Source organism: Triticum urartu, chromosome 7A (assembly GCF_056163025.1).
Source record: "Triticum urartu cultivar PI428250 chromosome 7A, HENAU_Tu73, whole genome shotgun sequence".
Lineage (NCBI taxonomy): Eukaryota > Viridiplantae > Streptophyta > Magnoliopsida > Poales > Poaceae > Triticum > Triticum urartu.
Genome location: NC_141879.1, coordinates 690,470,915 through 690,541,264, shown reverse-complemented (window position 1 = coordinate 690,541,264; position 70,350 = coordinate 690,470,915). Strand labels below are relative to the sequence as shown.

At 47.3% G+C, this 70,350-nt stretch overlaps 6 protein-coding genes, 1 long non-coding RNA gene and 1 pseudogene across 7 annotated transcripts in view; 5 read left to right on the top strand and 3 right to left on the bottom strand.

The window, feature by feature from the left end:
• Positions 1-15,621: 15,621 nt before the first annotated feature.
• On the top strand, positions 15,622-19,006 carry LOC125525017 (CASP-like protein 2C3). The gene is made up of 3 exons (XM_048690045.2): positions 15,622-16,036; positions 16,130-16,268; positions 18,365-19,006. The coding sequence occupies exons 1-3, from the start codon at positions 15,855-15,857 to the stop codon at positions 18,626-18,628; spliced, it is 585 nt and encodes a 194-aa protein (XP_048546002.2). The 5' UTR covers positions 15,622-15,854; the 3' UTR covers positions 18,629-19,006.
• Positions 19,007-19,755: 749 nt separating this feature from the next.
• Positions 19,756-25,672, bottom strand: LOC125525016 (4-coumarate--CoA ligase 4). Its single transcript, XM_048690044.2, has 6 exons — positions 24,868-25,672; positions 24,048-24,401; positions 23,267-23,465; positions 20,501-20,714; positions 20,306-20,408; positions 19,756-20,028 (listed from the first exon to the last, which is right to left on the bottom strand). The coding sequence occupies exons 1-6, from the start codon at positions 25,534-25,536 to the stop codon at positions 19,885-19,887; spliced, it is 1,683 nt and encodes a 560-aa protein (XP_048546001.2). The 5' UTR covers positions 25,537-25,672; the 3' UTR covers positions 19,756-19,884.
• LOC125519352 (uncharacterized) lies at positions 25,535-32,886 on the top strand (annotated as a pseudogene).
• A 2,779-nt stretch (positions 32,887-35,665) lies between these two features.
• Positions 35,666-37,850, top strand: LOC125518582 (uncharacterized). Its single transcript, XR_007288031.2, has 4 exons — positions 35,666-36,409; positions 36,510-36,929; positions 37,208-37,326; positions 37,699-37,850. It is a non-coding gene; the product is annotated as an uncharacterized LOC125518582 (long non-coding RNA).
• A 10,872-nt stretch (positions 37,851-48,722) lies between these two features.
• LOC125519354 (UPF0481 protein At3g47200-like) lies at positions 48,723-50,383 on the top strand. Its single transcript, XM_048684191.2, has one exon. It carries the CDS (start codon positions 48,981-48,983, stop codon positions 50,343-50,345), a length of 1,365 nt encoding a protein of 454 aa, XP_048540148.2. The 5' UTR covers positions 48,723-48,980; the 3' UTR covers positions 50,346-50,383.
• Positions 50,384-60,041: 9,658 nt separating this feature from the next.
• LOC147961563 (uncharacterized) lies at positions 60,042-60,881 on the bottom strand. The gene has a single exon (XM_087533862.1). The coding sequence runs from the start codon at positions 60,879-60,881 to the stop codon at positions 60,042-60,044; it is 840 nt and encodes a 279-aa protein (XP_087389988.1).
• A 6,196-nt stretch (positions 60,882-67,077) lies between these two features.
• Positions 67,078-68,436, bottom strand: LOC147961562 (uncharacterized). Its single transcript, XM_087533861.1, has 3 exons — positions 67,824-68,436; positions 67,527-67,706; positions 67,078-67,202 (listed from the first exon to the last, which is right to left on the bottom strand). The coding sequence occupies exons 1-3, from the start codon at positions 68,434-68,436 to the stop codon at positions 67,078-67,080; spliced, it is 918 nt and encodes a 305-aa protein (XP_087389987.1).
• Positions 68,437-69,503: 1,067 nt separating this feature from the next.
• Positions 69,504-70,350, top strand: part of LOC125524205 (putative small nuclear ribonucleoprotein F) — a 2,564-nt gene continuing 1,717 nt past the window's right edge. The window contains exon 1 of the mRNA XM_048689278.2: positions 69,504-69,661. Within this exon, the coding sequence (XP_048545235.1) occupies positions 69,656-69,661 (6 nt within the window). The 5' untranslated portion in view covers positions 69,504-69,655. The remainder of the gene's footprint in view (positions 69,662-70,350) is intronic.

The window sequence follows — 70,350 nt, the reverse complement described above, 5'->3', positions numbered from 1 at the left end:
TAGGGCCACTGATGATAAACTAGCATCCTATACTAAGCATTAGGAGTGCAGGTAAAGGTAACAACAGTAGTAGCAAGGACAGGCTATGCATCAGGATAGGAATAACGAAAACAGTAACATGCTACACTACTCTAATGCAAGCAGTATAGAGGAGAGTAGGCGATATCTGGTGATCAAGGGGGGGGGCTTGCCTGGTTGCTCTGGCAAGAGAGAGGGGTCGTCAACTCCGTAGTCGTACTGGGTAGCAGCGGCGTCGGTCTCGGTGTCTAGCGGAAGAAGAGGGGGGAAGAAACAATGAATATAATGCAAACAGATGCATAACGATGCATGACAAGACAAGTAATCGGTGCTAGGGGTGCCCTATCGCGGTATGAGGTGGTACCGGTTAAGGGGGAAAACATCCGGGAAAGTATTCCCGGTGTTTCGTGATTTCGGGCAGAGGAGCCGGAGGGGGAAAGTTGCGGGTTCGATAGGTTAGGGGTGTGTGGCGGACGAACGGACTGCGTATCCGGATTCGTCTCGTCGTTCTGAGCAACTTTCATGTTGAAAATATTTTAATCCGAGTTACGGATTAAAAGATATGATTTTCTAAAGATTTTATTAATTTCTGGAATTTAATTAATTAATTATTTAATTCGAAAAATGAATTTATGACGTCAGCATGATGTCATGCTGACGTCAGCAGTCAACAGGGTTGACTTGGTCAACCTGACAGGTGGGTCCCGTTCGTCATACTCTGTTAGTTAATTAACAATAGTTAATTAGGTTAATTAGCCATTAGGTTAATTAATCAGGATTAATTAAATTAAGTATTTACTTAATTAATTAATTAATATTTTAATTATCATTTATTTTTATTTTTAACGTTCTGGGGGGGGCCTGCGGTCAGTGGCATGGCCGGTCCAGTCAGCAAGGCTGACCGGGTCAACAGGCCGGCCGGGCCCCTAGGGCCCACGATTCAGTGACCCAGGGGTGGCCCCAGGTCGGCCACGTCGGCGGCCGGCGTTGGGGAGCTCCGGGGAGCGTTCCCGCGGCGGAGGGGCGCCGGACCTCGCCGGGATTCGCCGTCCGGCGGCAAAAATGGCCGCGGGCGGGTGCGTTCGAACGTGGAGGGGATGCCGCGTCCAACGGTGGCAGAGGCACGGCCGGACTTGGCCGGAAACGACGCCGGCGAGCGGCGGAGGCGGCGGTGGGATTCGGGACCGCGTCGGGATCGCGCTACGGGGCTAACGGGAAGGCCAGGGGGGGCTGCGCGACGCGCTGAGCACAAGGGGCTCGGCCCCGTGACCATTTGGTCACTGGAAGGGCGCCGGCGACGAGATCCGCGACGGGGGCGCTCGGGTACGGAGGGGAACGAGGGGGAAGAGGAGGGGGGGCCTCGACCGAGCGGAGGAGGCGCGAGGGGAGGGGGTACGTGGGGCGCGGTGAGCCGGCGCGAGCCGGAGCGCGACGAGCGCGGCGCCGGAGCGAGCTCCGGCCATGGCGACCGAGCGCGGGGGTCGACCCCTACGGCTACAGAGCGAAGCAGGGGAGGGAAGAGCTCACGGGGGGGACGCGTGGGGTCTCGGAAGCGGGCTCGGGGCGGTCGGGGGCGTCCGGCGGGGAGGAGGTCGAGGCGGCGGCCGTCCGGCGATGCGGATCCGGCGAGGTGGGAGTCGGGGACGGTCCCGAGGCGACGAGGGGGGGGGGGGTTCGGGCGTCCTGCGCGGCCGGTCGGGGAGGAGGGGAGGAGGACGAGCGCCGGTGGGGTGGGGCGCCGGCGTTGGGGGCGACGGGATCGGGCGGATCCCGATCCAGATCGGCGGGGGAGGGAGGAGAAGGGGATGGGGGGGAATGGGGGTCGGCTAGGGTTTCCGCCGACCGAGGGGGGGGGGTTATGGGAGTGAGGGGGGGTGGGCCGGGCCAGGGGCTGGCCGGCTGGGCCAGGTGGGCTTGGCCCAGTTTGGCCAGAGGGGGTTTTTTTTTTCTCTCCTTTGTTTTATTTTTCTTTTCTTAATTTATTTTCTCTTCTGTTTTATTTCATTTTAAAATATTCAGACACTTTATAAAAATGTGTGCACCCCACCATAATTAACCTTGTAATATTTGACAACCCCCGAACATTTTAGTTTGATTATTTTTTTGAAAACTTTTATTACCATCATAATTTTGAATTGAATTTCGAAACCGTTTTGATTTAACCCGAGATTAAGTACAGTGACAGAGGTGACGTGGCATCATTAGTGAGGATTACTGTAGCTTAATTACCCGGGCGTCACAATTCTCCTCCACTACAAGAAATCTCGTCCCGAGATTTAGGAGGTAGAAGGAAAGAGTGCGGGGTATTCATCACGCAGACGATCCTCGCGTTCCCAGGTGGCTTCGTTTTCAGAGTGGTTCGACCACTGGACTTTGAGGAACTTGATCGCCTTCTGACGTGTGCGGCGTTCAGCTTGGTCGAGAATACGGACCGGATGCTCTTTATAGGAGAGGTCCTGCTGCAATTCGAGCACTTCATGATCCACTGCTCGGATTGGGTCCTTGAAGCAGCGTCGGAGTTGTGACACGTGGAACACATCGTGAACCTGAGAAAGGTTCGACGGAAGCTCCAGTTGATATGCCACCTTTCCACGCCTTTCGAGAATAGTGAAGGGGCCGATATAGCGAGGAGCTAGCTTGCCTTTGATCCCGAAGCGGTGAGCACCCTTCATTGGTGTAACTCGAAGATAAGCCTTTTCGCCAGGTTGATAGACCATGTCTTGGTGATGACGGTCATACTGACTTTTCTGACGTGACTGAGCAGCCTTGAGATTCTCACGAATAATGCGAACTTGTTCTTCGGCCTGTTGGATAATATCCGGACCAAAGAGTGGACGTTCCCCAGTTTCTGACCAGTTCAGAGGGGTTCGACACTTTCGTCCATAAAGCACTTCGAAGGGGGACATCTTCAGACTAGCTTGATAGCTATTATTATAAGAGAACTCGGCATATGGAAGAGATTCCTCCCATTTCTTGCCGAATGAGATTACACAAGCTCGAAGCATGTCTTCGAGAACTTGGTTGACACGTTCAACTTGTCCTTGCGACTGAGGATGAAACGCAGTACTGAACGACAGATGAGTTCCCATAGCTTCTTGGAAACTCGCCCAAAACCTTGAAGTGAATAAGCTGCCACGGTCTGAACTAATAACCAGTGGGATACCGTGAAGTGAAACAATTCTGGCCATGTAGAGAGTAGCAAGCTGACTAGCCGTGATTGTCTCTTTGACCGCCAGAAAATGGGCAACTTTGGAAAGCCGGTCAATGACGACAAGAATAGCATCATTACCTTTCTGCGATTTGGGAAAACCAGTGACGAAGTCCATTTCAACATGGTCCCATTTCCATTCAGGAATAGAGATAGGTTGCAGAGTTCCGACAGGCCTTTGATGCTCTGCTTTGATTCGGCGACAAACGTCACACTCAGCAACATAACGAGCAATGTCCTGCTTCATATTAGACCACCAGAATCTTTGACGAATATCCTGGTACATCTTTGTACTACCAGGATGGATGGACAGAGGCGTATCATGGGCTTCTTGCATAACCCTTTTAGTCTTATCCAGGTTTTTCTTCGAACATGGTACCACTAAGCGGCCTTTGAAATACAAGGCGCCATCGTCGGCGATCGTGAAGAATGAGGGCTTTCCCCTTTTGAGGTCGCGCTTAATCTTGAGGACTTCATCGTCACACTTCTGTATCCATTTGATGGTGTCCACAAGATCTGGTTTCGCAACCAGGGTATTGAGAGAACCCTTGGAAACAACATGGAGGTTCTGTTTGGGGAAACCTTCGGGAGGGGGAGCGAGTGATCCCGGGGGAACAATATGGAGGTTCAGCCTTCTAAATTCTTCGGTAAGCGAGGGCTGAACTTTATGAACCTGGAGGTGGTTGCAGTAAGACTTGCGGCTCAAGGCATCAGCCATCACATTAGCCTTGCCGGGGGTATATGATATATCCACGTCAAAGTCTGCAACAGTCTCCATCCATCTCTGCTGGCGTAGGTTCAAATCTGGCTGAGTAAACAGATACTTCAGACTTTGATGGTCGGTGAAGATCTCGCAACGATTACCGAGAAGGTAATGTCGCCACTGCTTCAGTGCATGAATGACAGCAGCAAGCTCGAGGTCGTGAACTGGGTAGTTTTCTTCGTGAGGGCGCAATTGACGAGAGGCATAAGCAATCACTCTGCGCTCTTGCATTAGGACACAGCCTAATCCTTGACGGGAAGCGTTGCAGTAAATGACGAAGTCCTTCTTAGTATCAGGTGGAGCAAGTACGGGGGCAGAAGTCAACTTGTCTTTGAGCGCCTGGAAACTTTCCTGACACTTGTCTGTCCAGTCGAACTTGACACCCTTATGCAACAAATTAGTCAGAGGCCTGGCAATCTTGGAGAAGTTCTCGACGAATCGACGGCAATAGCTGGCGAGACCGAGAAAACTTCGGACTTGCTTGACGTTCTTCGGAGGAGTCCAATCAAGAATAGCCTGAACTCGTTCAGGGTTGACGGCAATACCATCCTTGGAGATGACATGCCCAAGATAGGTTACTTCGGGGAGCCAGAATTCACACTTGGAATACTTAGCATACAGTTGATGTTCTCGAAGCTTCTCTAGCACAAGACGCAGATGTCCAGCATGTTCTTCCTCGTTCTTGGAAAATACAAGGATATCGTCCAGATAAACCACGACGAACTTGTCGAGGTAATCCATGAATATATAATTCATCAGACGAGAGAAGGTGGCGGGAGCATTCGTTAAGCCGAATGACATGACGGTGTACTCATATGACCCATACCGAGTCACGAAGGCGGTTTTTGGGATGTCCTCTTCACGAACACGGATCTGGTGGTAACCCAACCTCAAGTCGAGTTTGGAGAACACTGATGAACCAGCCAGTTGATCATAAAGATCATTGATCCGAGGAAGAGGGTATTTATTCTGAATGGTAGCTTGGTTTATAGGACGGTAGTCTTGGACCAATCGGTTTGTCCCATCCTTCTTCCTAACAAAGAGAGAAGGTGCTCCCCAAGGAGAGCAACTTGGGCGAATGAAACCTTTGACAAGAGATTTGTCGATTTCCTCCTTAAGCTCAAGGAGTTCATGCGGCGGCATCTTGTAGGGTCGTTTAGCTATAGGGGTAGTGCCGGGTTTCAAGTCGATGATGAATTCGACAGCTCTGGCAGGGGGAATCCCTGGAAGTTCTTCTGGGAATACATCTTGGAATTCACGAACGACGGGAACGTTTTCAATGCCCTCGAGTGGTGCAGCGTTCAACGCATTCAAGGCATAAAGTCGTGCCTCGGCGTTCTGAACTAGATGAGCTTGATAAGCTATTATTTCATCAGAAGGGTGTAGCAAATGGACGACCTTAGTGGCGCAAACTATAGAAGCAGTATGCGCTTTTAACCAATTCATTCCCAGAATGAGATCAATGCTACAGGACTTCAGTACGATGGGAGAGACAAGGAATTCCAGTCCTTCGATTTCTACAGGGACGTCGTTGCAAATCATGGAGGTTCGACATTGGCCCGCAGGGGTGTGTACTAATAGTGAAGCATCCATGTTCTCACATTTAATGTCGTGCAAGCATGCAAAACCTTCTGACATGAATGAATGCGATGCACCTGTATCAAATAAAACGGATGCTGGTACTGAATTTACGAGGAGGGTACCCATCACAGTAGCAGGCTGGTCTTGAGCTTCACTCAGATCAACGTGGTTGGCATGAACACGACCATAAGACTTGGCACTGTTGTTGCGAGGCTGGTTGCTTCCACGGCCAGTTGCTGGAAGGGCCAGTTGATTCGGGTTCTGGTTGCATTCCCTAGCACGATGCCCTGGTTGTCCACACCTGAAGCACAATCCATTATTGGGAGTGGGAACAGGAGCTTGTGGTGGTGGAGCTGGGAGTCTTGGCCGCCTAGTCGGAGGAGTAGGCAGACGAGGTGCAGCATAGGTCTGCCTTGGGGTAGGTGCATCCGGCTGGTACAAGCTATTGGGAATCCATATCTTGCGCTTCTGCGAGGACGGGCCCGAAGATGAGCCCGTGTCACGGTTGCGCCTGTGAGAGCTCTGGTATTCCTGCAGACCAGTTTCGACATTGATGGCTTTGTTCACCAGAGTGGCGAAATCAGCAAAATCATGCACTAGAAGTGCGAGTTTGATGTCAGCTTGAAGGCCATCCCGGAACTTCTCCTGTCTGCGTGCATCAGTTGCAATGTCCTCTTCAGCATAGCGGGACAAGTCCAGAAACTCCCGCTGATAAGCTTCCACAGTTTTGTTGCCTTGGGTGAGGTTGCGGAACTCACGCTTCTTCCGGTCCATAACTCCCTGAGGAATGAAGCGAGCACGGAAGGCAGCTTGGAAGTCTGGCCAGGTGATGATTGTTCCAGCTGGCAGTGTACGCCTGTGGCTGTCCCACCATTGAGCTGCGGGTCCCTTCAGGAAGAAGGAAGCAAAGGTGACATAGCTGGCAGGGGCTACATCAGCAGACTCCATCTCATAGGTGATGTCACGGAGCCAGTCATCAGCATCCAGAGGCTGAGTTGAGCTGCGGTACACTGTTGGGTTCATGCGCATGAAATCCTGCAGAGTTACTGGGGTTGGCTGCTGGTTCATATTGGGGCGAGGAAACTGAGCCATCATATTCTCCATGAACTGGCGATTCATCTCAAGCTGTTGGATCATACCAGCCATGTACTCAGGCGGTGGTGGGGCGTTGCCACCACGACCACGACCACCTGGTCTAACCATCCTGCTAATATTTAACAGGGGTAGTTCAGCATTGAGGAATTGTAAAAACAAGAATCATTCATGATGAAACATGCACAACGAAAGCAGCACGATAGATACCACATAGTAGTCGGCATATCTTACAAAAGAGATCATGCATAGAGTTCGTTACACAGTGTTCAGTACATAGACTAAGACATCATAGGCGGCACACAGGCTCGCGGCGAATGCATCTAACACTAATAAGCAAGTCTACGTCAGTCCCCTGCGGTACTGCGGAGGTAGGTGTAGCCCGACAGCTGGTAGTGACGCGAAGGGAAGACCTCCACGCGAGTAGCCTGGGGTCCACGGATACTCTGGTGCGGAACCCGTTGCGCAGGTGGCAGGAGAGGGCCCAATGCAGGAGAGTAGCCTCCCACATCTGGCCAGCCGACGCCCTGGGGCATCACGGTCCGGGCAGGGTAGATAGCAGAACGCGACAGCTCCCCAGATCCGACGAAGGGGTGCAACATCGTCAGAGCACGGTAGAGGTGCTGACGAGTGGTGTACAACTCGTGGCGAAGAGCTCGGTTAGCTCGATCCAGCCCATCAGCATGCAGAACCAGGTTCTGATGGTAGAAGGGCTCTCGGGTGATAGTGGAGTAGGCAGCAGTGTAGTAACCCTCCGCACCAACATCGGATGCGATAGCAATGTGCCTGAAGGGGGAGGTGTCCAACTCCTGATACTCTCCACGAAGACGTGTCAGAGCAGCATAAGCAGCATCGTGGACCGCCATATCGATAGTCACTCCAACACCATGAGCAGTGTGCAGCACGGTAGTGGAGTCATACTCCCGAGAGTAGAGGTGGACGATGGCACGGTACTGCTCCTGGTTGAAGTCCTGATACTCCTCATAGACGGTGTACTCAGGGTGCCAGCGATAACCCAGATAGGTCATCATCTCAACCAACACAGCAGGTGACCCTGAGGCACCAATGGCCGTCGTGTGGCGCACGACCTGCCTCGTGGGTTCCATCTGAAAACACAGATGTTTTCACAGGAGTCAAATGACAATGTGGATAATGTTCAAATACAATTCTAAAGAATAACTAGGGCTTATCCAACTTTGGGGTGAATGTCGTAATGGGATCCTAGTGTCAGAGTTAGTAAATTCGTTTAACCCGAGTAGAAGAGAGTTCAGAGTCCCAGAGTAAAGGTCGAGGAGTAAAAGATACTAGTACCACCCGATGGCGACGTGGGCCCGTAAGGCACACAGCCAAGTTAGTAAAAGTTTTTGCAATGTGTAGACTCGACTTCGGCCAAGGAGTGTGGAAGGGGGGTTCCTACAGGCAGTCGGCTCTGATACCAACTTGTGACGCCCCCGATTCAATCGTACACTAATCATACACGCAAACGTGTACGATCAAGATCAGGGACTCACGGGAAGATATCACAACACAACTCTACAAATAAAGTAAGTCATACAAGCATCATATTACAAGCCAGGGGCCTCGAGGGCTCGAATACAAGAGCTTGATCATAGACGAGTCAGCGGAAGCAACAATATCTGAGTACAGACATAAGTTAACAAGTTTGCCTTAAGAAGGCTAGCACAAACTGGGACACAAATCGAAAGAGGCGCAGGCCTCCTGCCTGGGATCCTCCTAAACTACTCCTGGTCGTCGTCAGCGGGCATCACGTAGTAGTAGGCACCTCCGGTGTAGTAGGGGTCGTCGTCGACGATGGCGTCTGGCTCCTGGGCTCCAACATCTGGTTGCGTCAACCAGGTAGAAGGGATAGAGGGAAGGAAGGAGAAAGCAACCATGAGTACTCATCCAAAGTACTCGCAAGCAAGAAGCTACACTACATATGCATGGGTATCAAATGGAGTAAGGGTATCATATGTGGACTGAACTGCAGAATGCCAGAATAAGAGGGGGATAACTAATCCTTTCGAAGACTACGCCTCTGGCAGCCTCCGTCTTGCAGCATGTAGAAGGGAGTAGACTGAAGTCCTCCAAGTATCATCGCATAGCAATAATCCTACCCGGCGATCCCCTCCTCGTAACCCTGAGAGAGAGCGACCACCGGTTGTATCTGGCACTTGGAAGGGTGTGTTTTATTAAGTATCCGGTTCTAGTTGTCATAAGGTCAAGGTACAACTCCAAGTCGTCCTGTTACCGAAGATCACGGCTATTCGAATAGATTAACTTCCCTGCAGGGGTGCACCACATACCCCAACACGCTCGATCCCATTTGGCCGGACACACTTTCCTGGGTCATGCCCGGCCTCGGAAGATCAACACGTCGCAGCCCCACCTAGACCAACAGAGAGGTCAGCACGCCGGTCTAAACCTAAGCGCCCAGGGGTCTGGGCCCATCGCCCTTAGCACACCTGCACGTTGCGTGGGCGGCCGGAAGCAGACCTAGCCTAGTGGCGTTCCAGTCCAATCCAGCGCGCGCCGCTCCGTCGCTGACGTCACGAAGGCTTCGGCTGATACCACGACGCCGGGATACCCATAACTACTCCCGCGTAGATGGTTAGTGCGTATAGACCAAATGGCCAGACTCAGATCAAATACCCAGATCTCGTTAAGCGTGTTAAGTATCCGCGAACGCCGACCAGGGCCAGGCCCACCTCTCTCCTAGGTGGTCGGAACCTGTCCTGCCGCTCCGCCTCAAAACTCCACTCGCGGGTGCTCCTCAAGCCGACCCGTCTTTAGTCACCACATGTATCATGTATAAAGTATATAGTATTTACCCGTGATCAACTCCCGAGTGATCACGGCCCGATAGTAAAGCATGGCAGACGGACAAGGATGTAGGGCCACTGATGATAAACTAGCATCCTATACTAAGCATTAGGAGTGCAGGTAAAGGTAACAACAGTAGTAGCAAGGACAGGCTATGCATCAGGATAGGAATAACGAAAACAGTAACATGCTACACTACTCTAATGCAAGCAGTATAGAGGAGAGTAGGCGATATCTGGTGATCAAGGGGGGGGCTTGCCTGGTTGCTCTGGCAAGAGAGAGGGGTCGTCAACTCCGTAGTCGTACTGGGTAGCAGCGGCGTCGGTCTCGGTGTCTAGCGGAAGAAGAGGGGGGAAGAAACAATGAATATAATGCAAACAGATGCATAACGATGCATGACAAGACAAGTAATCGGTGCTAGGGGTGCCCTATCGCGGTATGAGGTGGTACCGGTTAAGGGGGAAAACATCCGGGAAAGTATTCCCGGTGTTTCGTGATTTCGGGCAGAGGAGCCGGAGGGGGAAAGTTGCGGGTTCGATAGGTTAGGGGTGTGTGGCGGACGAACGGACTGCGTATCCGGATTCGTCTCGTCGTTCTGAGCAACTTTCATGTTGAAAATATTTTAATCCGAGTTACGGATTAAAAGATATGATTTTCTAAAGATTTTATTAATTTCTGGAATTTAATTAATTAATTATTTAATTCGAAAAATGAATTTATGACGTCAGCATGATGTCATGCTGACGTCAGCAGTCAACAGGGTTGACTTGGTCAACCTGACAGGTGGGTCCCGTTCGTCATACTCTGTTAGTTAATTAACAATAGTTAATTAGGTTAATTAGCCATTAGGTTAATTAATCAGGATTAATTAAATTAAGTATTTACTTAATTAATTAATTAATATTTTAATTATCATTTATTTTTATTTTTAACGTTCTGGGGGGGGCCTGCGGTCAGTGGCATGGCCGGTCCAGTCAGCAAGGCTGACCGGGTCAACAGGCCGGCCGGGCCCCTAGGGCCCACGATTCAGTGACCCAGGGGTGGCCCCAGGTCGGCCACGTCGGCGGCCGGCGTTGGGGAGCTCCGGGGAGCGTTCCCGCGGCGGAGGGGCGCCGGACCTCGCCGGGATTCGCCGTCCGGCGGCAAAAATGGCCGCGGGCGGGTGCGTTCGAACGTGGAGGGGATGCCGCGTCCAACGGTGGCAGAGGCACGGCCGGACTTGGCCGGAAACGACGCCGGCGAGCGGCGGAGGCGGCGGTGGGATTCGGGACCGCGTCGGGATCGCGCTACGGGGCTAACGGGAAGGCCAGGGGGGGCTGCGCGACGCGCTGAGCACAAGGGGCTCGGCCCCGTGACCATTTGGTCACTGGAAGGGCGCCGGCGACGAGATCCGCGACGGGGGCGCTCGGGTACGGAGGGGAACGAGGGGGAAGAGGAGGGGGGGCCTCGACCGAGCGGAGGAGGCGCGAGGGGAGGGGGGTACGTGGGGCGCGGTGAGCCGGCGCGAGCCGGAGCGCGACGAGCGCGGCGCCGGAGCGAGCTCCGGCCATGGCGACCGAGCGCGGGGGTCGACCCCTACGGCTACAGAGCGAAGCAGGGGAGGGAAGAGCTCACGGGGGGGACGCGTGGGGTCTCGGAAGCGGGCTCGGGGCGGTCGGGGGCGTCCGGCGGGGAGGAGGTCGAGGCGGCGGCCGTCCGGCGATGCGGATCCGGCGAGGTGGGAGTCGGGGACGGTCCCGAGGCGACGAGGGGGGGGGGGGTTCGGGCGTCCTGCGCGGCCGGTCGGGGAGGAGGGGAGGAGGACGAGCGCCGGTGGGGTGGGGCGCCGGCGTTGGGGGCGACGGGATCGGGCGGATCCCGATCCAGATCGGCGGGGGAGGGAGGAGAAGGGGATGGGGGGGAATGGGGGTCGGCTAGGGTTTCCGCCGACCGGGGGGGGGTTATGGGAGTGAGGGGGGGTGGGCCGGGCCAGGGGCTGGCCGGCTGGGCCAGGTGGGCTTGGCCCAGTTTGGCCAGAGGGGGTTTTTTTTCTCTCCTTTGTTTTATTTTTCTTTTCTTAATTTATTTTCTCTTCTATTTCATTTCATTTTAAAATATTCAGACACTTTATAAAAATGTGTGCACCCCACCATAATTAACCTTGTAATATTTGACAACCCCCGAACATTTTAGTTTGATTATTTTTTTGAAAACTTTTATTACCATCATAATTTTGAATTGAATTTCGAAACCGTTTTGATTTAACCCGAGATTAAGTACAGTGACAGAGGTGACGTGGCATCATTAGTGAGGATTACTGTAGCTTAATTACCCGGGCGTCACAGAGGAGGCAAGAAAAATCCACGGTCGACGTGGGTGGCAAGAAGAACACGCTCACCCTCCCGAGGTTGCGGCTCAGATTCCTTCCCCGGAAGCCGCGCCGAGTCATAGGGGATCAGCCCCCCTTCGGCCAGATCGTCGAGGTCTTCTTGGGCGATCCTTGAGTGGATCCAGTCGCCCTGGATCCAGCCCTTCGGCAGGCCGGTCCGCGAGGAAGATCCGCCCCGGCTAGTCGCCTTCCCCTTCGACCTCGCTGTCGCCTTCTTTGCCCGCTCCAGAGCCGCCGTCTTCTTCTTCCCCATTGTCGCCGGTGAGACGCGTACGGAGCGGTGACGCTGGGGCGAGAGCGAGCGCAGCGGAGGGGCGTAAAGAGGAGAAGAGGTAATGGGAACGCGCTGTTCGGGAGACTCCGGTCCAACGCCTTATATGAGGCCGCTTCCGAGTGGCTGACGGGTAGGCCCAGGTGGCTCTGTCAAATCCCGTAACGATCGCGCGCGCGATACGTGGCGAAAAAGGGGGCGCGGGGATCGAGGTGGCTCCGCTCTATCCCATCCGATTACTGCGGCCTCCCCCGTCCCGCGCGCTTCCCAAAATTCGGATCCCACAAAATCTGCGGGCAGCAAACAATTTGTCAGACCAAAGATCTCCTCCGCACCGTCACTCGGAGCCTTACAAGTAAAGAAACTCACTCGACAAAGAATTAAGAATGGATCAAGGCGACTGAAAAGGAAGTTGCTGTCGTCACTCAGGTCCGTTGATCCGAAACAAGATACGCTCACGGCATGAAAAACGAGTCGGAGAAGTTCTCAACTCATTCCCCACTCAAACCTCGATCCATTCGGAGGCTAATGATGAAGCTATGTACCTAGGGTAGGGTCATGGACCTGTCCTAACTGCCCTACCCAAGGACATCTCTAGAAGAAATCACCTTTCAATCGACTTGGAGGTGTTCCACTCGACAGACTCGAAGACATTCGACCGAGAAGCAATCACTCGACCAAGATCCAACCACTCGACGGCCAGGAGACCTAAAGTCACTCTGCACGCTAACGGTCGGTCATTAAGTAGCTTTTATGGTCATCATAGCACTTTATTACTAGTGTTACCAGTAACGCCCTGCCTTAATATACATTGAACCCTTTGTAACATGGGTTGACCGGGGTCCTGGCGCACTCTATATAAGCCACCCCCTCCTCCGAGACAAGGGTTCGCACCCCTGTAATTCATACTCTCATAATCCATTCGACCGTCTCCGGGCTCCGAGACGTAGGGCTATTATTTCCTCCGAGAAGGGCCTGAAGTCGTAAACATTGCGTTCTTACAACTTCTCCACAGTTAAGATCTTGTCTCTCCATACTTACCCCCTACACTATTGTCAGATTTGGAAGCACGACAGAGGGCAAAGCTAGGCAGGCAGTAATGGATGTAGCAGTTCTAGCAAATTCGAACAGTACTATAACTGTTCTGCTGTTGCCGTCTACGCACGCTCCACTGCTACGAGCATTGCAGTTCGTTCTAGCTCGTTGTACTGTGCGTGTGCTCCTTGACGTACACTGATTGCAAGGAATACATGCTGATCGATAGGTTTCAGGGCACAGTAATAAAGCCTGGAAGTGGAGGAGAAGACGCTAGAGAGGCAGCCCTCAAAAGATTTGAGTGGTCTCTGGTGTGGTGGATTTATTTCAACTAGTCACATTTTTTGGGTTAGTGTTTTCTGAACCATTAATCTGCGATGTGACTTGACCAGTGCTTTCATTTAGAAGACTTGAGAAGTGCTTAGTTTTACTTGTGGCTCTGTGCATCCTTCATGTAGATGTCAGGGAAAACCCTCCTTAAAAAGAAAGTTTCTCACTTGTCAGTTAATCGGCTCAACAATTTACAAACTTGTACTAATACCTAGTAGTTACTTACACGGTTAACCCACATGTAGTGGTGATAAACCATGGGCCTGTATTTGTTGGGTAGTACTACCAAAGATCGGAAAGGGATAGATAAATTCTCTGAAAGTGAAGGGTCATGTGCAATGGGCGTTAATGGATGTGCAGTAGTAAATTTGAGCAGTTGTAGCATGTGACATGTTGTTGCCGTCTACGCACGCTCTACTGCCACGAGCCATGTAGTTTGTTCTAGCTCGTGATACTGTGCGTGTGATCCGTAGAGCATCTCCTCTGCTTTCTCCCTTAATGTCCGTACGAGCAAGTGAGATACTGCACGGACAAAAATTTGCTACTCAACCGAGCCCCTTAAATCCAGGTCAAATGAGGGTTGTCCGGCATCGCTTATTATCCTCTCCATATGTTGGGCAGACATAGGAGCGTTTGGACACGGCAACCATGCAGGATCCAGACCACGCTGGCTCATCTTGATCCCACAACCCCCCCCCCCCCCCCCCCCCCACTCTTCTCGTTTGATGACCTTCCCTAGCCGGACCATGGCCGGATCCAACAGTGGCACCTCGCCCAAAGCCAAACCCGATGATTAGGATGCCCTTGTGGCAGAGCCAAACGAGAAGCTCGCCATCCGAGTTGCCCTTTGTCAGTCGCGAGTTGATAAGGGTGGCTCCTCCTCCTTTGTTCACTCCCCGTGGCTCCATCTGGGGCTCCTCCTCCTCCGTGCACTTCCCGATGACCTGGTGGGGCTCCTCCTCTACACACGACGGCATCGATTAATGGCAGTCTACGTTTGGCTCTTGAAGCCCTGGGCCGTCACCTCTGGCCCGCTCCTCTCGGCGGTGCTAGTGCTGGTGCTGGCATTGTCGAGCCCGTGGCCGTGCTCCTTGAGTCGGAGGCGGGGCAGCTTACCGTGCAAGGCAGGTGCCCCGGGCAGGATCTAGCCGGTCCGTCTGAGGATCATGTAGATCTACACCCGTTGCCCTGCCCTCAGACTCAAAGGACGACCTGGTCCGTGGCGTCATCCGCCGTTCCTTGACCACGGCGCAGACGAATGCTTGCAACTGCCGCTCCAGAAATGCCATGCCATGCGACTCAGCCTTGAGGAGTCCGAGCGGCTCACCAAGGAGGAGGCGGCCAACGCGGCAAAAGCGGAGCGCCTCACCAAGGAGCATGCTTGTGCCGCCTTGGAGCATCCGGGTTGTCATGCACGACTTCATCAACTCGCTCATAGTTGAGGGCCCCGATGACTTCAAGCAATGCCCTTTCTTCCTACATGTAGTTTGCTTAGAGTGGTAACGGGGTTGTGTAACTCTTTTTAGGCACCATTGTATCTTGTCCTGGATGTATGCTATGGTGTCGAGTCGTATGATGATTGTTGCTTTATATATAAAACAGGACACAGACCCTTTTATTAAAGCAATTGCACAATCTAATTCCTTGACAGGATGCACTCCCTCCACAATTCACTTAGGGCATGTACAATGGTTAATAAGATAATTTTATCTTAAACCTTGCATGTAATTTAAAGATGATAAAAGAAACATGTTTATAATGGGTCATTTTTTAAACTTATCTCAATAACTAGCAATTTCCCAAAAGTGTGTTGAGACATATTATGTTAATAGATCATCTCTTAAATAAGAGAAGACAAACATTCTCTTATGATTTCTTTTTCCTCCATCTCAGCATTTATTTTACTTGGCACTGATAAGATAGCACCATTGTGCATGCCCGTAACGACCAATCCCAGCCTTGTCCTAAAAGCAATTGCATGATCTAATTCGTTGACAGGATGTAGCACCATGAGTGTCCAATTTCAGTTAACCGCCCATCCGAGCATTGTCTGCCGTCTTGCCTGTTAACCGCAGTGCATTAAACCCCCGCACAGGGCACCGCTTGCGCACCGCCACGATCGACCACGTCGCCCCGCCGCCGTACGTACCCGTGCGCACATGCTCTCGGCCATCGCCGCACTCCCTAGAGCAGACGCTTCCCACTCGCCCTCTCGCCGCGCACGGCGCCTATAAAACTCCCGTGACCCCCCGACCTAGCTACGGCGTTCGTGCGCTAGACACGAGGCAAACACTAGCTAGCTACTCCCTCCGTTCCAAGATCACAACTCACAAGTAGAGATCGACCGGGCTTGACCTTGAGCGCGATGGACGCGGCGGCGCAGGCGGGGAGGAGGAGGCCGTCGGAGGTGAGGGCCGAGGGCCTGATGCGGGGCGCGTGCGCGGTGCTGGCGCTGGCGTCGGCGCTGCTGATGGGGCTGGACACGCAGACGGAGACCGTGCTTCTCATCAGGAAGAAGGCCACCGTCAAGGACGTCCACGCTCTCTGGTGAGCTAACTAGCTAGCAAACAAGTACCCTGTGCGGCCGTGATTTGTGCACGTGTGATCGTCTGACTGAGCGTGAAACGTGCGTGCGTGCAGGGTGCTGACGGCGGCGGCCGGCGCGGCGGCGGGGTACCACCTGCTGCACCTGCTCCGGTGCCTCTACCTCGGCCGCTTCGCCCACAACCCCTGCCGCAACAGCAAGGCCCTGGCGTGGGCTTTCCTCCTCCTCGACAAGGTACATACTGCACTATTCCGATCACTCTCCTGACGCCTCCGGCCCTGAATGTTTCTTCTGCAGTCTCCAGTTCGGTATCCCATGGTCGGCCAGTACCTCTGTCACTTTGGGTTTCAGCCACAACCGGAACCACCGAATTTCAGTGGTTTTCAGTTTGTGGCCAAAACATTCACTTGAAATTCAACAACAACAAAATAGTAAACACGAAAAATATTTGAATCCCTCAGTACTAATGAGACCGCTGAAATATTTTGACTGGAAGGTAAATATATAGTACAGTATATTTTAGCGCGTGCTGAAATCATTGAAATTGGGTGAATTTCATCGACATCTTACTGAAAGTGAAAGCCATATCACTGTTACCCTGTACTCATTTCCGCTCGACACACTAGACACCGTTCTGTGCCCGGCGCCTAATTAATCAACACGAGCACTATAGAGCATGCATGAATTCTGATCAGCACCGGCGAATTAAACAAGATAGGCACTAACTGGCAGCTCATTGATCGCCCGACGGCGACCTAGCGGCGACCGGAGCAACCGCGCTTCAATTCCGCGACAGGAATAGGAAACAGTTTTCAAAGGCTATGAACAGGGAACAGTTAGCACTGAGCTATCATCTTCGTCTGATCGGGTCCCCGTCGTGATAACAACGATTCTACTGCAAATGGTAGCCAGCATCCTCCTTTCTCACCGTCACCGTTGCCATCTACCAACGGCTCCTCACGGCAGGTCTCCCGGACTGGCAAATCAGACCAGGACAGTGCAGTGCGCTGCGGCGTTAGATGTTGCAGCTGCGCCGCTGTTTTTCATTCATGTTTCCATCAATGCGTCGAGGGCCAGCCCAAATCATTTTGGGTTCCCCATCGGAAAAGATCGGCGCATTCAAGTTTCCAAGTGCCTGGTGCTGCACATGCATGCATGTCCATCCAATTATGTGCAGCTGATTTAGATAAATCGAAGTTTCATGTGCCATGCATGTCGATAATCTTTTTTATTTATAAATTTGATCAGACTTTACAAGCTCTCTATTTTCTTTTATATAAAGTACTCCGCGCGTTTATTGTCTCTTTCTAGAACACTGTTGGCTAGTCTAGAACCATGCGCGTTTTGGATAAACTAACTATTTATTGTCTCTTTCTAGAACACTGCTTGTAGATAGCATATTTGTTGTCTGTGTCAAGACGGAGCAACCAGCCATACAACTTCAGTTATCAATAGTGTCCAACATTTTAGTTTAGGGTGTGTCTAGGTCTTAGTCGACTGAGACTTAACCAAATCTTAGTCAAGTGATAGTGTACGTGAGAAGAAAAAGGAAAAAACTGAAAAGAATTTTTTGTACGAATCTCAATGCAAGATCAATGAAATACAACATCGATTGAGACATGACGAAGTCTAAGTCGACTGAGACTTAGCAAAACTATTTAGTTTATCCGTGCTTGTCTTTTTGATACTGTGCATACCTAGAATTGCCTTTTTTTTTGTTTCTCTCAATTCAAAACTAATTTGGATTTCCAAATTTTATGGGGCTGTAGAAAAATTTCTTATTGACGCGCTCAATTGTTTCCCATGAAATTCACAGCTTTGTAGGATGTTACCGTGCGTTCGTAACACGGTAACACTCAAAGAACTTGTAGCACTAGAACTCTTCTGATTTTTCACGACAGGAGTAGACACAAACACACAATTATTACTAACTTTTGTGGGAAAAAATACCGAAAGCAACCTAGGCATGCACAGTACTAGAACGCAAATAATAAATGAGGCAAACTGTATCCATTCAATCCGCAGCACATAGTCATATGGGTGGGTCAGGGTGGGTTAGCTCACAAATTTAAGAGAGGTTTGTTCATTTGGTTTCTGAGATATGGCTTGCCACATTGACCATTTTTGGTACAAATTTCAGAGTTAGCTGTGATTATTCCAGGATATATTTCAGCCGGTTAATTTGCTACTGTCTTCTAGAAGGAAAAAAAAGACCTTACTACTGCTGATTTTACAGCGTCAAAAGGCATTCATCGAGTTAATCTAATGGCATTATAAGCTGAAAAACACGTAAAGTTAACTGTATGTGCCTGATGGCGTGCGCGGTGCAGGGGTGCGCGTACGTGACGTTCGCGGCGACGGTGGCGGCGGCGCAGGCGTGCCTGATCGCGCTGGACGGCGCGCAGGCGCTGCAGTGGAACAAGGTCTGCAACATCTTCACCCGCTTCTGCCAGCAGGTCGCCGGGAGCCTCGTCTGCGGCGGCCTCGCCGCCGCCGGCACCGCCGTCCTCTCCGCGCTCTCCGCCCGCAACCTCTTCCGCCTCTACCCCTCGCTCTCCCACCCGCACCCGCACCGCTCCTCCTCCACAAAGTAGGCGGCCCGGCCCATCGTCATACAGGGTGGGCTCCCCGAGCGCTAGCTAGTGTTGTTGGGCTGAAAACGCTCGGCCCGATTACACCCAAGTTAGCTCCTTCTTGGGCTTCTCTTCTGTTCGATATGTAGACTAAAAAAAATTTCTCTGTTCGATATGTTACTACTAGTGTGAGAAGGCTGCTCCAAAAAAAACTAGTGTGAGTGTACTGCAGTAGCGTATTTGCCCCCCAAAAAATATGTATTAGTGTGTTTGTATGTATGTATTCTCCGTGTATTGTTCATAGACCGTGTAACCTCCTCCAGCACCTTGAGCGTTCATGAAACCAGTATTACTCATATCACTGGATCCCAGAATAATGTCAAGCAATTGCTTAGCTAATTATGTCGTTGAGCTATATTTAGCTGATTGTAATCATGTTGGTGATTGAGTAATACAAGTGTTCTACTCGCAAAAAAAAAGACCATGTAACCTCTTCTATGTTGATACTACGAGCAGCAGCCACATGAATGAAATGTGTTTTCAGAGAGAAATTGTTGCCCTGCGAAAATGTGCAGGCCCTGTTTGGAACACAGAATAGACGAACTGATTGCAGTGGAAAAATATTCACTGCAAAATTGTCTTGTTCGCGCAATAAACATACTGATTCCAGTGATATTCATTCAGTTCGTCTGGCCTGATTTTGATCAGGTATCATCCAAGAGTCCAATACTGCTTATAGTTGAACACCACCGTGCTGTGTGCAAATTGAGCAAAAATATGTTCTTCCTGACAGAACATCAATTTATCCAAGAAAGGAGAAAACCTGATCCAGAAGTAAAGTCCATCTATAATTCTATTAGACAGGGAGAAATATTAATAAGAGCAGCAAGCACTCAAACCCCGAAACGGACGATCCACTAGAACAAATGATTTTTTTTTAGGTCACTAGAACAAATGAGTTTAATTCAACTTGTGGTATAAATCATAAGCGGTATACATTATAATCAGCCTTTGTTGTCAAAAAAAAGAGTTGGTATCTATACATGACAGGATACACATCATCGAACGAACAAACAAATCATATAACTTAGCCATCTAATTGAAAAAATCGACGACCATGTGCCAGCCAGCCCTTCTATATGTAATAATAATAATAATAATAATAATAATAATAATAATAATAATAATAATGCCATTTCATTGAGAACATTACATGATTTTGGACAGAGGTGTGTGTGTGTGTGTGTGTGTGTGTGTGTGTGTGTGTAAGATGGGACTCAGCTTTTGGACTGTGTGCTTTCACTGCCTGGGATGCCTGCAGCAAGCTTTGCTCTCAGGTCCTTCCTGAGGATCTTGCCAGCAGGACTCTTCGGAACCGAGTCAGCGAAGAAAACTTTGTGGATCCTCTTGTAGAAAACGACCTGCAATAATATTGCACAATTTGTTAGGTTTTTGAAGTCTCACATCTGCACTGAATTGGTGAAGATACATGAACCAATGCAAACATTTGATGCTCTCTTCAGTCTTGTAAAATAACATGCTGGATGGCCGGTATGCCTCACAGTTCACAAATCACATGTTGTAAATTATGCCCTCTTCAGAATTTTGTTAAAAATTGTACTGTTTGTGGCAACTTTGCCTGTTTCTCTATTTGTGCGTCATACTTGAATGTATGGAAAGTGGACGACTAGTTATTACCTCTTTTGCAACGAACTGCTTGATCTCGCTCTCGCTGATCTCAGAGCCTTCAATCCGCACAATGAATGCAACTGGAACTTCACCAGTAAGTTCATCTTGCATCCTGCAAAAAATGAAGACCAGCTAAATTTAATCACCTACTCTTGACATGGACCAAATGGATCCTAAATCCCTTAGAACAGTCTATCAACTTACGATACGACAGCAGCATCTTTGATTTCGGCGTGTGTGATGAGAAGGGCTTCGAGTTCCGCAGGAGGTACTTGGAATCCCTTGTATTTGATTATCTCCTTGAGCCTGTCGACAATGAAGATCTCGTCGTCATCATCGACATAGCCAATGTCTCCAGTATGCAGCCAACCGTCCTTGTCAATGGTGTTCTTTGTGGACTCTGGGTCATTTAGGTAACCTGCAATCATAGGCTTGGTCATTTATACATGAGTTGTTATCTTTGATCATCATGATGCATATTAAGATTTTTTGTTGTTTCCCTAAAAAGTTCATATCAATGGCTAAGCATGTGTGGCTGGTGTAGTTAGTTGGAGAAATTACAGAAATAGTCCAAGTGAACAGCTAGAATTTCCGGTAAAAACGCTACTGAGTGGAATGAATCTCATCTTAAGGTCTGAAACTTGTCTACCTGGTAATAGTTCGTATCCATTTAAGTTGCAGTCTAGAGTAAACAGTACATGTATCTTTTGGGAGTACATATATTGTTGTGAAAAATAAAATCTTGAATAATTCTTCAATTTCGTAGTCACTGAACACGCATCCAGCTGTCTGCGAAAGCGACATACTGATCATATCCGAATTCTATATGTATTTAGATAGTTTTCAAACAGAAAGAAGAATCCACACTCCATGTAATAAAGGCTTACATAAATATGGAAGGGAGCATGAAGCAAAAAAAAAGTTTTTCTCCTCCTTTCGAAAAAAAAGAAAGTTTTGCTGGGTTGAAGTTTGCAAATTCTCATGTATTAGTAAAGTGAGGGAGCGCTTCTTCTGGCATTAGTTTCAGAGCATGAAGGGGCATACATGGGAAATGGACAAAATTAGGAATCGTCAACATTCCCATCCAGTTGCCATCATGTGTGGTTGTATGTAATCATGGGTGGCTACAGCCCACAGGACAGCCTGTTGCCACAATGTATCCAATCATTCATAGTACAAGGTATCCATACGCAAAAAAAAAAAAAATCGTATCCATACGCAAGTCAGAAGGAGCTAAACATCTCCACCTCACCACATGTGCTAGGTCAAACAACTTAGTTCTACTTGTAACTGTTAAAAACAAGTAGAAAGGCAGGCTTTGTTTTCTTATGCTAATGATAGACCTAAGCTTGGCCATTTCCCACAAAAATATAAGCATAGACTTTTAAGCAAAGATAAGTAGTCATGTGTGGGAGTTTGTTGTGGATTCTTGGAGTACTTGGGAAAATGCTTTCACATGGCCAGCATGCTGCATCAACGAATGCAAGCTATGTAGTCATGTGTGGGAGTTTGTTGTGGATTCTTTGGAGTACTACTCAGAGGCTTGGTTGCACTGCTGGAACCCCATGTACATGTAGCACATAACTGGACCGTGACCTACAACTTAATTCGGAACCTTCGACGTTTCGGGGGATGATTGTGCGGCCTTAGCCAAAACCAAAATGCTCGACCGCGAAACGTACAGTTCAGTCAGATTGGCAGCACCTTAAAAATATCCCCTTTCTTTCTGAAAAATACAATCTTATTTGTAACCAAGGTCTTCTAGTCCAGTAAAATTGACCAGATAAACCTTGTCGCGGTGGGGTCCATGTCAAAAGGCCGATAACTAAAACTACTGTAGTACCGAACCAAAAAAAAAAAAGAAGGAAAAACAGTAGTTATCTGCTTCGCCTGAACGCAGATAGGAAAAAGAGTGACAATTTGTCCGAAAACTCGGTGAAGACGGTGGCTGACGCTGTGCACGACACATGCGCGCGGCAACATGCCAAGGCCAGGCCTTGGAGACGCTTGCGCAATCTGCCGGCCTTTTTCCTTGTCGCCATTGCCCAAGCGGTGCAAGTACATCTGAATCTGAGAGATGCGTATGGCCTCAGACCTTCAGTTCAGGGTGCTCCATTATTGACGTGTGAGGCGCCAGTGCGACGATTGCTAGCACGGCGAGAGCAGTCAGGACGCGCATGCTGCTGCTAAAGCCAAAAGGGTGCCGCCGGCTCATCGACTGACGCACGCCGTCGCCGTCGATGGGCTAGCCGACGATGATTTGCCAACAGTTGCCGAGGGCCAAGGAGGCGTGCTTCAGAAGGGAATCATCTCCTACTAGTACTACGTGGGTGTTAGGTTGGATCGAGCGGACTCACCGGTCACCAGCGACTAGTACCTAACTGGAGACCGACCGACGGGCCGACCGATCGGTGCACCGAGCATCTGGTCAGGTGAGCAGAAGGTGGAAGAAGCTCTGGTCCGTGCAGCTACCGATCACTCAGATTAGTCTAGCCGCCCGTCCGTTCGCTGGCTGGCTAGTGGCCAAACGTAGCAGACGGAGACAGAACACGAGCACACATGCGTGCAGGCGACTGAACTGCTGAAAATGCAGCATGTTCGATACGTGCCACGCCTGCTTATCTATCTGCCCGAAAGTGCCGTCAGAAACGGGTGAAGTTGCTGCAGCTGCGGCCAATAATTTGGGCTCCGGAGCTGGAGACGGAGCAGTCCGAACCGATCACCTAACCAGCAGTGCTACTCCTACTACAGCATCTACTCGTGAGCTACCCTGCGACTAGTCGCGAACCACTCGCTCACCTAATCAGCTAGCTAGTCATGGAACAGTGGATCACGTCGTCGTGCCGTCCACGTCGTTGCCACTCCTGAGCGGTGACCAGACACGGCGGCACTGTACCATTTTTGGTTGGACATTTTGTTCGAAAAATGAATAAGCTTGTGTCTGAATGTGCGCGCACGCACGTACAGTACCTTTCATGATCTGGTTGCCGCGGATGCAGATCTCCCCCGGCAGGTTGCGGCCGAGGGAGGCGCCGGTGTCGGGGTCCACGATCTTGAGCTCCGCGTTCCGCACCACCGTGCCGCACGACCCCGACTTGACCCCGAACGGCTCCTTGGCGAACGCCAGGCACATGGACAGCACCGGCCCGGCCTCCGTCATCCCGTACCCCTGCACACGCATTGCAAAACAGAGAGATCATCAGCCCCCCGGTCACCACGTTCTGCTGACGATCAACACGCTGTAATTTCAACCCGAGTGATATATGTTCAGTTTTAAGTAAAGAAGATTCAGACATGCAAGATCAATCCTGCTGAGAGCGACTTGTCGACCGGAAAGTCTGACGGTTGGCGGTTGGCACTATAGAAAGGAAACGCTGGCTTGCCGCGACGGCAACCCGCCCGCCGGGATCATGGGGGTGGCGTGCGTTCGCTTCAGTTGGGATGAAGGTGAAGCCGTCATGGAGCGTAAAGGTTGGGATGTCGCCATATCCCGCACCCAAAAGCACGACGCCACCATGCCACCCACCCACCAAACTGCGACCTTGGCTCGCGCGCCGGGCCACTAGCCAGCCCATCCCAATCGCCTCCCCGATGCCCCAACAACCATTGATGATCTTTCGAGGTTCACTCGCCTTCCAAACGCTCCATACACTCACCTACTGTAGCTGACGTGCTTGCCACTAAGATAATCGCGCAAGCAATCATTGGATATGGATTCGAAGTGCGAGAGCGGGGCCGGTGCGCGACGAACCTGCCCGAGCACGGCGTTGGGGATCTTGGCCATGAAGGCGTCCTGGAGGTCCTTGCCCATGGGGGCCGCGCCGGACATGACCATGCGGATGGACGCGAGGTCGGCGGCCGTCACCCGGTCGCTCTTGGCGATCTCGACGACGATGGGCGGCACGAAGGGCGCCACGGTGACCGCGTGCGCGCGCACCAGGCGCACCAGCGCGCCGTGGTCGAACTTGCGCATGATCACGATCGCGCACCCGGCGCGCAGCCCCGCCAGCAGCACCGAGTTGAGCGAGTAGATGTGGAACAGCGGCAGCACGCACAGCAGCACGTCGTCCTCCCCGAAGTACAAGTTCGGGTTCTCCCCGTCCACCTGCACACACACAAACACAAAATTTGAATTCAGAAACCAAATGTTCAGAAAATTTGAACCTTTTTCACATCAAAAAATTGAATTCAAAATGTTATCGTGCAATTTGAAAAAAAATTGCATCGAAAAAAAAATGAATTGAAAAATGTGATCGTGCGTGGGCGCGAATCTTGGCGCTGGTTGGCGGGCCCTGCGTGGGTCACGTCGGCCCGTCGAATCCGATCCGATCCGATCCGGGTAATAAATGGCGCGGCGTTATTTTAAGCAGGGGAGTAATTGGTCGGTCGCTGGGCTCCGGCGCCGACGGAGAGGCGCGTGATGGGGAAAAGGAACGTCCCGGGCTGGAAAGCGTAAAGCGAGGCCACGAGAAACGTAAATGGGAAGCTCGCCTGGCCCCCGAAGGATCCGCGGCTCGGTCCAGCCAGTGGCAATGGAGGTGGAAGCGTAGCGGGGAGTGAGCTGAGCTGACCTGCTGCGCGACGCTGGTGACGAGGCTGCGGTGGGTGAGCATGACGCCCTTGGGCAGCCCCGTGGTGCCGGACGAGTAGGGGAGGGCCACCACGTCGTCGGGGTCGACCTGCTCGTCGGCGGCGAGCGGCTCCGCGGGCAGCAGGGCCTCGTCGAACGCGAGGCAGCCGCCGTCGTCGGAGGCCGGCCCGTCGACGGTGACCACGGGGATCCCGCGCTCGGCGGCGAAGGCGCGCACCTTGTCGACGGCGCAGGCCTCGGTGACGATCAGCCGCGCCCCGGCCGCGCTCGCCTGGCGGTGGATCTCGTGCGGCGTGCAGAACGGGTTGGCGGTGGTGGTGGCGGCGCCCAGCCGGGCCGCGCCGAGGAACACGAAGGCGAACTCCGGGCAGTTGCGGAGCAGGTTCATGACCACGTCGCCCTTCCCCACGCCGAGCCGCCGCAGCCCCGCCGCGCAGCGGCGGGAGAGCTCTGACACCTCCGCGTAGGTGTGCACGGCGCCCGTCTGCCCGTCGATGAGGCAGGGCCGGGCGGCCACCTCCGGCAGCCGCTCGAAGCAGTAGTCCTGGAGCGTGAGGTGCGCCGGGATCTCGATGTCCGGCAGCCTGGACCGGAACACCGTCTCCGTCGCCGCCGGCGCCTCCGGCGCGTCCGCCGCCACGGAGCCCATGGATCTCGCCGCCGGCGCCGGCTCGGGTCGGCCTGTCTCCCGGCGGAAGAAATCGGCGTGGGGCGAGAAATGGGGGGGCCGGGATCCCGTGGGCGTGCGTGCTCTGCTCCGGCTCCTGGGGAGGGGAGGAATTTGGGAGCGGAGGTTAAATATACCGGCGCGGCGGGGGAGAAGGTGGGTGGGGAGGATGACGCGCGGGGCCCGCCTGGCGGTGGGAGCGGGTAGCGTCTCCGGTGAGCGAACGGGTTGGTAGCGTAAAGCAACGCTGATCTGACCTCGCTTTGACCTTTTAACCTGACCAGTAACGCCGCCGTTGGCGGCGACGTACGGTGGCGTAAAGTCATCGCCGGCGGTGGGCGGGCCGTCGGCCGTCGTGGCGGTTTGCGCCTGGGATGGCGTGGCGTCGCACGGAGCACGTTGACATCACTCGTCAGTGTTCCCACCACCAAAGAAAAATTTGTCAGCGAAGCACGACTATGTGGGATTTTGACATCGGAGTCTCGTAGAGAGAAAGTGGGGAGACAAAAGAACAGAGACATCAGTGACCAACAACTGTTGAGGTTGGAAGTAATTTGGATGTTTTTTAATATTACCTCCTTATAAAAAAACTAGTAATTTGGATGTTTTTTAATATTACCTCCTTATAAAAAAAACTTGTCAACAAGACTAAGAAACAACAATCATGATCCGAGTCTTAGCGAAGAATTTTTTGACACTCATAATATCCGTGTGCTCATACTAGTTCGTCGTCGCTTCCCACATTGCCCTATGTAGGGCCAACATTATGGTTGAGACTCTGGAGGTGCAGATCATGTTTGTAGTGCATGTTTCGTCTATCACAATCGAGCATACTTGCTTGAGGCCATATTCGCTTTCGAGGAGAGTGGTGCTTTGACGTCACATGCATTGTTGAAAAAATTGGTGTGCCTTGCACCAATGGTAAGGAGGGTAAAGATGATAAGGGTGTACGATAGTGCTACGGAGCCATGTCATAGGGTCCAGTGGAGTTTATCGATAAGTTTATTTGCACAACGAGGACGACTCTTTGCTCTAGATAGAGTCGGCCTCGCACGTGGAAGAGGCCACTACATATCACGCTAAGAGGTGTGTCAGTTGTTTCGATAAGAACAACAAAGAACGCAACATCCCAGCGACCAAGGGCGCTGAGCATGGGTTGTTGGGTGCTTCTAGGGAGTAGTCGACAAATAATAAATGGAAAGTCCTCGCGGATGCGAGGGAGAGGCTGGATTCATATCTACAAATATACAAGAAGCCCCTCGCGTTGAAGGTGGACGAGGAAAAATAAATTGAAAAACTGAAGTCGTCTAAAAGAGGTATACTTTGTTAGGCTAATATCCCATACAAAGTACATATGACAGCCTCAAGAGTCAACTCTGGCTTATAGTTTGAAGCATGTTTGTTGCAAAGGCAGTCGCAACCAGGAAACGACTGATTTTCAAAAAGCATTCATAGCAAGAGGACGAGATACAATGTTTTACTTTCTATGAATGTGGGCTAATTTGTAATTACGCGTAGTAGAAGATGCATTGAAGAAATTCGCCCGAAAGAGCCTCACGTTCCAATGTTGCAAGGAGATTCCTTGCTTTTGCAACATTGGCCAAAGGTTTACAGTATGTGGGATACGTTCTTTCATCTAGAGCATTCACAGCTAGAGTCGCAACATGTAATCCTGTAGCTTTAGCTTGCAAAATAGAAGGCACATATCAAATGTTAGAGAGTTGTAACTTGTAAGCTGCATCCACAAATGATAAAAGACCTACAATCTAGGAGATCTTTCATAACATAGTGAACCTGCAAGGGAGACCAAACCTTTTTTTAATGAAGAGAAGATAATTATGAGCCTTCCGTATATTTCAAAGTAATTGTGCCTTGCTAAGCATTGACTCCAAAGGCGTAGGTGTGCCTCACGTGGGCTCACCAATGTTGAATTAGTGATGCTTAGTTGGGAGATCAATGATAGATTGCAAATTTTCTTGGAAGACCGACCACCACGCATGTCTTGTTGCAAGAGTATTTCCAAGGCTAGGGAGATCAGAACTGTTAGAGACGATATTGTCCCCGCCCCCGTGTGTGTGTGTGTGTGTGGGGGGGGGGGGGGGGGGGGGGGTTCAACCTATACTTTTCTAAAAAAGTGTATGTGTGCGTGCGCGTATGATGCGTGTTTTGCACACTTGTTGGGTCTAGTTTTCTTATTAACTAGGTCAACTCTCTTTCTCAATGGCATTGCACATACCTGCCTTTTGATGAGGTTCATAATGTGTATTTATTGTTATTTCTAGTTTGTTCTTTTATTACACAATGATTGAATGTTCCGTTGATGATTGGAATCAAGTCGAACAAGTTCCAACAGTTTGGATGACAACCAAATTGGGAAAATCAGTTATAGGCCCGTTTCTGCGAACAACTAGGATCACCTCAACCCAATATGGAAATCTGCACCCCTGAATCACATGTAATCTCCCCATTGTGTTTTTCTCACTTGGTCTTGACCACACTACTTCAACCACACAGGCCCATTACTCCAATTTGTCGACCATGCCGCTTCCTCCTCTACTCATCACCGACATCGCCTCATCTACCATGTTATCTTGCCGCATCATCTCTATTGTAGCAGACGCAAGCATCCCTTCTTCGAGGGCCCCACTTCATTTGTCCGTCACAAGTGCCCCATATCCTTGTCCACCGGTCACCTCTCCTTTATCATCAACATGTTACCTAGGCACTTTGAACTCGAAGCCCGAGTATAGCTAAAAAATACAAACAACAACATTTCCCAATTTTTAAAATATAATTTTCAAGACTTTGGGCTTAGGCTGCTCAGGCGTACCGATATGACCAATCCTTTTTGTCGCCCATGCTCATAAAATTCCTATTTGCTGCTCGCTGCGGCGAATTGTCGTTGATTCGCACAAAGGGAGCCACCAAACTAGTACGTGGGCCGGCCATTTAGCGCCAGGAAGAGCTTCCACTTCTGGGAGCGTTCCAGAGTGTTCCAGCCTGTTTTTATTTCATTGTTGTTTTTATATTTTTTGGCTTTCTTCTCGTTTTTTATTTTTCTAGTAAAAAATCTATAAATTTCAATATCTTAAAAAAACTGTTCAGAATTTCAAAACTTATTTTTTTTAAAAAATGTTCATGTTTTCATAAGTTGGCCACGTTTCCCAAAAAATGTACTTGTTTTCGAAAAATATTCAGTTACCCAAAAAAATGATCACGTTTTAAAACTTGTATGCTTTTAAAAAATGTTCGCATTTCCAGAAGTTGTTCACATTTTCTAAAAAATGTTTTGAATGTATGTTCATGTTTTCAAGATTTTCTCAGAATTTCAAAAAATGTTAATGTTTTGAAAATTTGTTCACAATTTTTTTTAAAATGCCTGTATTTTTGAAAAAAAATGTTCATGATTTCATGGAATGTTCAATTTTTTTGATTTTCTATGTTTTCAAATAGTGTTTAGAATTTTACATTATTTTTCCAAAAGTGGACGAAAAAATCGCGTGCTACATTATTTCTGTGCACTACGGTGTTTTCCATCACTACATGGTTCACCTTTTTTTTTTGCACCTAAACTCGATTTATTCATTCAACAATGTTCATACGGATACAAATGGCGTCCAAGATCAAAACCAAAAGTATATTTAGTAAGGCTATGTGCCTTGACATTTGTAGTACGTCCTTCAAAGATGAAGGTACAATTCTAAGACTCAACGGCAGTAGATCTGGTTTCCTTAATGATGCTTGCATATGTTCCTACAATGTCTCTCCCAATATCATGAATCACTCCCTGGCAATCTGAGGCCACCTCCACATGTGATAATAGTAACTGTTGTGCTATATCTAAAGCCTCCCCACATGCAAGTGCCTGTAGGGTGGTCGCATCTGTGATGCCTGTGTTTTAAATAACTGGAGGACCAAGAAACATATCCGTTGAGTCTATGCAAACAGAAAGAGCCTTCGTTTGAACTCCTCGAGACTACACCATCAACTCGATTTTTAGCAACGCCGGCCGCTGGAGGGATCCATCTTTGGGGTGGCTGTCTAGTGGTTGAGGCCGTCTGCACTCTAGTAGGTTTACAATCAGCAAGCTCTCTGATGTAACTCCACACAAAACTGTGTGTTGCATGGGGGCTTTGAAAACTCTGTTCGTAAAGAGCTTTGCGGCCAGAGTGGCAGATTGCCCATAGTGTTGCATGGGAGCTCCTACACAACGTTGGCGGCGCCGCGGAACACGCCGACGCTCATGCAAAACCCCTCTTGGGCCGACCCAACAAACGTGTTCGTTCATTCATTGCTTTCGCCCGATCGCAACCCATGTTCCTTCGCTCGGTCAGTATAGCCAAGTCAGTTGTTGATTAGTCAAACCACTTGACCGTTGACTTTTTGAAACTAGATATAATTTTTTAATCAATTTGAAAATAGTTCACAAAATTGGAAAATTTTCATTGATTTTTAAAAGAGTCCATCGATTTCGAAAAAAGTTCATCAATTTTGAATTTTTTTATTCAAATTTGAAAAAAGTTTATCAAAATTTGAAGAAGTTCATCAAATTTGAAAAAAAATCCACGCATTTAAGAAAAAGGAAAAACCGAATAAAACAGTTCGAAACCTGAGTAGTGAACCGGAAAAACCCGGTTTGGGAAGCTTCCCGAAACTGGGGCTTATAGAAACTGAAAACAAAGAGAATAAAAAGGAAGAAAAGAAGAACGAATTAAAAAGGATTGCGATGGTCTAGTGGTTACTGCAGTCTCTTCGAAGGAAGAGGTTGTGTGTTTGGACCCATTTTTTGAAACTTTAACAGAAAAAAGGAAGGCAAACTAGGCCGGCCCAAAGTGACACGTGTGTGAGCGCCCGTTTGCGAAAATAATAGAAACGGGCGCCTGAAATGGCGAATAGGGGTTGCCGTGTTGCATGGAGTTCACCTTTTTTTTTTTGAGAATCCACATGGGGTATGAAGGAAAACACGAAACGGCTTAATGGGCCGGCCTGGTTCGCTCGCTCCTGTGCTTATCAGGGACAATTCGGTGCCTAATCTCTATTCCTAATGGAGTAGTTGGTAGTCTCCGACGGTTAATTTTTGTCCCACCACTTTTGTCCGGTTTTTTTTCGTAGGTTAATCGTCCTAGATTTTTTCGGTCCCCTCGCACCTAAGAAAAAAAAACGACCGACAACCCATCGCACGAACCAGGGAGTGAAGCCCCCTCGCACAAACGAGGCTGCTCTCCCTCCGCAAACCCTAGCCGCCGCACAAGGGAAGAGACGAGGGACAGCAGGATGCACGCTGCGCCGAGACGTGTCCGCCGCCGGCCTCTCCGCACCCCATTCCCCACCTCCTCCGGTCCTCGCCTACAGCTGCTCCTCCGCGACGGCAGCAGCCCTCCAGGTGCCGCGCGCCTGCTTTGCATGCGCCGCCGCCAGCCCACGCACGCCGGTCAAGGCCTTGCCCCAGGCCATGGTTGGGCGCCGTTATCACTCATCTCCTCTCTGTGGCACCATCTCTCTCAGATCCAGGCTGCTCAACACTGTCGAGCCCCAACCAGAGCGCCCGTGCCTCACTGTCCTCGTGCGTCGTGACACTGTTTTCACCCCCTAGCCTAGGCCACGCGGGCTGACAATCGTCGCCGCCATCCTCACAAGCCGAGCCAGGTTGAAGGATGGCCGTCCGCCGGCTGCGAGATCCATCCACCCAGTTTTGCATCCATCAAGCACCAGCCACCAGGTAGTAGAGATTTCTCCTTTGATTTAGCTGGAGATGCCGCTGCTGTTTGTTTGCCTCATTTTCTCCGGCCGGTGCCGACCTGCTCGACTAGACCCCTGATTTTTATTTTGTTTTTGCAGTGATCTACGATGAGGCGTGGTACGACTCCTTCAGCATGTTGGGAGACTCGGCCGGCTCCAAGGACGACAACGATTACTCCAGCGTCAGTGGAGGTATTCTGCTCGCCCGGTTTCTCATGCCCTGCAGTGCAGTTTCAGGCTCGCAGTGTACTCAGCATCAGATGCTCCCCATCCGTGTAAATCCAGATCCTCTCCCCGTCTCCCGAAAGACGTCGCTGGCGGTACAAACGCGTTGCCGTGCAAGGACGCGGTGTGCTTGGTGGACGCAGAGGCATGCCAGGGTGATTCCTCCGACCCCCGGTGAAAAGCGAAGATCCGGATGCTGCTGCTCCTGTTGTTGTTGGTAGCCTGAAAGAACGGCAGACCGCGGCGTCGTGCTCGCCTCGGCCTTTCCCGGGCTTGGTCCCGAGCTACAAGGTCCAGAGGATGTCGGTCACTAGGTTCCCCGCACCACCCGAGGAAGAAATCGGTCATCGTCAGGCTCTCCTTCCGGAGGAGATCGTACGAGGGCGATGAAATGACCGAAATGAGTGAGTCAACAAAAGCACTTTCATCTACTTATCCAGCAGTACCATTTAAATTGTTCATCAGCATTTCGTTTATGCTTTGCTGACAAAACTGACGATAAATTCAGCTGGCTCGGCGAAGTACCTGTACCCGCCGAGAGCGGGCCTGAGGCTGTCGTATTCGACCGACGAGAAACCGTCGGAAGGCTGCTGGTCGGTCCTCGAGCCGTCGGTGTTCAGAGTCAGAGGGGGGAAGGCTTCTTCAAGTAAGAAGCAATGTTACTGAGACTCCTGATATTCATTCATCCACTGTGTATTTCTTCTATCAGGATGCCTGACTGAATCTTTCGAAATTGATTGCAGAGACAACAGGAAATCCCTAGCCCCAAACTACTCCCCCTACACCCCGATTGAAGCAGACATGTTTGCCCGCGCAAGGAAGGTGTGCCACATTGCGCTCCCGTCGCTGAATCCCCATGACTCCTTCCATTCGCTTCTCATTGTGAGCGTTCAGGTAATTTTCTCATGTTTCTTCACCTACTTAACCAAGTAGTGTTGATTGCTTAGTACATTTTTTGAGAAAAATGATTTGTTACTCTGAGCTTAAGAGGTTATTAAATGATCTGTACAGTTGCCTACCTATCCCACTACCATGTTCGGTGAGAACGACAGCGACGGTGTAAGCCCGGTCCTGTATTTGAAGATATTCAACAGCTTCGACAAGGAGATTTCTCCTCGGCTCAAGGACAGCATCAAGGTAAGCCAAATTAATTGCATTTCCATGGCATCATAATATAACCCATTTTGAGTACGCCTGAACAAATTTCTGATGAGTTCATGGTTATGCAGAGTGTGATGAATGAGGAAACGAAGAAGGTCAAGGGGTTCCCGGGGGACAACAACGTACCCTACACAGAGAGGCTGAAAATCCTGGCCGGCAGCTCAGCACCCTGAAGACCTTCAGAAGCCGGTGTTGTCTAGATCCTAGCACAAGTTCTACAAGGTAGTAACCAGTTATACATGCTTCCTCACACATCTCCATCAACCCACATTTGCTCAAATTCCTAAGTTCTTGATGCACCCCCAGTCCCGACTGAAACATCTGCATCTGTTCATTGTGATGTAGGGATCCATCGTCAGCGTCGTTCATTGATTCAGATCCATTGTGCCATTGGAATGACTTGGATTCTGCCGTTGTCACCAGCCCGAGGTTCAGATCCTAGACCTTGGCTACTCAGCTAGAAGCTATGTCAGACCAACTTCATTTAGTTCTTGAGATTTTTTGTGGCTTTGGATTTATAGTCTACGAGCAATGCTCATGCTTCTGTGATTCCTTCCAGCTCTAAAATACATGTATGCTTTTCTCTATGATGTACTACTAAACTATATGTGGCCATCATATTTTAGATAAATGATGATGTGGTAATGCACACCTTTTAAATGCTGCACGTGTGGTTCAGTAAATCCTCACTATCAGTGGCGAATCTACAGAGAAAATGGAGGGTGGGCTGGATGCCTATTTCATGCGAATATATGTTGTGTTGGGCTCACAAATAGCTGAATTGAGCCTTTAAACTAGTAGTAAAAACTAATTTTGCAAAGCTGGAGGGGGGCTTAAGCCTGTTAAAGCCACCCTAGTAGATTCACCACTGCTCACTATCATGTGTTGTGGCGTCCGTGTTGTTTTTAGAGCTTGAAGCAAGCAGAACACTGAATATATCTTTAGGGTGGAAGATATATTCAAAGTCGTCTCTTGTACTAATGTTCAGGGCAATGGGCGTTTGATATTTTAGGGCGGAAGGCTGAAGCAAAGAAAGCTGCGACTCTTTAGTATATTTTTAGATTTGCGGCTCTTTGAGCTGTGCTACATTTGATTCGAGACCCGGATGAGGTCGGTTAAATTAGGATTAAAGACTGCACAATAACTAGGAACAACGAACAAGCAAGGCTATTCAGATGAAGTCTGCACTTAGGGCACCCCAGGCGTTTTTTTACGCCGGCGCCGAAAAATCGGCCCAGTCGCGCCCCCAAGAGCCCGATTTTCGCTGGCTTGGGCCGAAAACAGCGCCGGCGGACTCAGGACGAACCCGGGGCGCCCGGGGGCGCTCGGGCGAACTGTTTTGGCGCGAAACAGCCGCGGGCCCGCCGCGTCAGCGACACGGCTCTCTTCTCACCCCTTCATCGTCCTCATCGCCTCGTTTCCCGCGGCGAATCAATGCCAAAGCTGCCGCGCTGTCGCGCCAGTCAGCCTGCGCCATTGATGCCTCACGGGCGGCGCAGTGAAGACCGGATGACGCGCGTCCCTCGCCCTCCCTCGCCCGCCACGCGTACTCACGGCGGCTAGCGCACGGGCGGCGCCTCTGCCTATATAAGACGCGCCCCAGCGCACTCGGCGACTCGCACTCTCTCGCCGTCGTCGTTCCTCCCTCTCCTCCCAGGCGACGGCGCGGCGGCGAACAGCTTCGGCCGTCGCCATCTACACGAGAACGAGGCTCGCCTCCTTTTTGAGGCCGAGTATCCGGTCCCGCCAGACATGCGGGTGGCCGGGGCGTGGAGGATCAGCGCCGGCGGCGTGCCGGTGCCCCCGGTACCCACCGGCGCGGCGCGGCGTGCGGAGATCGCACGCATCCGCTCGTCCCTGCTGCGTGCGGCGAGGGAGGGGCCACAGTACGTCCCCGACAGCCCGTTCTGGGAGCCTTATTTCCGCTGCCGTCACGCCGAGCAGCTCGAGGCCACCAACGGCTTCGAGCCCTTCGACAGGCTCAACGCCGTCAGCCGACGTCGGTGGTGGGGCGTGCCCGGGCGCATGTTGGAGGCCGTCCTTGAGTACATCGAGGGCGGCAACACGCCGCGCCTCGAGTACCCCGCTCCCCCGTCCTTCCCACGCCGCCGGGGAAGCTCCTGGACCCCGAGGCGCATGGAGACCGGGGGGTCCTCCTCCTCGTCCGGCGGCTCCCCCTGCCTCCACCTCCGCCCCGTCAAGCCGGAGCCCCAGGGCACGCCTGTCAGCGCGCGCACCCGCAGCTCCGGCGTCCGCATCGGCGACAACGCCTCCCCCACCGGCCGCTTCGTCCTCATCGAGCCCAAGCCGGAGCCCGGCCTCCCCGCGGAGTACGAGGAGATAGCCCGGCGTGGCTTCTCCGACGAGGACGCCCTGCGGTGGGCGCGGGTCGACTACCTCCGCGACGAGATGGTCCGGCAGCGCCGGGCCCTGGAGGAGATCGCCGCCCGCAAGCGTGGGCGCGAGGACGAGCACGGCGTCGTGGTCCTCGACAACGACGACGACGACGACGCCCTCGGACCGTCCAACCCGCCGCGCCAACCGGGGGAGGGATGCAGCAGGGACGGCGGAGGCGTCGGCGGGGGCGGCGACGACGACGACGGCGGTGACTACACGCGGTTCTACAGCCTCCTCGGCATGTAGAACCGCGTGGGCGGGCGGCGAGGCGGGCGGCGAGGGAGAAGGCGCGGGTAGCCCGCGGTAGTTTTTCCTTTTTTTGTAAAATATGTTTAAATTTGAACGAACTCGAACGTGTTTGCGTTGTGTTTGCGCCGAATTTAAACATTTTAAAAACCCGTGGGGGGCTGCGACTGGGGGGCATCACGCCCCCAGTGCGCGGTTTAGCGCCGGTGCGCCCCCAGGGGGAGATTTTTTGCCCCTCCTGGGGGGCCAACGGCTGGAGATGCCCTTAATACTATAGGTTTCCTTTTGGGCTCCTGTACAGCTTCGCTAGCATCATAAATTAATTGTGGGATATAATGCACAGTAGTAGCTTCTTCTGTTTATTGTGGAAATCTTCTTAGTTTATAGGTTTCCTTTTCATCTCTTGTACTAATGTGTAGGTATGACATGGTGCTTTTTTTAATCTCTTGCGGATGTCAATATTTTTTCTACAGTTACATATATACAACTGAATCACAAAGGATTTTATTTTTGATTAGGTACACCATAGACTAGTCTCATATCTTGGTTTATTTATTACCCTGTTTAAATATCAACCAACATGCTTGTCAAAATTATAATTTGTTATCTGCTTGCCTCAAGGCAATATTCTCCCAAGATCTCTCTCTCTCTGTGTGTGTGTGTACTTGGATAGAAACACTCCCATACCCGAGGTCTCAGTTAATGTACTGCTGTTGAATTCTTCTGTCACTTTTGATACAAAGCTATAGCTATACTTTCATTTGCCAAGAAGATAAAATAGGTTAAATACTGTGATTTAGTTACTTTCAGATTTTGGTATCTTTTGAGAAGTGCTCCACAAATATGAACGAAAGGAGCTTGTATTTGAGGTAATAGTCTAGGAAGTTTCATTTAAGATATCATCCGTGTCAACGAAAAATAGTCCGGCCCAACCAATGGATGGATGGGGATGAAACTCTAGACCAACACCCACCCATGGATGGATGGGGATGGGGCGACGACGGCGGAGGCAGCGGCCTTCTCTCGGTGCTTGCTGATGTGGTGGACATCGACGTCGGTGAAGGGTTGCAGCACGTAGACATCAAAGGTACTGACGCCCTCCATGCTCCTCCTCTCGCCTCCCCTCCCCTCAGCTCATCTTCTTCTTCTGGATTTTTTGATTTGATCCGTGCGGTTGGTTTCTGCAGGCTGCGGGTGTGACGGAGGAGCACCATGGCGGGCGTGCAGGCCATGGCTCGCTATGGAAGGCCCTTCCCTTCCCTCTCTCTATTCGAGCCATGCTCAGGCAGTCTTTTCTCTTCTCTTCCTGCAAAAAAAGTCTTTTCTCTTCATGATCTGAACATGTTGGAGGCCATTATTTCTCCTCTGCCATAGTTTGCTACTGCTGCCATATTAACTGAGAGTTGGTAGCCAATATCAAGTGATTTGGAATTTTTGTTGATTTGAACCGTAAATGTGATGATTTATCACAATTGTCATATGATCACAATTTCTCCTCTGCCATTATTCGTGCCTTTGTTAATACTTGCTTACTTCTGAAACCAGGTATCTGAATTTGAGGTGATCGTTTTCTTGCTTACTTCTGAATCCCGGTATCTGATTTTGAGGTGATGGTTCTCCATATTACACTGCTATGTTAATCCCTTACCTTAGCTGTTACTCTTCCCTTTGTCAGGTTCTATTTTAACATTCGTTATTCTTTGGGGGATTTTTTATGGATTAATCCAGTTCCAACTGTTAATCTAGACATTGAGTTGAGAGATGCAATATTCATCAACATGTTTATAGGCTTGTTGGTAGCAGAATCTGCATAGAATTGTAAAAAAATATCTTGTATAAAGACTTAGCTATGGTGCTTGGCACATATTTTTTTATTTTGCTTCAGAAGGAGTTGTGCAAGATGTCAACATTATTGCGAAGATGAAAAACTTCTACCGAAGGCTAAAAGCTTTATAGTTTTGGGATTCACCGGATGGCTTCCATGAAACATCATCTTTTCTTGAGGTATCCAATGTTTCATATCTGTACCTGCTGCTGCAGTTTCTTAAGAGATATATACATATCAGTTTCATCAGAAAAAATAGGCATGCTTGCTTTGTAAAGGACAGTGACATTTGCCTGATGTTATCTGGTAACCCTTAAAAGGAGGGAAACACCTGTTGTAGCTTTTGTTCATTGACCATTTTTGCTCCTCAAATCCACTGAAGCTGAATAAAGTATCTTATTCAAGATTTCCTTGCTCCAGTAGATCTGAAAGTAGTAGTTTAAGACCTTCATGTCTGTAGCAGTGTTGACGCCATTGATATATTATGGGAACTGCTTTGAGCAAAAATAATCTAAGTGATATATCTTTCGTATCATCTTGTTACAAAGAAGAGCATGGAGTGGCGACGGTTATAGCAGGAGCAGGGCAGCCACAACTTCTCCTTATTACAAAAACTTTCAGAAATGAAGGGAAGATAACCTATAAAGTGAGGACAAAATATTTCTGGTCAGGGACTACCAAAAATTAAATACGTGCCATCTGCTTCGATTCTGGTATATGCCTCTCTTTCTTCTATCATTTATTGTTGCTTTGTTTCAACTTTCTTCTGTAGATTTTACAGCACGCAAGTTTTAGTGTCCCAAAGTTGGTTTCAAAAACTTCAGATCCACAAGATTGATAAGATGTGATATATTTTTGTGATGTTTAACTCGGTTGTCTCTGTTTACTTAGGAGTGGAGTTCCAACTCTGCCGATAAAACAAGATTAAGTGGTAACGGTTGAAACTCTTTTGTATGTAAATGTTTAACTGAATTATTTAATATGGTCTAAACTTCTTTAGCTTGCAACTATTTAATCAAATTATTTTATGTGAGCTATCACAGTGACACCATACCTTGAGTACCACTTAGTACATATATATGAAAAGATTATGATAATTGACCTTTCATTATCAGATCTCATGGCAATCATGATATTCTGGCCCTGTTCGGCAAATCGCCACGGACCGGAGCCAGCGGAGCGGCCTTCCAGCCACTCCTCAAATTAGAACTAGATCCTGCTCCGCTCCGGCGTGGAGTTGGAAAGTGGAGAGAGTCCAAACAGCCCCTCTATTTTGCAGCTTCAAATTTAAGATATAGTATTTGCTTCACCAGCTATATAATTGTACTGATACAACTGGAACACCATAGTTAGATTTACCATAAAAATATATTCTAAGCATAGTTTTATTACATTTTAGAATTATGACTGCAGTGGTATTTTGTGACTTGTGAGTGTCAGGTTTCATGCATAAAAACAATGTGGTGTATTTTTCATGTGCCATTCTGCTCAAGAACCTCATCCCCATCATGCATTTTTTCCCTTTCATTTGAGTTAGTAAAGTGGTTTCTGAATCTGTTCAAAGTTTCCCTTTCATTCTCAATGCGGTCAGACCTGATTAAATAGCCTGTTCTTCCTTCTTCGGGTAAGATATGGAAATCTGTATTACGCTAATTAGGAGAAGCAAATCATCCACCTTCCGTACCTAAACTGATTCTTCGTTCTTCGGTTATGTCTTACAAAGCTGTACTACGCGAATTGGTTGAAGCAAGCAGTAATTCTGTACCATACAATTAGCAAGGAAGGCTGCACCAATCTCTGATCTGGGTTGTTAGTGTCTGCCCATTCATGGATTGGCATTCATCACTTTGGCAATCATCCATGGTTCTTATGAATTGTAACTGATTCGAAATGAATGCCTAATCCAATTTTATATGCAATTATGATCAGTTTGAATCACACCAACTAGTATAGCTATTGAAGATCCATTTATTCGTTTACCTCCGTCTGAAATTTCGAGCTTTTCTATAATTTCTCTGTATTAACAGATTATATAACATTAGTTTGGACATTGAAGTTACACAACTGCAGACTATGAACCTGAGATGCACTGCACGGAGGCTGAATTTTACCAAAGTAACTCTGGCCCCTGCAACTGTAAGGTCTGTTCTTCCTCTACCATCCTCTAGGTTCCTATTTTCAATGTTATTCAATGATGCATGAACGTTGCTCGGATTGTTGGATTCTTTGATGTTATTTGTTGGATTCAATGATGCATGAACAGAGCTGAAACACAACACTTTCCAATTTCGACTGAACAGCACAACACCAGATTGTAGTGTTATTTAAGCCAATAGCTTTCTTCATGCAAAGAACAAAGGGTTCATAATGATGCAGCGGTGAAAAAAATAATCTGAGTACATATTAACCTTCTCACTGATCATGGAAAGAGGTAACCAAGGTTTTTGATTGGCTACACAGTAGTATTATGGTAGTTTTGACAAACATGGTGAGAGTAAGTTATGCAGACATCATGCTTCTTAGGTTCAATTATATTGTTGTATGTTTTGTGCTTAAGAGTGCAATTTTTAGCCTCCTTAGCCAGGCACCTTGGAAAGGATGGAAAGGATTCTGGTGGAAGGATGATGAGAAGCTAGGCATGGCCAGTTGCACCAAAGCATGAGAAGGCTGTGAGAGAGGTGGTGGAGATGGTGAAGATATCTTGTCCGATGGAAGATCAAGGTAACCAGATCAGATGTACCATAGGCTTTATTTCCTCACAACGACCATTTATGCAATTTTCTATTGGCATATACCATTGTGGAAAGGAAATCTTCACATGACTTTTTACAATACCTTCTGTTATGTTGTAAACGTGTTGGTAGTACCATGTATCATCTGGCATTTAAAGAATAATTAATTGTAATGTGGCATTATCTGTCACTAGATACGGATTTGCCTTTTGTTTCTATTTTGTCAGGAAGAATCATGCATGAGAAGGATAAAGCTCTTTCCTGTATCGGTTTTTATATCTGGGAAGATTATTACTGGTTGTGCCGCCATGACATGTGTGAATGAGGTAAAAGCAAAGAAATCAGAGAAATGGTTGTAGCCAAAGTCAGACATATTCATTAAGTCTCCTAGGAAGATCTCCTTCGTCTCTTTCATATTTCATATCCACGGGTCACATGGAGGGTGATAGCTCTCAAGTGTATGCAAGGTTTACGAGCCGACGAGTCGTTCTGAGGTTGAGACTCATAGACTAATCGTCCTTGGACTCATAATCCATGAGTGTATGATAGTGTACAATGTGTGGTATGTAGCTTCAACATTTTTAGGTGCTGGTAATTTTTGCTGCCATTGGCCCATAGCGTTTATCTGCTTCCTTCTACATAAGATAAACATGAGCTATGTTAGTGTCTATCACTTTTTTAAAGTAGAAACAACTTGGAGAAAAAATATGTTTGGTCTATTAAATTTCTCTATATAAACCGAAGCATGGTTCTGCCAGCCATGAATTTTGCAGTGTAATAATTTTTAATAAGTCCTTTCCAACCTTTTCGTGTTCATATTTAAGCCTGGCTAAATTATGTGGTGCATCATATTTGTGCACATATTAACTACACTCTCCATTCATGAAATTGTGTATAAATTTTGTAACACTATTTAGACCAGTTAACCCCTGGAGCCTGCGCAAGTGGGAGCTATATGCACCGGGCTGCCTCTATTTTTTAATCTTGTGGTAGTTAAGCATTTCCAATTTCTAATAAAGAAAGCCTCCAAGTATCTAACCATAGAGTAGTGCTCTCAAGTTACAAGCTACACTCTTTTGTTACAGAGCTTTCAGGTGTTGCTGCTAAAGAAAGCCTGCCCTTAATAAGTATACAAAGAGCTCCTGTCTACTGGGGCAGCACTCTGGGTACATGGTCGAATGCCACTTCCATGTATCAAAAACAATTCTTTAGCTTGTAAGGACACGCATCCATGAAATTTTTATATGCTCAAAATGATACTCCTTGCTGAGGACTAGACATTAACTGAAACATGAATGGTGTTAATCTTTACATTTTGTATGTCTAACTAAGAAGACGGAGGGAACACACAATTCTGAAGTTTTCTGTAACTGTATTATGCATGTGTGTACCTTCCTCTCACTTTCCCTTCCCCTTTCGCTTTGTTAGCTACTCCTTTTTCGCATTTCTACCTCATACGCCCTTTTTCATTTCTACAATTTGCACGGAAGAGAAGTGTGCCAAATAATTGATTCACCACAGTGACAAATCGCAATGTTACTTGTATAGAAGCTCACAAACCGAGAATGTTGAGTTTCTGAAAACCATAAGCATGTTATTATAGCAGCTCTGTTCATTTTCTTGTAATGACTAATGCTTTCAGATCCTTCTTGGGCATGAAATAGTTCCAGAAACCAAAAGCCTGTTGTAAATTATATCAGTTCTCTATTTTTTTGTAATACCTAATGCATTCAGATCCTATTTGAATCACAGTAAAACTGTAGCGGAAATAGAAGTACGAGTATCAGATAGCCAGGGCATGAAAGTGTTCACTGATATGTTACATGTACCCAGCTGTACTATTTTGCAATGCTTGAATGCTTACAATACAGATATTTTATTGGTCACATTTGAATGCTTATCAATAGTGCATGTGTGATTCCCTAGGGCTAACCGAACAAGTAGATGAGATATATGAGATTAGAAGGGAAGGGAATTATGGGGAGCGGGTGCCAGGAGGGATATGAGAACAAAATAAAAGCACGAAGGCGAATGTAATTAATTAGATATTTCCAAATTATTACACATGTAGATCCGTCGACCCCGAGCTCATCCCATGCGGCCCCGAGGAGGAGATGACCATTCGACTTGTGCTCCGCCACGCCCGGGAGGATGCCCGTGCACGGCTCTGCTCGGACTACATCCATCGGGAATTCATTGCGTCCGCCCAAATGGTGCATGGATCCGTCCCTAGGCCATCCATAGCTACCTCGCCGGAGGCCGTGTGGTCCGTCTGGCGTCCAAACGCACTGGCGGATGCACAACCCCTTAGTTGGTGCACCGAGCATCGGGACGCACCATGGGCCTCGTCCGACGAGGCCATGGCACGGCATGCCCGCCGTGCAAGGCATCGGGCGCGGGAGGCGGCGGCAGCCCTCACGGAGGTGGACGTCCGTGAGGCGGAGTCACATTCTCCGACGACCCATATGGCGCATCAATCCGGGCGCCGCAACCCACATCATGGTGGTCGTCGGCGGCTCGTCCCTGGATGGATCCATCATCGATCTGACGTCCGTCGGCACGCAGCGGGATCCGGGCTCCGACGAGGAAGAGTAGGGCATGGGAGACAACGACGCCTTCAGTCTCGTGAGCCTGCGAGTGTCCCATGCCCTACTCTACTTTGTCGGCGACCGGGCCAACAATCTGGGGAGCGCAGCCGGCCGTCGGACATGGCCTAGGCGGAGCCGGCGGGCGGGAGCGAAACCGGACGAAGCCCCGGTCAAAGATCGCCGCGTTGCATGTAATATTATGGATTTGAGGTTTTTAATTTAAGATATCCAGATGTGGAATGCATTTTCTAAGGGGTGACCGGTCACTGTCCACGGACACGCCCGGGCGCGTTTGCAGACCTTTGAGGGGTCAGATTTGCCAAGTCCGGCTGTAGATGTTTCTTAGTGGAGCAAGAAGATGTCGACGTTTGTTGGGTTGTGGTGTAGGTTGGGATTATGGACTTAAAATTTATGAGCCTTGGCACTTGTCGTCGTTGTGGACTAACGAATTGCTTATTGCCTCTAGGTATGAACATCTCTGGATCCTCTGTTCTTTGGATCCATTGTTTTTTGTGCATATAGAAGAGAGAAGTCAACAGAAAGCACTTCAAAAATAATGGTTCAAGGAAGAAGATTGATTTTGTGGTACAAAAAGGTTGGCTATGTTTCATTAAAACATGTCATTTGATGTACTTTATCCTTCCAAAGCTTTATTTTTGACATATAATGTATATTGCTTGTGCAGGATGGTTATAAGTTGAGAAATAATTTTTATTACAAATGCTAAAATACCGTGGAAATGAAGCTTAAGACAACATACGTGACGTTGTAAGGTAATATCTTAATCACATCAAGTATCTTAGTTTGTAACATATAATTATTTGGATCATTGTTCTCTATGTATATATCTCCGAGTTACATTGCAGATGAGATGGATTTCAATTATTTTTTAATTGTTGCAGGCTATCTTTTCTCTACATCCAAAATATAATATACATTATATGCGCAATCAGATAAAATCTATACATGCAAAATTTAATATGCATTATATTCATAGGTGCAATAAAAAATATTAAAAGCCCGTGGCAACGCACAGGCGTTCTACTAGTGCGTTGAATAGGAGCTCCCCCTGCACACACATTCTTCCACTCCCCCTATACTCACTGCAAAAGGAAAAGGAAAATCTCGTTCCAACTCTTTCACAGGACGCAAAAAAATATTGGCATGCATCATTAGCGTACATATACATAGCTGCATTCGAGAACCTAAATCTCAAGCCATGCCCAAACATGACTAATTCTTTTTCTTTTTGGTGAATACGCTTAGTAGCGCATCATTTCATTGATAGAAGGGGGGACATGATTAAATCCTGATTGCTGAGAAAACAAATAGTTCAATATTACCCAGAGCAAGTCACCGACCACTCTCCAACCAAACCACCTGATTCAATACTAATAATTATAGTAGAAATTATGAGAGCAAATCTGCAGGCCATCTCTGCCCAGCAAGGGTACCACTGTACTGTTGTTATTAACAAGGCAATTGCATAAACATATTTCACAGTGTATAAGAAGAACCTCAGGAACCACAGAACGTTGTAGCAAATACGCAACATACTGCTTAGTTCAAGCATGCCCATCCAACTAGTCGAATCGAGCGCCCTCATAACGCTCAGACTGCCTCCCATGAGTTTATCTAAACGCATACAGCTTATTATGCGTATCCTCTTGGTTGTAAACATATACAACTTTGATCATGGCACACGTCTAATTCACCGACAAATGAAAGCACCCACCTTTTTCCCACTCACTGTTAGAAATTTCAGCAACATCTTTGATTTGATATTCATACTATTGTGGAGTGCATAAAAAATTGAATGCTTGTGGACTGCATAATTTGCATTAATAATGTTTAAGGCTCTAGCATATTTTTGGAAGCGAACACTTATGGCTCCAAGGGATGCCCACATCCTTTTTTCATCCAATCAGAAACAAAAATTCAATAGTATTGTCTTTCAATATTGATATTTTCTCGACAATAGAAGAATCAGAATACCTGGCGAAAGCCAACCATCGCGTATTCTCCAGTCAAGCTACACAAATTACTCCAAACTTTAATCATGCGGTGGTCCAGATTTTTCCCAAACCCTGTAGAAACACCAAAGCGTCTGAGCCTACTGGCTCAAACATGAAAGAAACAGGAATATTAGGTGTAGAAATTAATGACTGCAGGTAAAATAAGTTCCAATCGAAGCAATAAAAGGAAACACAAGAGCTTTTCAAAAATAATGATGGCTTGGAAGTGCTTGTCCAATTCCAATGCTCTGAAGGTACCTTGGACCGAACTTTTGAGACCTCGTATTTACTTACAATTTCTTAACCAAGTTTCTAAAAATCTGTTTCCATGAATATCGACAGTTTCCATCAACATCATCCATTTTCTATTTTTTTTGAAATGTGGGTGGTCATTTGGTGCATAGGGTTTGACGGCCATCCCCTTATCTACTGTCAGCGGACGTTTTGCATGTTCGTTTTGATGCATGCCGTTGGAGATGCCTTAAGATGAACCATGCATAAGGAAAAAGCTCATCTCAACATGAAAATACATTCTATTATATTTATATTTATAAAATTTTACAACTACACAATAATCAAACATAATAAATTATTTGTAACTTTTAGTTTTAGTTATCATATTATTATCAAAATATTTATGTTCCACACAACCAAATCCTGCTAAAATATATCGCAAAACATATTCACAACAACAGGCACCATTAAGTATCTTACAATAGGCAACATATGTACATTCAACCAGGGAAATATATTAATATCACGAAGGTACCAATTACACACAGCCTCTGGAACAAGGCAATGTCGTAAAGACATTACGGATGAGGCAATATATGTACACAACCTTTGCCAAAAAAAAATTTGAGGGGGACCTTTACCAAATTTCAGCTCTCTAGTTCCTCCTGGTCGCCAACCTACGGAGAGGCCCAGCCCATCAACACATCCGCAAGCTTTCTAGGTATCTGTGTCCTTTTATTTTATTCAACGAAATTACTAAATTTCAAATCATCAAAATTTAGTAACAAATCCGAACGGTCGCCTAGCGTTGGACTGGGATCAAATGGCCATGAGATAATTAATGCATCGCCTTAATTATCTCATACCCCCCTTAACCGTGCCTCCTAATTTTATGTATGCGCATTAAACCATGATTTCGGCTAGAATATTTAGGAAAGTCATGATTTCGGCGCAAAAAGTATACATGGTTCGGGATTCAAACTCTGGTTGTTTCATTTAGGATTTAGCTAGCCAACCAATCAACACACCGTACGTTTGTTTCCTATGTTGAAGACATCTCATACTTAATATGTTGGTTTGAACTATATGAATTTGCCAAACAGACAAACAACAAACCCGATCAGAACTTTTAGGGAAAAAGATTGACCTCTCAACGCTCCAACACGTATCAGAAAGTTGAGTGAATCAGGATTTCCAATCTTTTGCCCTCTTCTGCGCCAGAATCATGGAAGAGAGGATGCGATGTGTTGTCTCGCTCAATGGTCGCATTATGATAACTTGTGTGTGAATGGCATAATAATCATCTCATCGCAGACCTCATAACTTAGTTACAAACATCATGGTAACTTTTGACCAAGGGAAAAAGTTGTTGAAATAAACCCCGGTAACTTGTTTATCAATAGCATGATAACTTATGCACCGCAGACATGATAAGCTATGTACAAATACCACTGTAACTTTTTGACGAGTAGAAGAAAGTTGTTAAAAAAGCCCCTAGTAACTTCTATGTAAATAGAATGGTAATTTAGGTATCATAGATGTGAATCGCGTGATAACTTACATCCAAATACTATGGTAACTTTTTGACCTAGGAAAAAAGTTGTTTTTAAACATACGTCCGATAACTTATGTTTAAATATCATGGTAACATACACACACCAAAGGTAATAACTTTACATACACATTGCGGTAACTTTTTGCTCCGGGATAAAAGTTATTGAAAAGCCTATCTTGTAACTTCTGTGCAAATAGCACGCTAATATACGCATCTCAGAGATGATAACTTACTCCCTTCATCCATGAATAAGTATACATTTGGCTTTAAATTTGTCCACAAAAGAGTGTATCTCTATCTTCCTAATGCATTTTAAAGTAGAAAAAAATATTTCTCTCTCATCACATGATAATTAAGACCAATAATATTCAACACATGGTCTCCTAACTTCCTGCATGCATTTAGATCGTTGTGGGTGGAGAAATTAGAGAGGAGAGAGATGGTGTCTTGCACCTTTTCAATGCATTTTTACTTCACTCTATAATATGTCCTAAAAAATTTATATGTACACTTATTCGTGGACGGAGGAAGTATGTACAAACACCACGGTGACCAGTGGAATTTTTTGGTTAAAGACACCCTCCTGATAACTTCTGTGTAAATAACACGGTAATTTTACCCACCTCAAATCTGATATCTAATGTACAAACAATATGGTAATTTTTAACACACGAAAAGTTGCTGAAAACATAGCACCGATAACTTCTGTATTAATGACATGATAATATACGCACCACAAACCTGATAAATTGCGTACAAACATCATGATAATTTTGACCATGAAAATTTTATTGTTGAAAACATACCCCTACCGTCCGAATTTATTGGACCACAAGGCAAAAAATATAGCATGGGCGACCAAATAGGTCAGAACGTCCACGAAATTATTTCACTCGCCAACAAGACACTCATTAATAGCAAAAATGATGCATAGTGATGGTCGTCGAATGAAGTGACGGGTATGTCTCCGCCTTAGTAATATGGTGAGGGAGTGAAAAATAATCCCGCTAACTTTTGTGAATAGTATGGAAATATACACATAACATAGCTGATAACTCACGTACAAACGCCCGAGGTAACCTTTTGGACCCCGAGATAAAACTTGTTGAAAACATATCCCGGGAACTTCCGTGTATATAGCATGGTAATATACACACAACAAAGTTGATAACTCACGAATGAACACTATGATAAGTTTTACTAAGGGATATAAAAAACACATAACCCCGATAATTTTTGTGTAAAAAACATGGTAATATTCGACCGCATTCATGATTAGCTACATACAAACACTTTGGTAACTTTGATCAGGGAAAGAGAAGTAAAAAAAACCACCCTCATTAACTTCTGCACAAATAACATATGATACATTACACATAATAGACCTGATCATAGGTGGCCGGCGGGCTGGCCTGGGCACTACATAGCCCGACACACGCCTAAATGGGTATTGACTCATGAAGTTTCGTTTTATAAACGGGCCATGTCGTGTCGGCATGTAGACCTCACCACACGGTCCAGAGACGACCGATGGTTGACAATGGTATTGCAGGATGGTTGACAATGGTATTGCAGATCTGATAATTTACTATAAATACCATGGTAAATATTGACCTAGACAAAAAAGAGTAGTTGAAACACACCCTGGTAATTTCAGCGTAAACACCACGATAATTTATGTATCGTAGGTGTGATGATTTTTGACATGAATAAAATATCATCAAAGCACACTAACATGAGATCTACTTTTGAAGATCTCATCAACACAAATTTTTTACGTGAAAACGGAATTTGAATTTGAGCGATGGTTTGAGATACAAAACATTTTAAATTTTGAAATAGAAAAAAGAATTGCTGACATCATATGTTTTCTCTCTTAGTTTGCAAACCCAAACCCAGGCTGCATGCGCTTTCATCGCCGTAGACACGATTAGCCAGCAAGCAGGAAGAGAAGAATTAGATGAGTGATTAGCTTGGAAGATAAAAAAACGGACTAGCTAGTTGAAAGTTAAGTGGTGTTTGGTCCTTTAGTCCTAAGACTTTTTCTAGTCCCAACTAAAAAGTCCCTAGTCCCTAAAAGGTCACTCCCTGTTTGTTTTCAGAACTAAAAAGTCCCTAGTCCCTTCCTAGAGGTTATTAAATGATCATGTTGCCTCTAGTATATACAAAAATAACAATCAAACAACATCATGGGATGGCGGGCCAATGGGTGTATGGAGGAGCATTGTTGGAAAAGTCTCAAAAAGTCCCAAAAAGACTCTCCTTGAGAGTCTTCTTCATTTAGTCCCAAATGCCTAATTTAGTCTTTAAAAAGTCCCTTCCGTTGGGTAAAAAAATCTCTAAAAAGGACTTTTTTAGTCCCTACATAAAAAAGTCCCTAAAAACAAACACCCCCTTAATCCAGTCAAAAGAAAACAAAAAACATGTCGGCATCTTTCTTTCTCTCTCTTAGAAGGGTAGTGGTTATCCTGTCCTACAGATTTTTTTTTTCATCGGTATCCGTAACCCAACTCTGACTTCCTAACTAGAGGTCAGTATCCAGTAGCAAACAGAGAGAATCAGCAGAGCTAGATGGCAGATCTCTGAATCTGGTAGTTGAAGCCGTGGAAGAAGTAGAGGCTCCGGTTCAGCGGTACTTGAAGTCGATTAAAGCGGCGGAGCTCCGCTCCCCGCCTTAGCCTCCGGCAAGTTGATTCGACGGCGGAGACCATGGATTCTGCAGAAGCAATAACTGCCCCGGTCGAGGACTACTCCTACTTGAAGGAAACAGCTCAAGATTGCAAGGCTAGTTTCTCCTCCGAGATCACAGATGCGCGTGACATTGCTGGCTGCAGCCGCGAGCAAGTTGACAAGAGCGTGGATTTTGCAGAAGACGTACCAGCTATGGTTGAGAAGGAGTACTTGATGAAAGCGGCTCAGGAGCTCAAGGTTGATTTCGACAAGAGAAAAGAGAAGATGCATAGGTTCCCTGCAAGCCTGCAGGGTCTGGGCAGCCAGTACATGGTGCCAAGGGTCGTGGCCATCGGCCCTTACCACCACGGCTCACCCCACCTCCGGCAGATGGAGAAGGTGAAGCACGCGGCCGCCTACCACTTCGTCAGCGGGTCAAGCCACTCGCTTGAGGAGATCTACGGCTCTGTCGTCAAGGTTGCGCACAAGGCCCGCCGACTCTATGCCGATGACGCGGTGGCAGGTATCAGCCATGCTGACTTCGAGGCTATCATGTTCTATGATGCTTGTTTCTTGCTCGAGTTCATGCTTATTTTCAACAAGAAGCAGCCCCCATGTCCAGAGTTGCTCGGTGTTTTTCGATCCAACAAGCTGCATATCAACAATGATGTAATGATGTTGGAGAACCAGCTCCCCTGGCTGGTTGTGGAAACCCTCCTCAACTTCAGGTCCGTGCCACTGAAGAAGAAAATTTCTAGGATGGGAGAAGGTCTCACAAACCATATGCATCCAACCGAAGCAGAACAAGTCCTTTCGGACTTGGACGAAGAGTACAGCCCGCCTCATCTCCTTGGTCTCCTCCGATTCTACAAGACAAGATGCAAGACTGCCAGCAACAAGCCCAACATATCCACCAATATAGTCAGCATTAATAAATTGGACCGTTCGAAAGCCCGAACAACTGCCGAGCCTGACCTCTCTCATCTAGAAAGACATATACCAAACAAGTCCAGGAAAAGACTCGGCTCAACTTCAATATCTTCAAGTGCCATCGAGCTTGCGGAAATCGGCATCAAGCTCAAAGCCATCCAGACAGGAAGTTTCACAGAAATTGGCCTAAGGAAAGAACCCCTCTTTGCCGAGCTTTTCCTGACACCACTGGTGCTAAGCAGTGTAACGGCATGCTGGCTTGTAAACATGGCGGCTTTCGAAGCATGCACAACCTCAGGGGATCAACATGATGACCAAGAGATGGCCATATGCTCGTACATCGCCCTCCTTTCGATGCTTATGGACCGGGAGGAGGATGTGCACGAGCTACGAGTGAAGCATCTTGTGCAAGGAGAACTCACAAACAAGGAGATGCTCCGGTTGTATATACTGCATTTCTGTTGGTATACTTGATTTACTGTATCTGAAAGTCTGAATTGCATCTTCGCCTCATTTGCTCCGTCATCTAGATTTTTTTTTGCAAGAATGGTCATCTAGAATTTTCCTAGCTAAAAACTACCGGGACAAGCGAGTTTGATGTATCCCATTTGATATCTTCGTATCCGAGAATCAAAAAATTCTACCGGGCATTCTTGGCAAAATCTTCCGGGTTGCCTGTTAGCAAGGTCTCGTCATTGTAGTTGTTGGTGGCGTATTTTCATTCACAGCTCCAAAAAGTGGTCAGGCACCTATTGGATGTCTCAACTCCTCAATGCCTCTCCCCGCAAAAAAAAAACAAAAAAACTCCTCAATGCCTCAAGTTGATAGGGGTTTTGTGACGCCAGTTGCTTCTTATCATCCAGGAACTGAGGATAACAGAATTCTGCTCTAAAATTTGGATGCAGCAAAAGGGCAACTGGGTCTTAGCCTCCTGCTGTGTAGTTCATGTTTTCTTCTTTTGCAGTGTGCTTAACTGATTTCAGTCTTGTTCTGTGCCGTTGGTACTGTTTGTCTGCCCCGGTCATCATGGTTTAATGTTTCTTTGGTAGTTTTATTGTGACCCAAACCAAATGGCCATTGCTGCCTGCGTAGGTCATACCCAGACATGATTAAAACCAGATGACTCGAGAGCAAAAATAGCATCACCGACATTTGGCACGTCATACTACCACGCCTTGGTCCATTGCAGCTTCATTCGTCACTCCCCACGAGCTATAAACTGCGGGACGGAAGCAAGTGATCAGTATATTCTTATACACTTTTGCTTCAGCACATCCCCCTAAAGACATCAATGGCTAAGATTAGCCTACACCCCTTTAGTAATAAAAGGTACGATGGTCATTTCTGAAAATACATCACCTGGGATGGGACCTCGGCCGAACCAGCGGTATGACTGGGCCAGCCCAACAGGCTGCACCGCTACTGGTGATATATAAAGCACGAAATATTCTATTACTTATTCTCTGTAGATCCCAAGGTCATCGTTGCTCTTTTTCACGTCAACCACGTCCATGCAATTTATTATTCAAAAGGTTCAGGGTTCTCTGAAGCTACAATACTGAGAATACAATCAGGAGGCTGAAGCACCAAGACATGACACATCCTATGTGCAATATGGTATTTTTTTTAGATATTCTTGAATACAATGTTATGAAAAAAATGGGGCCATTCCAATGATGTTCGAATTATGAAAAAGTTGTTCGAAAATGGGGCCATTCCAGTTATAAATGCCGCCTCCCCGCGAGCTGTCCACGCACCCGACGCCTACTTCTTCTTTCCCCCGCCACCGACTGCTTCTCCTTCACCCTGTCGCCGCTCTCTTCTCTCTCCCTTTCGGCGACGATATCCTCCAATGGCGCGGGCAGCAGCTCCGGCAGCGGTGGTCCTCCGGTGGGCAGCGCCTGGGCGTCGATCCTGGGCACGCCTGAGACGGAGGAGCTCATCCATTTCGGCCTCACGGTGCCGCTGGTTTGCCGTCTCCGGAAGGAGTTCAAAATCACTGCTGAAGGATACCCAACGAGGGGCCCTGGTGCGACGCTGGAGGAGCGTCGCCGCCACATAGGCGGCCAGTGGAACAATGTCGGCCGCCATCATTTCTGGGACGGCAAGAACCACGGGGCCATCGTGGGCGAGCTCCGGCGGGCGGCTACGGGATCTTCGTCGGCCTCGTGTCGATCGGCGAGGTGCGCCGAACGCCGCGCTCTAGCAACCCCTCCCCCGCCGGAGCAAGTCGTGCTCCGGGAAGACGGCCACCTCGACGACACCCCCGGCTACCTCGTTGCCTTACGAGCGTCGCAGGCAGAGGCGGCGGCGGCTGCGAGGGAGGCGCCGCAGATAGCGGCGACGTTGGAGGCGGCAGGCGCAGTAGAGGCAGAGGCGGCAGCGACGGAGAAGGAGGAGGAGGACGACGACATCGACTGGGCCGCCGTCACCCAGAGCAGCGACGACGGCGACAGCGGTGCGGGCAAGATCATCGAAATTTCGTAAAAATATGTTTGAATGAAATTCTGTAATGTTTCATTAATTTTTGTTATGTTTGAATGCAATTTAGATGCAAAAATAATTGCAAAATATTTAGATTAGGTTTTCACTTTACAATTTATTTATTAAAAAAGTTATATATATTTCACAAACAAGGGTTTTTTTAAAAAAAGTCCAACGACGCCAACGGGCTGGCTTAGCGGACGTGAATTATAAAAATTTAAAAATAAGGTTCACAACTTTTGCCAGCTAATGGGCATGCCCATTGGACCACTCCACGCAAAAATTGAACAAATTTGGAGACGGGACGCAAGTTGCGTCACGTCCGGCCACTATTTTAGGATTTTTTTTTCACTGAAAAAACCCTAAAATATGCATATAGTGTCAAAAATCATTGAAGCTTGGCACCGATCCTTGCCATGCTGATTGTAGCGTGTGGAAAAAATTTGAGCCCATTCGGCGGATGTGCGAAAAGAAGTTGTACCAGATGAACACTTCTGTCTAACTGAAACCCTCCGTTCTACAGCAAGTACTGGTGTACATTCATAAAATTTACCCAAATTTTGCCAGCTAGTGGGCATGCCCATTGGAACACTTCATGCAAAAATGGAACGAATTTGAAGACCGAACACACGTTGCGTCATGTTCGGCCATTATTTTAGATGTTTTTCGCCGAGAAACCCTAAAAATGCATACAATGTAAAAAAACATTGAACTTGGCACCAATGCCTACCACGGTGATTATAGCGTGTGAAAAATTTTTGAGCCCATTCGATGCATGTGAGAAAAAAAAGTTGTACCAGACGAACCCTTCTGTCGTAACTGAAACCCTCCATTCTACAGCAAGTACCGGTGTCCATTCATAAAATTTACCCAACTTTTGCCAGCTAGTGGGCATACCCATTGGATCACTCCATGCAAAAATTGAACGAATTTGGAGACTGAACACATGTTGCCTCACGTCCGGCCATTATTTTAGCGGTTTTTTGCCGAGAAAACTATAGAAAATGCATACAGTGTAAAAAATCATTGAAACTTGGCACCGATGCTTGCCAAGGTGATTGTAGCGTGTGGAAAAAATTTGAGCCTGTTCGGTGGATGTGAGAAAAGAAGTTGTAACAAACGAACCCTTCCGTCCTAACCAAAATCCCTTCGTTCTACAGCAAGTATCGGTGTATATTCGTAAAATTTACCCAACTTCTGCCAGCTAGTGGGCATGCCTATTGGATCACTCGACGCAAAATTTGAATGAATTTGGAGACCAAGCACATGTTGCTTCATGTCCGACCACTATTTTGGATTTTTTTTCTCCTGGAAAAAGCAAGAAAATGCATACAGTGTCAAAATTCATTGAAATTTGGCACCAAACGGGTTATAAAAAAATCGTCCGATTTGAAAAAAAAAACTTCACGGATTTTGTAAAAAGGTTCTCGGGTTTGAAATATGTTCATTGATTTTCACCAATAAGTTGATGGATTTGAAAAAAGTTCATCAATCTTGGAAAAATATTCATGGATTTGAAAAAGATTGCAGATTTGAACAAAAAAATGGATTTGGAAAAAGTTCATCAATTTTGAAGAAAAAAATCACGGGTTTGAGAAAAGTTCACAGATTCCTAAAAAAATTACGAATTAAAAAAAGGTTCACTAAAAAAAAGTTCCAAAAAACTGAAAAAATACGTATTTGAAAAAAATCACTAGATGGTTAGCAAAAAAACTGAATAAAAGTTCATGGATTTGAAAAAAATTCGTGCAAGTTGAAAAAAGTTCATGCTTTTAACAAAAAAATAGAAAATGGTAAAATAAAAAATAAAGCAAAAAAATTTCAGCAGCATCTTGGTTTGATATTAGTATTATTGTGGACTACATAATTTTTTGCATTGCACAAAGTTGTAATGCTCTACTTATAACTCCAACGGATGGCACAACCTTTTTTCCATCAATCACAAACAAAAATATCAATGTTTCAATATTGACATTTTCTCAATCGTAAAAGAATCAGTACCTGAAATCTGAAGAAGGCCAACATCAGTGTATTCATCTGTCAAACTATACATATCACTCCAAACTTTGACCATGCGGTGGTCCAGAATTTTTTCCAAACCCTGAAAAAACACCAAAGTGGGTGAAACACGACATTAACAGAAACATTTAATGTAAAAATTAAGAGAAAAATATATTTTTCATCCCTCAATTCTTGGCGGAGTCTAAATTTGGTCCCTCAACTCCTAAACCGGACAACTCGCACCCTTAACTTCTGAAACCGGACAAGATTCATCCCTGGTCACGGTTTTGACCGGTTTTGGTGCTGTCCCACCCCGGTTTTGACCGTTCCGACTCAAATTTGCCTACCTTTTCCAAGTCCACATGATGTTTTCAAATTCGGTTATTTTTTTCAAATACGTGAACCTTTTTAAAAATTGTGTACTTTTTTTAAATCTGCGTACTTTTTACAAGTTCATGTACTTTTTCAAATATAGGTATTTTTTAAAGTTCATTTAGTTTTTAAAAATTGATGTACCCTTTCAAATTCGAGTACATTTTATTGAAAGAGCATGAATTTGAAAATTTTATGCGAACTTGGAAAAAGTACGCGGATATGGACTTCTTTTACGCAAAAATATGTGGATTTCAAAAATTATTTCATCTTGAAACAAGTGTGTGAATTTCAAACAAAGTTCATGGATTATAAATGGAGCACGGATTTGAAAAAAAAATGCGGACTTTGAAAAGTATGTGGATTTGAAATAAGTATGCGAATTTCAAAAACAGTTCATGGCTTTGAAAAATACTTGGATTTGATAAAATTGCACAAAGTTGGGGAAAATACGGGGATTTGGAAAAGGTACATAATGTTAAAAAATCACGGATTTGAAAAAAGTACGCGGATTTCAGAATAGTTCGCTGATTTGAAAAAAGTATGTTTATTTTTGAAAAAAATACGCAACCTTGAAAAAACTATGCGGAGTTGAAAAGTGTATGTGGATTTCAAAAAGTTCACGGATATAAAAAATTACAGGAATATGAGTGAGCATGGGTCAAAACCGGGGTGAGTCAACACCAAAACCGGTCAAAACCGAGTCCGGGGACGAACCTTGTCCGTTTTCGGTTGTTGGGGTGCAAGTTGTCCGATTTTAAAGTTGAGGGACCAAATTTAGACTTCACCAAGAGTTGAGGGACAAAAGGTATACTGTTCTCAAAAATTAATGACTGCAGGAATAATAAGTCCAAAGAGTAGCAATAAAAAAGAAACTGGAGAGCTTTCCAAAGAAATGGTGGCTGGGTAGTGTTTATCTAATTCCAGTGCTCTGAAAATACATATCGCAGAACTTTCGAGACCTCATATTTACTTACCATTTGTTATAACCAAGTTTTCGGTTAAGATCTAAATCTCTACAAAAAAACGTGCAATGAAACAAAAACTGCTGCTGAATCACCGCAGGTGTATCTTACTCCCTCTGTAAAGGAATATAAGAGCATTTAGATCACTAGATCACTGCTTTAGTAATCTAAACGCTTTATATTTCTTCATAGAGGGAGTACTATTGTTCTGGGGTCCACCTAAAATACACTACCTACTGCCATTCAATTGCCACCTAATTTACAGATCAGGAATACTTTCTTGACAATTTTTCCAGCACCTTGATACAAGATCACCCTCCCTCAGACGAAGACAAATAAATAAAAATATTTTTGCCATATGGTGACTATTTAAATATGGTCAGTGCTCGATGTACCTGCGTGGAAATGTTAAATTCTGATCAAACATAAATTTGCACGGTCTGGTTGCCCTGATGCAATCTAATTATATGGTTAGAACTCAAAAGACTATTTCCATACTTAACGGCAGTCGGCAGGTATGTTGGACTACTCCGCAGTGTGTAAGTTCATATGAAAATAATCATGACTTCCTCTGTTATAACATCAGCATATGCATGTCGAAGTCATAAACTAACCTTTGCATGCTGAGTTGGCTAATGTACCACTATCACTTGCTAGAAATCATAAAAAGATGGCCAAGCACAAACATCACAAGGATTAGGTCTAACATTATTGACCAAAGACCACAACAGAAGTAGTAGCTACAAAAAACAGAGGCTGGTACTCTAGGAATCGCTATATCAAGTATCATGGGCTGCTCAGTCAGTTCCCATAAAACAAAATGAAATATTAGTATTAGTTTTTAAGTAATATGGGCACTGGATATCACCATATTTAGAAGGTTCACCCTTAAATTCGACAGACTTGCTTAATCTCAAAAGTTAAATGAAACAGAGTAAGATAAAGTAGTTACTCTGACACCTTTGCATGCTTGTCTTCAATAGCATGATGCCTATATAGGCAAGCTTCTTTTCCATCAGCCTCAGAATCATACTTTGTCAAGTCTTTTCCATCAGTATACTCACATAAAGCATTGTAGTTTCTAGTCTGCATACGTGAGACAACAAAACTATCAGCAGGTATAAATCATATCAGTCCGTCCCAAATTACCTGTCGCAGAAATGCATGTATCTAGACGTATTTTTAGTTCTAGATACATTTATTTCTATCCATTTGTCCAACAGGTAATTTGGGACGGAGCGAGTATTAAATAAACCCACACTGTGTAACTTAGGAGGATATGAAAGCGTCCTCTGAAAGTAACGGCTGTTAAAAAAGGCAGGAAGCTATAAGTAGCATCTATACATTACAGCGATAATGTTTTGAACTATGTTTTGACTAGATAGATATGTGCAAAGCTGCAACATACAAAATTGAACCATAAACAGACCAAGAAAATTGGAATTTGGTCATCCTCCCCCCATGACCATACAAATCATTTTAAATACAAAAGTGTGCAGCTAGATGGTCTATAAATCAAAAGAGGATGTGCAATATGCTAATGATTATAGAAAAGTGTTCCATGAAAGAAACGGGTGTTCAAAAATTGGTAAAAAATGGTAGAAAGCTATTCCATGAGTACCGTCTAACGTTTAGAGATAGTTTCGTGAACTATGATTTGACTAGCTAGATATGTCTAAAGATGCGATAACTATTCTGACAATACAAAATTGAGCCATAAACAGGTCAAGAGATTGTTGTGTTCAAGAATTTTGATCGTCGTCACGAAGAGATCAGATGGTTGCTAAACCGATATGGCAATTTCTCCACAAACATATAAACTGTGGATTTTTTTTACTTGAAATATTGTGAGCAAGTAAATAAATAAAAAAGTATCACAGGAGAAGGAGAGAGACATTATTATAATTATATATCAACTTTACATTCTCTAACAGTATTACGAACTCGAATTCTTCGTCGCTGGGCACTACGGGGGTAAACGAACTTCAGTTGTAGTTCAGTTGCCCTTATCCGAGTGCCCGCCACCTGCCGGTGCCTCCCATCTCATGCTCCCCACACGCCACCGGTGCAGGAAGAGCGGACGCTTCGCTGTCTGTATGGTGATGTGTGCGTGGCCTCTGCCTCCGCTGCTTGCCGCCGCCATGATGCACGGGCGCTCCGGCGGCTAGGGTTTCGGCCGGGGTCGAGCGAATTTGGTCGGAGAAACCATAAGACTAGCCACAGTCAGAGTAACTTCAGCAGTAACATCGAGTCCAACTCAACAAATTTGCTTATGTGGCAATGAGTCAATGAGGAGAGAGGTAGTTTGAGTAACTTAGTTAGTTACTGTAACATCACAGGTCCCAATGCAATATGAGCCTATAACCTAATAAATGAAGCTTTGCATGACAACATACTTATGTTACTACCCACTAGGAAGGTAGTAATATAGTCTAGGGATATGTGTATGTTACTAGTATATGTTACTCTCCACTGTGGCTAGTCTAAGCCACACTGATGCGCAACGATTTGGGTCTTGTTTCTTCCTAGGGTGCGTATTGGGCCTTCGATGTTTGGGTATTGGGCCTTCAGAGCTAAGCTGGCTCAAATCCCTACATCGCAGAATTCATTTTTCTTTTGAGTAAATTAGTCACCACCCCTAAAAAACCCCTCTAAAAGAGTAAATTAGTCGCCATTCACGTTGTTAAATCTTTGACAATCAAGACTAAAAAAGTAATTTTGACGATCAGCCAGCAGCATTATCAGATGTGGGCGTGTACATGTATCATGTATGTTGCACATCCGCCTAAAAAAAATGTATGTTGCACGTACATGAGCTCCCCCTTTTTTTTCTTTTGAGTCGGAATGTATGGTTGAGTTGTTGCGTTTGCACAATGTTTGCAATCATATTTCCTCTATAACATGTACCGGCAATACACACATTATCATTTTCTAAAGGATAACATTACATGTCATGCCTCGTCAATCGTCATCTTTGCTAGGAGATTGTTTAGAGATGGTCAAGGTATTTTATTGTTAAGTTGTACCTCCAAGTCTAGTAACCAAGTGCCTAGCGAATGGTGACAAAATGGTGCAAACGAAGGCTTGAAAACATTTTTTTTTCTTTTGGAATTGAAACGATCTACATACCCACGGACCAGAGATAAAATGGGTGTATTTGAGAATGGAATTTATTCCATGAACGAAGGACAACGACCACGATGACTTCATTGATTCAGATGCGAAGACTGGATCCATTCAAGTAGGTAGTGGCTTAAGAGTTTTTGTAAGCTCACAATTTTTTCTTGTGTTTGGGTAAAATACATTCATATTTTCATAAAACGAATGCCCATTCGAGATATAATTAAATTTTATTTACATAAAGCATTTCTAAATAATTATGAACATTGTTTTGTTGTACGCGGACATTTTTCCTTGAAACACATGAATATTTCTCTCCAGATACTAGATTATTTAAAAAATTCATGAACATTTTTCGTGTGTGGAATGAAATTTTATTTTGATATACGTTGATTTTTTATATACACGAACATCATTATTATTAAACTGATTATATTTAATTAGTGAAATAAATATATTCTGGAGATAAAAACAAACTAGTATATCAGTTACATTTTTTTAATCGGTATATCACACAACCTTTTTTTTAAGGTAACTAGGGGCTTTATTCAAAGTTTATGAGTTGGGGAATACAAGCAATTTCGGGCAAAACCCCTAGCCACACATGGCGACCCACCGCAAGAGACGCAGCTCCTTTAGCTAGCGAGTGGGCCTCAAAATTATTTTCTCTAAACTTGAAACGGAAAGAAACAGAAGCAAAAAGGTTCCTACTGAAAAGAATCTCCCTCAGAATTGGTGCAAAAGCCGGCGAACCTCCGCTATTGATGTTTGCGATCACTTCTTGGCAATCAGAAGCTATCTCCAGGTCATTCAAATTCAGGTCCCGCGCGAGGGATAGCGCTTCACTACATGCTAAAGCCTCCAGACTTGCTGGATTGATCAAACCTTCATATACAACTGCCGAGGCTCCCAAATAGTTGCCAGACTTATCTCTGCATACAACCACAGCAGCTCCTTTCTCTCCCAAAGTAGATATACCTCCATCGCAGTTCATCTTGGCTGCATTTCCTGACGGTGGTAGCCATGCCCTGACCTTTGGTCGCTGAACTGGCCCTGGTTGTTGTTGTGGCGAACGAACAACAGCAATCTCCAGCTCCTCCAAATACCTCTTGATAAAACACATCGTTGACAGCGGGCTCTGGAATTCATTGTCGTGGATGGCCTTCCTTCGGGCCCACCATATCGCCCACATAGTTCTTTTTGAGCTGGGAACACACGTCCAAATTACTTAACCACGCGCAGCGTTGTCGCTGGCAACCAAGTCAACAACACAGTCCGGGACCTGCTCCATCCACCAGGAGTTAGACACGCCCACCCTGAATCCGAAAGCAGCCAAGCTATGGGCAACCCTATTACAGGAACGTTTACAAAAAGTGAAATCAAAGGCGTCGAAGGACGCAAAGCAGATGCTTCGAGCTTCTCGTAGCAGGACTCCAATGGAGGACTTGTCATACTCGCCCGTCTTCAGAGCATTAACCAGCTGCAACGATTCTGGCTCAAAAATAACCCGATGGATGCCCAGTTCGCTAGCAGCTTCAATGGCCTTGATGCATGCAGTAGCTTCTGCTTGGAGTGGTGAGGCAAGGAACTCAAGTTTTCCAGCACAAGCAGAGATAACCTCACCTTGGTCCGAGCGGGCAACATAGCCCCAAGCCCCGTGCCCCACATCCACGTGAAAAGCTGCATCAAAATTGATTTTAATGAATCCCTCCTCTGGTCTGCTCCAAGATGCAGGGTCTGGTGTTACAACCTGCACCCCAGCCTTGCTTCCTAGTGCTGCAAGTTCAGTCACAAGCTTCCTGACAGTAAAACAAATTTCCTCGCATGTACGAGTCCTTTCCCCTGCATTAGTTTTATTTCGAGCATTCCACCACTCCCACAACATGATGAGCGCTAGCTCACGTCGTTCACTATCTAGAGCCCACAATTGGTCAAACATTGCCATGGGATTGTTTGACTGGAGGAGGTTCAACCTGATGTCCTCAATCAGCAAGGCTCTCCAGACTTGTTTTACTTGTTTGCATTTAAGGAAGAGATGTCCGCCATCCTCGTCAAGACGCATGCACATCGGGCACCTAGTGTCCAGCTCAACATGCTTGCGTTTAATATTCATCCTCACAGGCAGGCTATTATACGCAAGTCTCCAAAAAAACATACAGATTTTTGAAGGGAGGTTTAAGTTCCAAAACCTGTTCCACTTCTGTGAATCCGCAGGTGTAACGCCCTCGATGTGGCTATAGCTCCCACGTGTCGAGGCACGACTTAGAGACATAACCGCATTGAAAGCAATATCGCAAGTCAGGCAATCATTACAACATCCCATGTAATACATAATAAAACGGGGGAGATAACATAGTTGGCTTACACTCTCCACGTCACATCAGAGTACATAAATAACATTCATCATACAAATCACTCATGGCCCGACTACGGCGCCAAAATAGAAAAGACCCCCAACATGCGACAAGGCCCTGAATCGATAACCCCAACTAGGCATCACTACTGATCGTCGGGAAAGGAAACATAATAACGCTGAGAGTCCTCGTCGAACTCCCACTTGAGCTCGTACTCGTCACCTGGAGCGGAATCACCTGGACCTGCATCTGGAGTTGTAGTATCTGTGAGCCACAGGGACTCAGCAATCTCACACCCACGCGATCAAGACTATTTAAGCTTATAGGAAGGATAAGGCAAATGTGTGGAGCTGCAGCAAGCGACTAGCATATGTGGTGGCTAACTTATTCGCAAAAGAGAGCGAGAAGAGGAGGCAAGGCGCGAGCGTGAAACTAGAGGAACAACCTGCGCAAGCATAACTCCAACACCGTGTCCACTTCCCGGACTCCGCCGAGAAGAGGCCATCACGGTAACACACAAAGTTGGTTCATTTTAATTAATTAAGATTCAAGTTATCTATAACCGGACATTAACAAATTCCCATCTGCCCATAACCGCGGGCACGGCTTTCGAAAGTTCAATCCCTGCAGGGGAGTCCCAACTTAGCCCATGACAAGCTCTCATGGTCAATGAAGGAAAAGACCTCCCAAGACGTTCCGATCAGACTCGGTATCTCGGTAACTCAAGACACTTCGACAGGTTAAAACAAGACCAGCAACACCGCCCGAATGTGCCGACAAATCCCGATAGGAGCTGCACATCTCTTTCTCAGGGCACACTCAGATGAGACTAGCTACGAGTAAAACCAACCCTCAAGTTTCCCCGAGGTGGCTCCGCGGGCAGCTCAGTTCGGACCAACACTCAGAGGGAGCACTGGCCCGTGGGGGGCTAAATTACGATGACCCTTGAGTCTGCAGAACCCAAGGGAAAGAAAAGGCTAGGTGGCAAATGGTAAAACCAAGGTTGGGCATTGCTGGAAAAGTTTTAATCAAGGCGAAATATCAAGGGGTTCCCATAATAACCCAACCGCGTAAGGAACGCAAAATCCGGGAACATAACACCGATATGACGGAAACAAGGGCGGCAAGAGTCGAACAAAACACTAGGCGAGAGGCCGAGCCTTCCACCCTTTACCAAGTATATAGATGCATTAAGATAACATAGCAATATAGTGATATCCCAACAAGCAAATAAAAGATGTTCCAATAGGAACGGCTCCAATCTTCACCTGCAACTATCAACGCTATAAGAGGGGCTGAGCAAAGCGGTAACATAGCCAATCAACGGTTTGCTAGGACAATGGTAGGTTAGAGGTTCAATCATGCAATTGGGAGGCTGACAAGCAAGTGGTAGGCATCGTAGCGGTGGCAAAGCAAAAGAGCGAGCAAACTAGCATAGCAAAGATAGTAGTGATTTCGAGGGTATGATCATCTTGCCTGCACAGTTGTCAAAGCTGACTGGATCCTCACAAGCAAACTCAACGGGCTCCTCGGTAGCGAACTCGTCTCCCGGCTCTACCCAACAAGACAAACAAGCAACAAGGATACAATCAACCACGTGCAAGACCAAGCAATATGATGAAATGATGATATGCTATGCGGGATGCGATGCGGGATGCAAAATGCAAGATATGACAGGAAATGCATGAACCTGGCCTCAACTTGGAATTCCAAGGGTGCCACTGGATAGAGGGGGTGAAATCGCTTGACAACGATATAAAGATCATTGGAATCGGAGTTACGGTTTGGAAATGGCAAGCGTTTTAAGATATGACACCGGTCTGCGATTTACAGCAAGTAGGCATCTAAATGCAACGAAATGAACATGCTACAGCCACCAAACATGAAAACAAAATACATGACAGTGATGTACACAAGATGGTTAACAAAACACTAGCACTGAGCCATAGGCAAATTCATCCATTAAGAGGTTCAAACAAGCATGGCAAAAATGAATATGCAAAACAGATTCCAGACTTAGTGAAATTAACACTAGCCTGAAATTTCAGATCACGATGCTCTCTTCGGAGCAGCAAAACAACATGATAAAAGACCTGAACATGACAAGTAAGAATATGGCATGGAGCTACTCAACAAGCTTAACAAAACACCCAAAGTGACCTGGGGCCAAAAGGGTTCACAAAATACTCTACCGAGCTCACGAACATAGCTCGAACACAATCAGTTTTCAGACTTAGTGAAAACTGAGACATGCTGAAATTATAACTCACGAAGGCATGTAAACGAGCTCGATGCACTCACTACGGTGCAAGTCATAGCAAGGCAAGCATATAACCAGCAAGAAGGCACAATATGCTAGCTACACATGGCAAGAACAAAGGCATATCATGCATGAAACACTAACGGTAGCATCGGCAAAATCGCAAACAAGTTGACGATCTGCCCAGATTAACAACGAAGCAAAAGTTGAGCTCGATTGAGTCAACCTAGAGCACTTCACATATGCAAACAAATACATGGATGGATAGAGCATAACATAAATATCAAAACTCCCTTACTGATCATCCTCAAAAGAGGCACGGATCACTAGGAAACAAGCTGGACATATAGCATCACGAACTAAAATATCCCAGACTTAGTGAAAATCACTAAGTCCCTGAAATTAGCAATCTCAGGTACCTCTCTTCGCAAGCTTGCACAAGACAACACACACATCCTAAAAATGCATGGGTGGCACCTCTGGAAAGAAGACAAAATGCTTAACAAAGCATCCCAAAGGAGCACAGGCATATCATGCACGGATTAAACATGGCAAAAATGACAAAAGTGCATGATGAACTAACGGATCTGCAATTTAACTCATGAAGCCTCCTTGTAACAGCATTTTGGGCAAAAAGATGACCTCAAATGCAAATGATGCAATGGAATGAAATGATGTACATGTCGAGACGAAGATTTTGATATATTATATGCGCAAAACGGAGCTACGGTTGCGGAGATACGAGCAGTCAAACATCGCATAAAAAACTAGGGTTTCTGGACAAAAGTCAACGGGGGGGTTTGGATCTGAGATCTGGAACCGCACGGAACCCGAGGCGGCGCCGGAGTTACTGTTCACCGGCGACGACGGCGCGTATGTCGAGGACGGCGGCCGGCGGAGGCGAGGTCGCCGGCGTGGAGGGAGAGGAGGCCGGAGTGGGAAGTGGCTGCGGTCGGCCGCGGCGCCGGCGGTTGGAGGAGGCGGCGGCGCGGCTCCCGGTGGCGGCGGTCCGCTCCGGCCGGCGGGGCGCGGCGGCGGCGGAGAGGCGGGGCGATGGCGGCGGCGAGCTCCGGCGCCCGGGGCCGGAGAAGACGAGCGGCGCGCGGGCGCGAGCTCTCTGGCCCGGCGAGGTGCGGGGAGGGCCCGCCTCGGGCCAACGGGCCGGCGGCGGCGGTGGATCTGGGACGCCACGTGGTGGCCAACCACTGGTGCGGGGGCGGTGGCGCGATCTGTCCGGCCGGGTCGGACGTGTCCGGCTCGGCGCGGGGATTTTTTTTAGGGTTCGGAGGTAGGGGAAGATCCGGAAAACGGGGGGGGGGGGGGGTTAAATAGGCATAAGTGGAGCTAGGAGAGTCCAAATGAGGTGCGGTTTTCGCCCACGTGATCGTGATCGAACGCTCTAGGACATGAAGCAGAGTATGGTGGGTTTTAGGCCAAATCTGGGGGTGTTGGGCTGCAACACACACGAGGCCTTTTCGGTCCCTCGGTTAACCGTAGGAGTATCAAACGAAGTCCAAATGACACGAAACTTGACAGGCGGTCTACCGGTAGTAAACCAAGGCCGCATGGCAAGTCTCGGTCCAATCCGGAAATGTTTAATCCCCACACACGAAAGAACGCTAGAAAAGGCCACCGGAGGAGAACGAAGCGCCGGAATGCACAATGGACAACGGGGAAAATGCTCGAATGCATGAGAAGAATATGTATGCAAATGCAATGCACGAGATGACATGATAAGAGATGCACGAAAAAGAAAACAACACACGGAGACAAAGACCCGAACCCGAGAAATAAATATAACTTAGCGCCGGAGACGGCAAGAGTTGGATACAAACATGGAAAGTAAATCTGGGGCGTTACAGCAGGTGCCGGTGCCGAGGGGCTCGCATCTCTGTTTTTCTTTGTCTCCCTGAGCTTGATCCCCAAGTGGTAGGCAGACTTAACAGAGAACACTCCTTTTGGGTCAAAATGCCATGCAACTTGGTCGTCCATGCCATGCTTCACTGGGATTGCCAATATCTCCTTTGCATCCTCCTGGCAGAGCAACTCCTTGACTAGTTCTTCATCTCAAGTTTCAGTGACTGGATCCATTAGATCGCTAGCTCGATCAATCAGCACACTGCCCCGACGAGTTCGCGGCCTCCTCGTCTCTCCCCGCGGAATCCACGGATCGTCCCAGATTTTGACATTCTCACCAGACCCAATCCTCCAAACAATACCTTCCTTCAGCAGCTCGATCCCCTTTAATATGCTGCGCCATGTATAGGACATCTCTGTTTTTGCCATAGCATCAAGTACCGAACAGTCTGGATAGTACCGAGCCTTCAGGATTTGTGCACAAAGCGTATCCGGCTCCTGCAGGAGACGCCAACCTTGTCGTGCTAACATCGCGAGGTTAAAGATGTGCAGCTCTCAAAAGCCCAAGCCGCCCTCCTTCTTGGATTTCGTAAGCTTATCCCAACCTATCCAATGGCACTTGTCCATCTTGTCTTGCTGGCTCCACCAATATCGATTAATTAGGGTACCAATTTCCTCGCACAGCTTCTTTGTTAGATCAAAGCATGACATCGCGAAAGTAGGGATTGCCTGGGCTACCGATTTTACCAAGGTTTCTTTGCCCGGTTTAGATAGTAACCTCTCGATCCAGGCCTGCATTCTCTGCCATATCACTTGCTTGATGTATTCAAATTCCTTGCTTGGGGCAGCACCAACGTGAACCGGTAACCCCAAATATCTTTTACAACGCGACTCGTGGGGGATACCGAGGATATGTAGGACCTCACTTTTAACTGCTGCTGTTGTGCCCTTGCTGAAGGTTGCCGAGGACTTATTCTTATTTATCATTTGACCTGATTAGGGCTCGTATAAAGCCAAGATAGACTGCAGTCTAGCTGCACCTTGAGCAGTTGCCTTCATCACTATAAGGGAATCATCCGCAAAGAAGAGATGGTTTATCTTTGGCGCCCCATTACAGGTTTGGATGCCCTGAATAATATCATCTTCCTCCGCTTGTCGCAGCAGGGCTGAGAAGCCTTCAACACACATGATGAACGGATATGGGGACAGAGGATCCCCTTGGCGCAGCCCTCTCTCGGGCATGATTAGATTGGTGAGGTTTCTATTCACTTTCACTCTATATTTTACCGATCTAACGCACTTCATAATAGTGCCAATCCACACCTTTCCAAACCCCATCTTGCGCATCATGCACTCCAAGAATTCCCACTCAACACGGTCATATGCTTTGCTCATGTCAAGCTTGACCGCCACAAAACCATCACGGCCCCCCTTCCTCTTATGCATCAAGTGGTTGATCTCATAAGCCAACAACACATTATCAGTAATCAACCTTCCCGGTACAAAGGCTGATTGGGTCGGTGAGATAATCTCCGGGAGCATTTCCTTCAGTCTATTTGCTAAGACCTTGGAGATCATCTTGTACAGAACGTTGCAAAGGCTGATCGGTCTGAACTCCGTTATCCTCTCAGGATTATTCTTCTTTGGTATTAAGACGAAGGTGGTTTCATTCCAGGACTCGGGCATAGGATTACCATTAAGCACCCCCAACACCTCTTCTTGCACCTTCATTCCCACTAGCTCCCAGAACTTCTTATAAAACACAGCAGGCATACCGTCTGGTCCTGGTGCTTTCAGGTCTCCAATTGACTCAAGAGCTTTTTTACCTCCTCTCCTGAATAAGGCCTGATGAGCCGGGCATTCATCTCAGGGGTGACCACAGTGGGAACCCTTGATAAGAGATCATTTGTGAGAATACCTGCAGAGGATGTGAACAAACTTTTGTAGTGGTTAGCGATATAATTCCCTAACGCCTCCTCTCCCTCCACTACACTCCCATCCTCCTTCCGCAGCCTTGTAATTATGTTTTTCCTTCTCCTCTCCGATGCATAGGCTTGAAAGAACTTTGTGTTACGGTCTCCCTTCGTCAACCAATTAGCATGTGCACGTTGTCTCCAATATAGGTTATATTGATCTTCTAGTCTACTCAACTTGTATCGCAGTAAATGCTCTCGATTTACATGGTTCTGGCTCAAAGGACTCCTCCGACACCTCTCCAGACCCCTCCTAGCATTCCTTATACGGCCCTTCAACTCCCCCAGCACCTCCCTATCCCATCTAGACAGCTCGGTCCCCACCCGCCTTAACCCTTCCATTACTGTTCGTCCTCCCTCCTGAAAAGCACTATTCCATGCCTCCTCTACAACCTTCCCACATTCTTCCTCTTGCAACCAGCGGGCTTCGAACCGGAATACATTTGGGCCTGCCATGTGTTTATACCAATCAGACATACCATTCAGCTCTGCGATTATAGGCCGATGATCAGAGTGTCTTGGGTCCCCATTTATAATTTTGTGTAAAGGAAAGAGACCACGCCAACCCGCATTTGCTACTGCTCGATCCAGCCGCTCCCTAGTATACCCCTCCAGTGAGTGCCAATTGTTCCGCCATGTGAACGGGTCCCCAACAAAGCCCAAATCCTCGAGACCACAACCCTCCAAGGTGTTCCGAAAAGCATCCATACAAGGCTGGGCCCGGGACGGTCCTCCCTCCTTCTCATTTGCGAACAAGATCTCATTAAAGTCTCCTAGGACAGTCCATGGCAAATCTGCTTGTGCATGTAGATTTCGTAAGGCTTTCCATGTGTTCTCCTTCTCCCCCCATTTCGACTCCCCATACAGTCCCGTCAACCTCCACTTCACCCCATTTTCCTCCCATACCTCTGCATCAATGAAGTACTTGTCCTTCAACCTCAAGTTCACGTTCACTCCCCTGCGCCAGAACAGCGCGAGCCCGCCGCTCCGACCCATCGCATCTTTCACCACCATGTTTGGCATTCCCATTTTCCATCTCAGACTCTCCAATTCTCTCTCTGTCAGTTTTGTTTCAGAAAGAAAGAGAATGTCAGGCTCTTCCGCCCCCCGGAGCTCCAGGAGGGCACGAACTGCCGGCGGGTTCCCAAGCCCCCGGCAGTTCCAAGCTACTAGCTTCATTGCTTCTCGCAGGGCTGATACGTCAGCCCCACTTCACTTGGTAAGGTGTCCTCTCCTATCCTCTTTGCCTTCTTAGCAGCTTCTCCTTCAACTCCATCTACCTCCATATCCCCTCCATCTCTTTTGGTTCCCAGTTGTACGCCTAACGGGGTTTGATCTCCCTTCCCCCCTTGCCTATCCTTTCGGGCAAAATTTTTACCACGTTTGCCCCCGTTCTTCCCATCCTTTGCACCCCCACTCTCCCTGCTCCTTTCCTGCTTAGTGCCATCTTCTTTCACTTCCTTCCCTCCGTCATTCTCCTCAACTGGCTGCACATCCTCCATCAACCGATCCTCCTTATTACAAATTAAAACATCTGCACTTGCATTCCTCCCCTTCTCTTGTACTGCATCCTTGTCCAGAAAGGTTAGGCTCTTCCTACTATTCTTATCTGCTTGTTCATTTCCTCCCTCACCACCCCTGGCAGCCTCTTTCAAAGGACTAGTAACTTCTTCTCCTACCTCATCCTTCCCTTTTAGCCTTGCTAGCTCACTTTCACTTGACTTTCTCCAGCTACCGCTGTCGCTCCCTGGCCTATTCTTGTAGGCACCCAGGTTGTACGATCGAGCATTTGAGTTGTGTCTACCCTCACTCCCACTCGGCCTTCCCCCACTCCAAAAACCTCTATTCGAGTCTCCCCCCCCCCCTCCTTGGTATATACGCCTTCATCCATGAGCCAAACTGCTGTACATCTCCTTTCTTCAACTTAATGCTGCAGTCTTTGTCAATGTGATCTAGCCTACCACACGTGTAGCAGAAATTAGGTAGGAATTCATACTCAAAGCGGCACCAGAGCTCCTCCTCCTTCTTTTTCTTTCCCTTCTTTTCCCCCATTTCTTCATTGAGCTTTCCGTACAAGAACTCGAGCAAGATCGTGCTGGTTTGTGGACTCACACAACCTTTCCGTACATGCGAAAAGCTTCAGACGATGCGGCCCGTGTACCAAGAGCCTCCAATTTCTGTTATCTAAAAGTTCTGGCCTTCTGGGCTTGTAACCGACGTACGGGCCCAGCCAGCCCAGCCCATCAATAAACCGCTAATCCCCTTCCCCCATAGAACCCTAGTCTCGCTTGCGGTTCGAACCCCTCACGGCAGCCTCTCCTCCTCCTCCCCCTCGCCGTCGCCGTCGCCTTCGTCTCCGCCTCCAACCGGCGGCCGCGCCACCGGCTCGTCTCCTCCGATGGCGGTACGATTTCGCGCTCTCTGTACCTTCTCGCCCCCATAGCCCACCTCTCCGCGCGCTGCGAGTTACCAGATAGATAGGCGGAGAACCCTAGCTAGGCTCGCGCGGTCTCGGCGCGGCGTCCTGCGGCGGACTGTTTGCTAGTATTGGTTGTGTGATGGGTCCAGTAGGTAGGGCGTTGATTCCTGAGAGCCACTGGGAGAGCGCTACGGGAGATCGAATTCGAACAGGGGTTCTCTCCCGCCCGAGGTCACCAGCCAGTAACCCCTTCCTATCTGCTATTATTCTGGTGTGAGCCAGTGATGCTTCATCTGCATGGTGTGGTGGCTGCAAACGTGGCCTGCCCGAAGCTCTGAGCGTCCTGCCGTCGAGATTGTGGGTTGTCATCAAAAGTCTGTCCGTTTTTGTTAGGTTTTGGCGAACCATTGCTGGGTCTTTGGCTAGATGGGTCGAGATTTTGGATCTAGAAGGTCGCGACATCGTCAAGGGCAGTGAAATTGTTGCCAATGTCTCCTGCAAAGCTTCCACGGATTGGATTTGTCGTATCACTAGTTGGAAAATTCTGTATCTGCTGCTCCAAAGCAGAGCACTGCAATTAGGCTGGGGTAGTGCTATTACTAATCCTAAATGTAAAATAATATTTTGAACTGTTCTTTTGGTCACAGCACAGAATTGTATGCGTCCGATACTTC

Coding starts and splice junctions, on each gene's coding strand:
- LOC125525017 (XM_048690045.2), top strand. CDS start 15,855: ATGGACGCGGCGGCGCAGGCGGGGAGGAGGAGGCCGTCGGAGGTGAGG. Junction 16,037..16,129: donor AAGGACGTCCACGCTCTCTG/GTGAGCTAACTA, acceptor GCGTGCGTGCAG/GGTGCTGACGGCGGCGGCCG. Junction 16,269..18,364: donor CTTTCCTCCTCCTCGACAAG/GTACATACTGCA, acceptor TGCGCGGTGCAG/GGGTGCGCGTACGTGACGTT.
- LOC125525016 (XM_048690044.2), bottom strand. CDS start 25,536: ATGGGCTCCGTGGCGGCGGACGCGCCGGAGGCGCCGGCGGCGACGGAG. Junction 23,466..24,047: donor CCAACGCCGTGCTCGGGCAG/GTTCGTCGCGCA, acceptor ATGCGTGTGCAG/GGGTACGGGATGACGGAGGC. Junction 20,029..20,305: donor AGCAGTTCGTTGCAAAAGAG/GTAATAACTAGT, acceptor ATATTATTGCAG/GTCGTTTTCTACAAGAGGAT.
- LOC125519354 (XM_048684191.2), top strand. CDS start 48,981: ATGGATTCTGCAGAAGCAATAACTGCCCCGGTCGAGGACTACTCCTAC.
- LOC147961563 (XM_087533862.1), bottom strand. CDS start 60,881: ATGTGCATGCGTCTTGACGAGGATGGCGGACATCTCTTCCTTAAATGC.
- LOC147961562 (XM_087533861.1), bottom strand. CDS start 68,436: ATGAAGCTAGTAGCTTGGAACTGCCGGGGGCTTGGGAACCCGCCGGCA. Junction 67,707..67,823: donor TCGAGCAGTAGCAAATGCGG/GTTGGCGTGGTC, acceptor AACACATGGCAG/GCCCAAATGTATTCCGGTTC. Junction 67,203..67,526: donor GCTGGGGGAGTTGAAGGGCC/GTATAAGGAATG, acceptor CATCCTCTGCAG/GTATTCTCACAAATGATCTC.